Source organism: Dipteris shenzhenensis, chromosome 13, assembly GCF_047967505.1.
Source record: "Dipteris shenzhenensis isolate YYH24624 ecotype China chromosome 13, Dip_SZ_1.0, whole genome shotgun sequence".
Classification (NCBI taxonomy): Eukaryota; Viridiplantae; Streptophyta; class Polypodiopsida; order Gleicheniales; family Dipteridaceae; genus Dipteris; species Dipteris shenzhenensis.
Window position 1 is genome coordinate 40,264,115 of NC_141608.1, and position 72,089 is coordinate 40,336,203.

At 40.1% G+C, this 72,089-nt stretch overlaps 1 protein-coding gene and 1 pseudogene across 2 annotated transcripts in view; both read left to right on the top strand.

Annotated features, from left to right (window-relative positions):
- Window positions 1-34,655: 34,655 nt before the first annotated feature.
- On the top strand, window positions 34,656-53,895 carry LOC147895395 (cyclic nucleotide-gated ion channel 2-like). The gene is made up of 9 exons (XM_087383645.1): window positions 34,656-35,069; window positions 35,271-35,409; window positions 35,495-36,158; window positions 36,354-36,569; window positions 46,778-47,088; window positions 47,286-47,397; window positions 47,553-47,789; window positions 47,915-48,001; window positions 53,183-53,895. Exons 2-9 carry the CDS (start codon window positions 35,387-35,389, stop codon window positions 53,705-53,707), a joined length of 2,175 nt encoding a protein of 724 aa, XP_087239771.1. The 5' UTR covers window positions 34,656-35,069; window positions 35,271-35,386; the 3' UTR covers window positions 53,708-53,895.
- Window positions 53,896-70,192: 16,297 nt separating this feature from the next.
- The window catches only part of LOC147895396 (cyclic nucleotide-gated ion channel 4-like), a 20,062-nt pseudogene continuing 18,165 nt past the window's right edge, over window positions 70,193-72,089 (top strand). The window contains exons 1-2 of the transcript XR_015541960.1: window positions 70,193-70,270; window positions 71,589-71,899. The product of XR_015541960.1 is annotated as a cyclic nucleotide-gated ion channel 4-like (transcript). The remainder of the gene's footprint in view (window positions 70,271-71,588; window positions 71,900-72,089) is intronic.

Sequence of the window (72,089 nt, forward strand, 5' to 3'; positions counted from 1 at the left end):
TCTCCAAATGAGCAAGCTCGAACAAGGTTCTAAGGAAGATGTACACACGTACATGGGAAAAATGAAGTGCCTAATTGCAAAGTGACACCCACGTCCCAATGATAAGTACGTGATAGCCGAGTTCATTATTGCAAGACTATGGAAGAAGATCCAGAAGGACATGAAAAAGATTAGCAACTATGAAACATTCAGTGCTTCTCATGCAACAACAATTGACATAGAGGATGGAATGATAGATTTTGACATCAGCAGTGATGATGGAAGAGCAAGTGTGCGAGATAAGCACTCTAAAAATGCAAAGCCAAGTTAGCTATAGAAACATCTAATGAAGATCTCCTAGAGGCCATGAGTATGAATCTAAGAGAAAAAATTATGCATACCATGGAACAAAAGCTTCACATGTCTCAGCTGCCACCTCTGACTTATCCAAGGCAAGATAATGTATGGTGTCCACATTGCATGACCAATCATACAGCGAATGAATGCCCCATCCTAAGAGCCATGATGAATGCACAAGCCAATCCACCGCCAAGGTTGTGGTGCCACATCTATGTAATCATTGGGCATGATGAAAATAGTTGCATCTTCACCATGTGCAACATGCCAACAACCCATCTCGACGTCAACAATACCAACCAGCACCCATCCCAATGTATAGGTGACCAACACTTGCACGAGGACCATAAGCTTTGAGGCTAGTTCCTATTCCCATCCACCCACCATTACTCAAAAATCCAAATCCATGACAATAACCAAGAGCACCAAATCCATCTCCTTTGGCAATTTCAATACAACTGTAACTTCAAGCTTATGAAAAGAATTCACAATTTGATTATGAAGCTTACCCAATGTATTATGTGTAAGGAGCAAAAGTTTTGATCCTTGTCTATGCAAATCAAGTTTGTCAAAATACATATTGAGTGCCAATCAAGTGCTACAATTGTGTAGGAAAACATCGAATCATAGAATGCCCTCATCGTGGTAGCTCCACTACTTTCCAACCACTCTGTAGAGATTGTGGCATTGTCCATGCTTGTATGGATTGTGCCATGAAAACCAAGGCCCCACAACACAATGAGGCTAAGCCTAACATCCAATTGGCATTATTGGAGTAAACCATCAAAGTCTAGGGCCCACAAGCATATTATCACAACCTATGCATGTAATTACATGCCAACAAAAAGAGGCAACCAAGTGGCCTACTATTCCAATTCAATCAAGAAGACCTCTCCAAAAGAAAGCACAAGTGCCTATACCTCCACCAAGAAATGAGAAGCCGAGCATTTCAACATCAAGTCCATATCCTAAAGTAAAATAATATCCATACCCTAATGTAGAAGTGGAGAAGGCTCGATTTCATCAAGCACTTCAACAATGAGTGGAAAAACAACAAGCTAGCACTGAGAATCAGGCACATGATGCAATCCTTGACTTGGACCCACCAAGTATTGACACTGTAGTCGAGCCTCTATTCCAGCACAAGATCCAGCACATAATGTTCCACCATGCCAACTTGAAGGTGCCACACTCTCTAGCATTCTAAGTTGCCTTGTGTCCATACCCATTGGAATCCTCTTACAGAATTGTACCAATCTCTAGGAGAGTTTCAAAGGATGAATTAAAATAGCAAATCCCCCTCCACCTATGGAAAAAATAGAAGATATCCCTATGCAGATGGGTGAAAGAGATGACATATGCAACATCACCATGCCTTTGATCCATAAAGCATATGATGAGATCCAAGCCCTTGTGGTGGTCAAGCAGGTGTGAATGTCCTATCCAAAGATCTCTATGAGGAATGGGGTCTCCCACTAGTGCAAAAGTCTCATTTTAACATATGCCTTGTGGATGATTCATGTGCAAAGCCCTTGGGTATAGTGGATGGAGTATCCATAAAAGTAGCAGGAGTCCACTTTTCCCTTCAGTTCACAATCTTGGATCTCCCCAAGAAATCTTATCAAATCTTACTTAGACATCCTTGGTTGTGTGAATCATTAGTCCTCCATGATTGGGGAGTTGATAGATTGACAATACAAAATTGTGGCAGGGCAGTAAGAGTCAATGTCTAGACGAGCAATAAAACCCATTGTGACTAGACTGTTGGATGAATCCTCTTCAACCATGATCTCAAGCAAATCAGCTCTCCCAGAACAACATGCCTTATCTAGAGATACACAAATCAATATCAACAATTGGATCCAAGAATTGGCGAGACCATTGACAACTGCCATACACTAGATCCAATCTTCTCACAATTTGATGCTAAGGTCATGCAAGTAAAACCTCCATTCATACATGAAGAGCCAATAGATCCAAAAGTTCCATTCTTTATGGTTGACCTTGAATAGAGTAGTGATCTTGAAGAAGCTATCAATGATAATAATGACTCATATTTTCCTTGGGACCTTGAAACAGAGGCTGAAAATGCTCAATTAGAAGACCGTGTCTTTGACAATGATTTAGCCATTCTCCATGCCCTAATGTTGAAGAATAGCATAAGATCCCGTAAGAAGACCGAAGGTGGACATCATCGCAAAGCCAAGGCCGAACACTTCAATGAGCTCGAATGAGTCCAGACAAGGATCATAGAGTTGTATCTTACCAAGTGAGCTCTCCCAAAATTTGAGCCACCTCCTCTTGAATCTTGAAGGAGTATGCACAACAGATGAACCATTACTTTGGAATAATTTGATAGTGGAAAAGTTACCCCATAGTTCCCAACGTAAAAAGTTTTGAAAGTTTAAGCCACATGTGTAGATGCAGCTTGATAATGAGAATCTAGAAAAAGAAATTCAACGAGATCCTCAAAAATTGATTAATGATACTATACCACCCAGTGACCATAGCCCATGTACAACTAGTTCAACACCATCAGAGGCTGATCTTCGTGGAGTACCAGAGTACTTCAATAACTATACCAGTGGTAGTGTCTCCATAGCAATTCCAAGACCAATATCAGAATCCGAAGTGCAAGAAGCTGATAACATTGGAGAGGCTCCAATCTATGAGGGACCAGCCAAAACTAGAACAATAAACCTCTCCCTTGAAGGGGAGGAAGAGAAATTGGTATTCATTTGGAAACATCTCATACAAGAAGATGAAAGAAAGTTAAAAGCACTCCTAATGGAATATCAAGACTGCCTAGCATGGTCATATAAGGAAATAAAAGGAATTTCACTAGAAGTGGTAGTGCACATGATACCTATTAGGGAAGGTGCCCACCCTAGGGTATGTGGACCATATAGAACAAATCCAAATTATGGCACCATGGTCTACGAAGAACTGAAAAGCCTCTTATATGCAAGATTCATCTATGAGATAGAGAACATAGATTGGGTTCCTCCCATCATCTTGCCTAAACACAACAAGAAGCTAAGGATATGTGTCAACTTAAAGAATGTGAATGCCACCACAATCAGAGATCACTATTCCCTACCCCTAATAGAAATAGTGTTGGAAAAGGTGGTTGAATTAGAGATATACAGCTTCTTGGATGGCTTTAGTGTCTATAACCAAGTGCAAATTTCTCCTCATGACTAATCCAAAATAGCATTTGCTATAGAATGGGGAATCTTTGCCTATAGAGTTATGCCCTTCGGCCTATGTAATGCCCCTGCCACATTCTAGAGAGTCATGTTCACTGCATTCAAGTCATTGCTGAATAAGTTTATATAGGTATTCTTGGATGATTTATGCATCCACTCCAACAAGCAAGACCACTTAAAATGTCTTGAATCAGTTCTATTCAAATGCAGGGGGTATGGCATCTCCCTCAAGGTTCAATCCAACAAAATTCCAATTCATGGTCACCCATGGAGTTGTTTGGGACACATCATTTCTCAACCTGGGATTGCCACTGACATGGACAAAATCCACATCATCATGGGGTCTAAGCATGGTTAGGTGACATGCTTTTTGTGCTTTATGAAAGCACATAGCACATTACTTATAGCACAAATTATGTACCTTAATATATGAAAATTTTTTAATATCAATGTTCTTTCATGAACTTACAATATTGTAAGAGTCAAACAGCACATTTTATAGTTGCAATAATTTTTTAAGGTTTGAAATAGGTGTCCTATACCACTAAAAGCAGTAAATGTCTCGAACAGTGCTTTTTGTGTCACCTTCCCATGCTAAGACCCCATGGAATTGCCACCTTCTATAAATTCCAAAGGTTTATAGGACTTTATAGGACATGCCGGCTACTATAGAAGATCTATCTTATGGTATGCCATGCTAGCCAGACCACTTTACAAATTGTTGATGGAATTCTTATGGACAGAAGAGGACAACCAATCCTTTGAGCTTCTTAAGTGGTGCCTAATCACAACACCCATACTTATATCTCTGAATTGGGATATTGATTTTCATGTTCATACTAATGGCTCCAAGTATGCAATTGGAAGTGTGCTTTGCCAACCTGGTGAACATAAGAAAGACTACCCATTCTAATTTGCTAGTCGACAACTCAATGATGCAAAAATCAACTATACCACCACAGAAAGAGAAGCCCTGGCAATGGTGTATATTGCAAGGATTGCATATTCATGTAATCACGTGAATTTTCTTATGATTACATGTCGTGATGATGTATTTCATGCATTCACAGATACAATCACACCTTTATGCTATCAGTTGGCCTTGACCTAGAAACTGGATACATACCAGTGGTAGTAGGAACACTATCGATAGTATCCTAGTATCGGTGGTAGTTTGTTCATGCGCATGATGCTTAATGACATTAATAACATGAGAGGGAGGCATTTTTTGATCATTCTCAAGATAACCCTAGGCATCTTTAAACAATTGAATCATCTCAACAATGATACATTCCAATGCATAGGTATCTGCATGGCATGTATATCTTCCTCTTAAGGCTACTTCTTGTAGCTCGGGTGCAAGCCACTTTTTTTGCCCATGCTCTTCCTCTTTTCTACGAACTCTCTCAGCAAAGTTGGCATCTGTCTCCAAAGACTGCTTCTTCAGATGCTTGAATTCCTTTCGACTCTCCGAGAAGTCCATGGCCATCCCCCAATCTATGATGCCTACTCGGCATCTAGACTTTCCAACAAAATCCAAAAAGATGTTGCTTGGGTGCAGGTCTGTGTGCAGCCTTCCCAAACCATCCACAAGTGCATGGATGATATGGAGGAGATTCTCACAAAAGACATTGATTCAAGCAATATCTTCCTTCTCCAATGTAGCTTGGACTTCCCTGCTTGTGTTGTGGCAATCAGATCTACTCTTCCTCTTGGAACATGGTGGAAGTAGCATGTAAACTTGCCCTGGTCCATTGGCAGAATTTGAAGGAGTTGCAACAAGCTACTGCCATTAAAGTATGGTGTGATAGTCCACAGTGTCTCTTCTCAAGTTGCTGCAACCACACGTACAAGGACTGGGTGTAAAATCTGCATGATTTGTTCTCTCCTTGCTTCTTGTGTATGCATCCCAATATTTCCCTTGTACTTCCTTCCGACATATTCCACATGATATGGCAACCCTGTAGCTCCTACCAACCGCACTTTAAAAACAGTGCCATATCATCCTAAGCCGATTTTCTCGCCAACTTTCCCTCTTTGCAACATAGGCCAAGATTGACACTCTATCTATGTTACTAGCCACGTGTTGTGCCCTTTGAACATCATCATGTCTCAATGTTGAGAGGGTATAGAGGCTAGTTGCTCTTCACCTATAGCCAAGGATGTAGCTTGCCCATAAGCTATTGTAGCCTTCTTTTCTCAACTCTTAGGCAGTATGACATGGTGATCTGATGCAATGACCTTGTAATCTTGTGCTTGGCCCATACACTCATCCATTGTGTTAATTTGAAGACATAAAACTCTTGTGCAAGAGTAGGGTCTACATTGCATGCTTCATTGAAGCAGGTCTCTGCATTCCCAATAAAGCTATCAACCCAAAGCATGGCATCTGTCTCCCATTACACTCGGCTCGCAAGGTCATCATGACCTTCAAACCGCAAACTGGTCTTAGCATCATCAAGAATCCTCCTCTTCACAGTGCTAATTCCCTTGAAACTAGATAGGGTTCCCACTCTCCTACATGTTGCACACTCTAATAAAAAAGGCATCCCCGATGCTTCTCATCACTCTCTTGCACTCACTCTTACTTAGATCTTCCCCTAATTTTCACTTAGTGCCCACAATTGAGGCCATGCTTGCGATTAGATCTTGTTGTGTGTGTGCGGAAAGCTTTCTCGCTTAACACTAGCAAACACCTGCAGTTGCCACACAATAGTGAGCAGGCAGGCATTTGAGAATAACTCCCACCCTATGCATTCTTAATTTTTTTGAATACATGAAATGTAAATGATTCTTTCAATGCACGCATGCAATAAATAATTCTTTCACTGCACACATGCAACAAATGATTCTTTCAATGCACACATGCAACAAATGATTCTTTTAGTGCACACATGCAACAAATGATTCTTTCAATGCATGCATGCAAGAAATGCAAGATAATTTCTTAAAAGTTTTGATTAAAACCCCCCCTCCCCTTTATGTGGAGGGCTAAGGAAACCTAGTTCCAAGTCATGGTTCTAACTAGCCCCCCATCCTATTCAAGATGCAAGACCAAGAACCACTTCCTAGACCAGGTCCCTCGACCAAGACTTGGAGAGAGGAGGATTTTTACCTCTTCTCAAATCCATTGTTAGTGAAAATGAAACCGGCGGTTGACATATATTTTGGGACGGTAGTACTACCGCTGGTAGTTTAAGGATTAGCGTCAATAGTAGTAGTACCACCGGTGGTAGTAAGTAGCACAATATTTTCAGTAGTGTCACTACTATTGGCGGTGATACTTAAACTACCGATGGTAGTAAAAATACTAGTGGTATGGTTAATACTACTGCTGGTAATAATGTGTAAAACTACCATCAATACTATTAGAAAGCATTGCCAATCAGAGAAAGCCACCTTGCAGAGACCAATGATATCTTAAAGAGAGTAGAATGTGAGGGAGAATTGGCTATGAGGCCTATGGAAGAGATGACTCTTGCCCTTAGGCTTGCAACATAAGCCACATTTTTTGTCTTGTAATATTTTTGGGACACCATGTGTCTATCAAACTTATTGTTATAAAGTTCTTGTTCAAAAAAAACATTATTGGGCTTGAAAGCATTTATAATTTGAAAAAATGCCATTATGTTGTGGATGTACGGCCATTTATATTATGAAAAGATTGCAACATTTGAAAGCATTTATCCAAGATTGCAACATGTACATTTTGCATAGCATATGTAACATCTTCATCTTTCATCGAGCATATTGCACATGACATTTGCATATTTGTCCTATCTTACACAAGATGAATCATAAATGTTGAATTTGATGCATGCATACTTTGCATACTGTTGCACTCCGAGCATTTATCTATACTACACTATCTGAACTATAGTATCCGCACTACACTATCCAAAAGTGTCACATGAAGAGGATACTCCTCCTTCGCATAGGGAGGAGGAAGTCTCCAAAAGAGTAAGCAAGCATCCATTGATGAACGGGAGCCGTGACTGAAGTGCTAATACTTCAACATGCAAGCCATCCCTAACAAAAACAAAGATTTGGGAAACCCAAGTAAATGTATGAACATTTTGTCCTTGTTGCTATTTCTTAGTTACTTAAGCCTATGTTTCAAAGGATTCTCAATATAAAAATCACAATTAATTCTTTAAGGAGGCTAGTGAACATTTTGTCCTTGTTGCTATTTCTTAGTTACTTAAGACTATGTTTCAAAGGATTCTCAATATAAAAATCACAATTAATTCTTTAAGGAGGCCATAAGAAAGAACCCAAGGAGGAAACATGCGCATCTATAAATGGGGCGACAATAAAGATTGTAAAATGCATGATTCTGCCCCCCCTTCCCCCACCTTGCCCTGTGCTGCTGCCCCTCTTATTCTGTTGCTCTCTCTTTGCTTCGTTGAGCTTTCATGTCATGCACTGTAAAACAAAAAATGCAAACACCCAAATGCATCCATGGTGCCATCATAACTCACAATCTCAAACATAACATGGCTCAAGCATTAATCATCCCAAACTCTATAGGAATATTCAAATGTAATGCAAGGAAGATGATTTTATTTATTAAACTTATGCATCTTTCTCATTAGTCAACTCATCCACATTGATTTAATGAATAACAAGCACAGATAATCCATCAACTATAGATATAAATTTCATAATTAAGATAAAATTTGAATAACCCATCCATTGGGGATTTTAATCTAATAACTAAGATAAATTATATGGTTTTAAAGGCAATTGTGAGCTAGCATGGAACAGAACTCACATGGTAGTACTAGTGTTTCAAGTTCACCTTAACCATCCCCAAGCATGGGAAATATTGATATGAAAAAGTCAATGGCCCAACTTCAATACCACCAATACATGCACATTCATAAAATAACCTTGAAGTTGCAGAGTTCATAGTACAAAAATTCCAAATAAATGTGCCTTCAATTTGCCATGTTTATAAACAATACCTCTATATATACATACATTTGTGTGTGTGTGTGTGTGTGTGTGTGTGTGTGTGTACGTATACGAATATGCTAACATATGCATGTGTGTGTGTGTGTGTGTGTGTGTGTGTGTTTGTAACAGGAGATAGAAGCATCAACTTCACAGTCATCTACAGAACAGGTTGATGAAGAAGAGCAAGAATTGCCAGCAACACCCCAAGCAGAGCCACAGTAGCTTAGACGGTCTACTAGGGAAAGCAGACCTCCAGCCAAATTGACATATGCTCAAAAAGGTAAAGCAATTCAGGTTGAAACCACCAATTATGTGTGTGTGTGTGTGTGTGTGTGTGTTTTACACACACACACACACACATACGTATATATATACGTACACACACACATATATGTATATATATACATATACATACATACATACATACATATATATATACATACATACATACATATATATATATATATATATATATATAGAGAGAGAGAGAGAGAGAGATGTGTATATGTATATGTATATCTCTATTTTCACACACACACACACACACACATGTGTGTGTGTGTGAGACATTATTTCACATTAAGTGAGAACTATTGCAGGTTACCCACTTTGAAGATTCCCTAAAAAAAGACCTTATTTCTACTAATATTTTCAAACTATGCTAAAATTTACAATGTTGTTTTGAAATATGTATAAAAATTAAATAATTTTTATAAACAATAAAAAAACAATAACAATAACTGAGATTATACATGATCTTTCATAATAGAATATATAGATAGATATTATAATTTTAAAATTATATAAGTTTATTTTTTACGTAGTCTAGTTAGTGGAACCTTCAACTTTATCAAAGTTGTTAATTTACCATTGCATTGAATTTTACTACTGATGTTTTTATTATTATTTTTTTATTAAAATTAATTACAATGATAATAAAATTTTGATTGAAAAGTATTCTTTAAAAAAAGGAGACTAGTACTATTGAGATGATCCCAAGGAAGAGAACTAATGATGTATCACAAGTGGAAGGATATAAAGAAAACCAATGATAAGTCTATTGCAAGGAATAATAAAAATAAACTAATAAATAACCATAGGCTTGAAAAATAATTAATTTCCTTTTTCATCAAAATAAGCTAATAAAGAACCACTTGAAAAACGTCTCACTAGAATATCACATTTAGCATATTATAATATATATCTCACCTATCTGCATACATAAACGATGTAAACTTAAAAACCACACCTAGGTGCTTAAACTTGACCAGTGATTGTATCTAATATAGGAAAAGCACTTTTACGGTAAAAGAATTTTAATTCCATATTTTCTAAACTTTTAAATCACTAGATGTATGAACCAATAGCATGAATGGATGCCTCGTGTTTTGCTAATCAGTATGTTACATGACCTACATTCGACTTAGAATTTGAAAGTTATGGCTGTTTGCAGTTTAGCAGTCTTTCAAGGGCTTCATCAAGATAAAAACTTTTGCCCAAATGCACAAAAAAGTTGTACATAGAATCAGATTTAAGGGGTCAAAATTTTGCCCAAATGTGCAAAAGAGTTATATGTGGGATCGAATTTTGACGAAGCCCCCACTACCAAACTGTAAACAACCATAATTTTCAATTTATAAGTCGAAAGTAGGTGATGTAACATATCAAATCGATTGGCAAAACACGAGGCACCCATTCATGCTATTGGTTAATCCATTCAAATATTTCTAATTTTAGAAAGTATCGATTTAAATTCTTGAACCCATAAAAGCGCTTACTTGTATTATATACAATCATAGGTCAACTTTAAGCACCTAAGTGTGTTTTTTAAGTTTGCATCATTTCTATATGCAGATAGTGAGATATTTAATGTTTTTGTTTTTTCCCCTTTGTTTATTTAGTTTGAAGGCTCAAATTTTAAGGCTCACACTGATCAGATCCTTGGGATCGGTATAGCTGGTAGGCTACAGGCTAATCCAATCCTAGGGATTAAATTAGGATGCATGCTTACAGTAGTCTGATCCCAGGGATTGGATTAGTGTGTAGGCTCCTAAAAATCAGGTCCCCAAGATCAGATTTGCATGAGCTTGTAGGCTAATCTAATCCTTGGGATCAAATTAGCCTACAGCCTCATCCGATCCTCAAGATCGGATTAGCCTACAAGCTCATGAAAATCCAATCTCAGGGATTGGATTAGCAAGCAAGCTCTTGCTAATACAATCCTAGGGATTAGATTCTCATGATGTTAATCAGACCATTTTTTGCTAGTAGAGGAATGCTTTCATAACATTGTGCTATGTCACTAGAAAAAACACTAAATATTTTGTTGGAAAGATTTAGAGTGTAGTCATAAAGGGATTCAATCCCCCACCAACAAGAACAATTAACTCCACTTTTGAGAAAGAGCTCATGTTGAGTTTTAGCACATTTATTTTTAAGTTGTGAGATGCATGTTTTTAGTAAGCACGTATTGATAAGTCCAATTTCATCATATGTGCATCCAGCAGCATTGGTAATTTAGTGGATAAAGGTGTCATAGAAAATGATTGGAGCTCAGTTTCTATTTTAATTTCTAAATTCAGTGTATTTATTATTTCAAAATCTCCATCATTATTTCACCTTTATCCACTAAATGGTAATTTAGTGGATAAAGGTGTCATAGAAAATGATTGGAGCTCAGTTTCTATTTTAATTTCTAAATTCAGTGTATTTATTATTTCAAAATCTCCATCATTAATTCTCTCATAAGCTGAGTCACACGCAAATTTTTGACAAACCAATGCCATGTTATTAGAAGCTTTGTTGATCCCATGCATGAAAAAATGTTCCTTGAGAGTTCTTTTCCCAAAAATGTTTATCACCCCATACATCTTTCATAAATTTCTTATGGCAGGGTAACTTTCTGTATCGATTCCAAAGCTAATCATAAGAGAATTTTTTGAAAATTTGTAATGTAGCATGTAGGGATATGCCAAGCATGTGGCACAATTTTTTTCCAAGCTTGTTCAAGAGCTTTATGAGCATCACGTATACAAGGTCTTTTAACCAGTATGTGGTTTAATCCATTTATGAGCTCACGTCTTAACGATTCATAATCAATTATACTTTAAATCACAAGTAACGACATGATCCCATTTTTTATCGATAATTTCTTCCTAAGATAAAGTATCAAATGGAATAAGAGAGTGTAATTTTGTGGAGAAAGTTGTAACAGTGGTGTTATGCTTCCTTCCTGCATTTCTATCCAAAAGATATTCGGCATTGTGGTAGCAGTAAAAAGCTTTGATCACCCCATCATATTTTCTTTTATACTTCTTGTACTGTGATTCATCATTGGAAATTATTTTTCCAATAACTTTTGATAGCTTTTGAATAGTGGAAAGGGAATTGTCAGAAGGTTTTACAGGAAGTTTCCAAATGCGACACCAATCTGAAATACTTAACTGGATCAACAATAGTTGATGGTCCTCCGGATCTATAGAAAGTAAACCTCTTTTAGTGGCCTTACGCTTCCTTCCTCCATTTCTATCCAAAAGATATTCGGCATTGTGGTAGCAGTAAAAAGCTTTGATCACCCCATCATATTTTCTTTTATACTTCTTGTACTGTGATTCATCGTTGGAAATTATTTTTCCAATAACTTTTGATAGCTTTTGAATAGTGGAAAGGGCATTGTCAGAAGGTTTTGCAGAAAGTTTCCAAATGCGATTCCAATCTAAAATACTTAACTGCATCAACAATAGTTGATGGTCCTCTAGATCTATAGAAAGTAAACCTCTTTCATCTTGGTGGATGCATTTATGGATTTCCTTGCTAGAAATGATGGATAAATATCCTTGGATTCCAATGGAAGGAGCCAGAAGGGGATCAATATATCCCATTTTAAGTAGATCACCGTGCCAAGCATAGTCCTGTTTAATTTGGACAAATAAGAAAAAGATTGGATAAATGTTATGGATGGAAATAGATGAGGGTTATCCTCCCTTCCCCATCCCCCAAGTGTGCATGTGCATGTGCATTTTCAAGACAAACATTATCCATCTTAGATTTATCATTCAAGACAATACGTGATAAGATGATCTTTACTAGGAGGGTTTTATGAAAAAACATGCAATTTGATAATTTATTAATATCGAATGGTATTGAAGGAGCTCCACTCACCTTCATCCATCCACAACAAGGACAAGTTAGAACAAGCACCCTTACTTGTGGGACTGCATGCTTCAAAGCACAGATCCACTTATTATGAATGTCCCAATACCATAAGTAGTTTATAGTGGCAAATTTTATAAACCTTGGATGGCGGTGCATCGTGTGGCACCCCAATACTTGATTCACAGCAGGTATCCAAATGCTCCATGTGTATGGTGAAAGATTTCACTCCTTTTTGAAACATAAGTCAACAAGCTACCCAAAGTAGGGGGTCGATAGAAGTCAATATGAGCCCTATCCTCTTGATGTCTCAGTACTCTTTTAATCAATCATGGCAATGGATACTAATTCATAATATAAAAGACGTATGTACAAAATGCTCGATTTTTTTAAACGTAGCCCACAGTATCATCTTTGAAGTAGATGACTATTGGACCATCTCAATGCTCGCCTATATATATGGTTAAGTCGAACATAAGGTATAAAAGAGAAAGGCACATCTTTAAAAATGATTATGTAAACATGCCTTAAAGAAGGTACCCCCATACTTTGATAAATCCATTGAAATAGACGTATTGCATCAGTTAATCACAACACATCATCAGGGTCACCGTTTTGCCAATCCCAAAATCACAAGTAACGACATGATCCCATTTTTTATCGATAATTTCTTCCTAAGATAAAGTATCAAATGGAATAAGAGAGTGTAATTTTGTGGAGAAAGTTGTAACAGTGGCGTTATGCTTCCTTCCTGCATTTCTATCCAAAAGATATTCGGCATTGTGGTAGCAGTAAAAAGCTTTGATCACCCCATCATATTTTCTTTTATACTTCTTGTACTGTGATTCATCATTGGAAATTATTTTTCCAATAACTTTTGATAGCTTTTGAATAGTGGAAAGGGAATTGTCAGAAGGTTTTACAGGAAGTTTCCAAATGCGACACCAATCTGAAATACTTAACTGGATCAACAATAGTTGATGGTCCTCCGGATCTATAGAAAGTAAACCTCTTTTAGTGGCCTTACGCTTCCTTCCTCCATTTCTATCCAAAAGATATTCGGCATTGTGGTAGTAGTAAAAAGCTTTGATCACCCCATCATATTTTCTTTTATACTTCTTGTACTGTGATTCATCGTTGGAAATTATTTTTCCAATAACTTTTGATAGCTTTTGAATAGTGGAAAGGGCATTGTCAGAAGGTTTTGCAGAAAGTTTCCAAATGCGATACCAATCTAAAATACTTAACTGCATCAACAATAGTTGATGGTCCTCTAGATCTATAGAAAGTAAACCTCTTTCATCTTGGTGGATGCATTTATGGATTTCCTTGCTAGAAATGATGGATAAATATCCTTGGATTCCAATGGAAGGAGCCAGAAGGGGATCAATATATCCCATTTTAAGTAGATCACCGTGCCAAGCATAGTCCTGTTTAATTTGGACAAATAAGAAAAAGATTGGATAAATGTTATGGATGGAAATAGATGAGGGTTATCCTCCCTTCCCCATCCCCCAAGTGTGCATGTGCATGTGCATTTTCAAGACAAACATTATCCATCTTAGATTTATCATTCAAGACAATACGTGATAAGATGATCTTTACTAGGAGGGTTTTATGAAAAAACATGCAATTTGATAATTTATTAATATCGAATGGTATTGAAGGAGCTCCACTCACCTTCATCCATCCACAACAAGGACAAGTTAGAACAAGCACCCTTACTTGTGGGACTGCATGCTTCAAAGCACAGATCCACTTATTATGAATGTCCCAATACCATAAGTAATTTATAGTGGCAAATTTTATAAACCTTGGATGGCGGTGCATCGTGTGGCACCCCAATACTTGATTCACAGCAGGTATCCAAATGCTCCATGTGTATGGTGAAAGATTTCACTCCTTTTTGAAACATAAGTCAACAAGCTACCCAAAGTAGGGGGTCGATAGAAGTCAATATGAGCCCTATCCTCTTGATGTCTCAGTACTCTTTTAATCAATCATGGCAATGGATACTAATTCATAATATAAAAGACGTATGTACAAAATGCTCGATTTTTTTAAACGTAGCCCACAGTATCATCTTTGAAGTAGATGACTATTGGACCATCTCAATGCTCGCCTATATATATGGTTAAGTCGAACATAAGGTATAAAAGAGAAAGGCACATCTTTAAAAATGATTATGTAAACATGCCTTAAAGAAGGTACCCCCATACTTTGATAAATCCATTGAAATAGACGTATTGCATCAGTTAATCACAACACATCATCAGGGTCACCGTTTTGCCAATCCCAAGATCTGGAGGCCTTCAGAGACTTTCCAAAAAAGTGTATCACAATTAGTCAATATTCGCCAACCCTCTATGTATCGTATACTTAAATGGAAGAGTCTAAAATACCAAGAGAGTACCTTGTAATAGCTTGTGCCTTCATGAATCTATGTAGGCTGGTGTATTAGCCTTTTGGTCATCAAGCCACGAAGAGCTGCATGTCTTAGAGCATGTTTAGAGAATTGCCATCAGCACTCATCTATCTACTCATCCTCCGCAGTACACAATGATTGCTTTTGACGTCCGCCGCTATTAGCACAGTGCCCAAGCATATGCAGTGGAGGCTATGAACCAAATATGCATAGACGCTTGTGATTGATCGCATCAGACCAGGATCATACAGTTGCAAGCTTATAGTCATCAGATCCCACTATGTGTGTGCATGGCAATCTATAGAGAGCTTAGATGAAGATTTCTTCTCAATACAAAGCTTATAAATAATTTTTGGGAGGACCATAGCTGACTAGTCGGTTTCATTATTGCAAAAAATCGAGAGGTAAACTATCATGGTTGCAACCAGTCTGGAGTCATTTTCATGAATTGCATATAACTTTAAAGGACCTTAGAATACCAATACTTACCATGTACATGTGGCATTTTTTAAGTTTAGTTTAATAGCCTTGCTCATAAATCATAACTTGTTCTAAGCTTATGGGTTCTTGTGGAGCTTACATGCTTTAAGAGAACCAAGGTTAACCTTCACGTTTATAGGTTGTCCACCGAGAAATAAGAAATGAAAATAGTAAAAAATATGCTCAGTTTTTTTATGATCACTACACAATGATTTTAGGTAGGTCGAAATGGGATTTTTAGAGCACAAATAAAGTTATGAAGTGCTAGTATTACCCATGCCAAACCATATCATGCCATTACTAGCACCAAAGTGTGTGTGTAAAGAAATAAGTGTCTGTGTGTGAGATACATATACTAATCAAAATTATTGTGTGTGTGTGTGTACATGTGTGTGAAGAAAATTGAAATTAGAAAAAACGGGGGTTCAAGAAAGATGTACTTAATTAGAATTAAATGCAACACAAAACTAGAGAGTTAGTAAAAGAAATAAGGAGTAAAAAATTGTAAGTAATTAGAATAAAATGCAATAATTTAACAAAGTAGAAATAGGGGGTAGGGGATCTTCTTAGGGGAAGGGGGACTAAAACTAAGAATTAATATAGGGGCAAGAAAAAAGGTTTGATTTAGGTAGCATTAAAGACGAGAGTGGTGGGAATGTAAATAAAACCAATAATGTCATACGCTATCCACATTAAGGCTTTAAAAAGGAAGAAAAGTGGGGCTTAACTCAGGAGTGAAAGTAAGTGGGGGATAGGGAGTGTGTGTGTGTGTGTGTGTGTGTGTGTGTGTGTGTGTTTGTCCTATCAACTACACTAGTGGATCAATTTTCAATGTGCAAGTAAGTCAAATGCAACCATATACCAGTGCCCTTAACACCACACAAGTGAGAATAACTCATTGCTTTACCCTTCCTTCTAACAAAATGTAATAAAAGTCCATTTACATATTCGCATTCATATCCGTAAATTGTAAAATGTAAAACAATACTCATGAATAGTCTCCAATTATCAGTAGTTGGGTGTAATCTACTATACAATACTTCCCAAAGTTGCCAACACTGTGTCCTTATGCCTTTGATTTCTCAATGCAAAATTGATGGAGAGGTATGTTGATTCACTTGGAACCATCACAACAAAAATGAAATTTAGAACAATACATTTTTGATGTGGAAGCTAGGCTTCAATGTTGGCACATAGTTGTTATCCTTGTCACTCACTCTAGTTTAACGTTAAAAAATCTTGGCACACTTAAATCAGTTTGGCATTTATAAATTTCATGAAGTGCTTATAAAATGATAGATGGCGCCCAAAGGAATGTATGAACACCCCATAAGCATGGGATCTGGAATGATTTCTCAAAGGGAATATTCTTTGCTCCCAAAAACAACCACCTTAAATACTAAAGGGGATTGCCCAAGAATATCCCAAGTGTAGCACATTGTAAAACAATTTGAATGTTAACTCCCTTTTTCCTCTCTTTTTTCTTTATAATAAAGACAACTATTACACAGACTTAAGTTTGAATTATAGCTTCATTCTTGAAGGCACATACCAGGAGAATAAACGAAGAGAAATTTAGTACAAAAAGTAGCGTACGACGCTAGGTTTTTCTTTATGCCTCTAACATGCCAAGGGGATACCTTTAGTCAAAACCAAGTAAATGTCAAGGGAATTATAATAAAGTATATCAATCCATCTCCATGTTCTTACTCCCCAAGTAGTGTACTTAAAATGCAGCTCCTCAAACTAAGAGAGCCTGGGTGTAGTTCTCAATGTAACTAAATCTTCCACTTTCTTTGTACTTGGTACTCCACTCAATGGGTGGTTGGGTGAGCATCATGATCTCTCTTCCATAGCATCTCATTCCCACCCCATAACCATGTGTTCTATAGGGGTTTAAAAATCCAAGATATGCCATTAGTTTCTAACTCACAATCCCATTTCTCGTGGATCTCAATATGGATCCATGGAGTCCTATCTACCAGGACCAATGTGGAAGTATTACAGTGCTCAATAATTAATACCACCACCATTGGATTCCTCACCACCATTAGTTCCTTCCTTTTCTATACATGTTGGCAATGGAATACATGGTGGCCTTATTTGCATGTGCAGATCCAATAGGAATACACCCAAAGAATGAGAGACCCCTATTTTTTTGAACCAATGAACATTTACAAGGGTGGTAAATGGCATATCATGCCATCCAAAAGCTAATATAAAGAACCAATACAATACTAATACTCCTTTATTCACAAGCCCAAGTCCTTCAAGTGGGAGACAAATGCCAATAATGTATCCCAAGTCCATGTAAAATGCTCTCACATATAAATGTTACAAGGTTCCCCCAAGGCATGAGTATATATACCCAAAAATCACAAGGAACCACAAGAAGAAGTGTGTGTGTGTGTTTAAAAAAATGAAAACTATAAACAACACGGCACAGGATGCTTAGATAAAGGTGGAAAAAACTTTTTCATATTGTAATATGGATATATGAGTACAACTAGTAACAAAATGTCGAATCCATCTAGTAGTCTACGAGCCTTCACAGGGTCTGGTAGAGACTAATAGGGGGTCTCATTCATGCTCCGCCCAGATGCAAAGAGGAGTTTGAGCACCAACCCCTTCTGTGGCACCGAGAGATCAGAGATAAGGAGGGACATATGCTTGGACAATAGACTCACATTCGTTGGGCATAGTGGGATAGTGGTCCAGCAGGGTCCTTTGGTCATTGGAACAGATTACCTATGGAGTCAGAAGCGAGGTTTGATGCCCTAGCGCATCTGGGAGGGGCAGGGCAGTAGATGGGTGAGATTGACTTAGCCATTCCTGAGTCCTAGTGGGAAGGACTTCACGTTTGGAGAGAGAGCAGATGGTTGCGGCAGTTTTCCCGTACTGGTGTTCCCTTGAGGATGTTGATGTAGTGCGACATATCACACCCCGGATCGCACCCCGGCTTCTTTTGTGTAGGACCTAGAGGCCTACTTCAGCCACTCACTGAGAGAGACCCCAAGATGGATGGGATTCTTGATGGGATTCACTGGCAAATGATCAGTGGGGTAGGACGTTCGGGGAAGGAGTGGCACATTGACCCTCCCAGTATCTCAGAGCAGGATGCCTCTAGATGGCACCTTTGGTTGTGGGAGGGTAGACCCCTGAGGGAGGTCCAGTGGATCCGGGAGAGTGGTTTTGTCCCTCCAGGGGTGGCCTAGTTGAGCCGGTGGATGAGGTGCCCTTCTTTTCCTACACCACACGGATTGGTAGCAAGCTTGAGATGGACTCGTTGAGGTGGACTCCCTCAAGGGAGAGACATTGGGTGACCCAGAGAGTGCCCCGAGATGTTTGCCCCAGGTTTTGGATGCGGTTGTGGTCTAGCTTGTGATCAAGGAAGATCTCATACTCTGGCTAGCCACCCACGAAGGCTTGCCCATTGGATTGTGATTGGAGCAGATGCAAGTGGAGGAGTAGTGCCATTGTTGCTCCGATGATGTCTTGGAGACCAACCATCCCGCATTGACTGTGGAGCTGTCGTAGCATAGCAAGGATCTGGATGGGAGCCCTCAAGATCATGACATGTATGCAAAGTCTTCATAAAGACTACACCTGGGGGATGGTGGCTTGGTTGACAGAGGGAGGACACACGTTTCAGATTGATGAGATCTCCCCATCCTACCGGATACAAGGTTAGAGCATCTAGAGGATTGCACTCCATGAGGCAGTCCCTCTTGATAGCCTAGCTCCTCCTTCTTCTAGGGAGATAGTGTTTGGGAGGTGGTAGCCAGCATCATGGCTTGGAACATTTGGGTGGCTAGCTACAGTCTTGTGATGGGTGAGCACTCGGTTCCACCCTCGGCTACCCTAGTCGCCATCTGGCAGGATATCATTTACACTCTATGGTCCACCTGGGAGCGTGGGACTCCAGGCTCCAAGGTGACTATCGAGAGGCATGCTTGTTTCTACAAGGCTTGGCCTATAGGAGTTTTCTACATCTTCACTCTGCAAGGGATTCGCTGGCTATATAGTCCCCCCACTTGACTATTAGCCCCAGTTCTAGAGATCCCCTAGGTAGTGAGCTGGGTTTCTCTTGAACAGGCCGGTTTCTTTCAACCTTTTCCTAGTTTTTTCCATAGCACCTTTGGGGCTACTATCTTGTATGAAATCTTTCAAGCATTAATAGAAGGTTCCTTTCTTTGAAAAAAAAAAAACTAGGAGAGCTAGACCTAAGCTCTGATACCATGCGAAAGTGAGGGATCAAGGAGGATCGAAACACCATGAGAGAGACATACTATAGGAAACACTCAATCTATTGCAAAATATATAAACAACAATACAAGAAGGCTTCTTATATAGAGAGGGCCTTTAGAATAGTCAACACTTGTGGGATCCTCTGATCCACATCTCTCCTAGTGGATGTCCTTGCTCCACATCTTCACATCATGTAGTCCACATCCCTGGGTGGCTACTTTAATACATTCCTACACCATACCTTAGCCTCAAATTTATGTGTTCATGGCACCATATCTCAACAGGTTTTTGACAAGATTCCATATGGGTTGGATAACCCTGACTATTCAATCTTCTTTCATTTTTTGAGATGGACAGGTTTGCGGCACATTTGTGTGTAGTCTCAATGGTAACTCACGTGTCATGGGGATCTTGAAGGAATGCCGATGGAGCCTCAACTCCAAGCTACTCCGTATGAGAGCAATGCAAAGCACGAGCCGTTCACATGTGTCACTCAAGCGGCCCCGGATTGTTGCAAAAGAGAAAGAGGGAAAGGGGAGATGGGAGAAGACAGGGAGAAAGGGAGGAGAAGAGGAGAATGAAGGGGGATGGAGTGGCAAACACAAAGGCATTACAAAGGAAACAAGAGAACACCCAAAGATACTCTTGAAAGAAAAGAGGGAGCTTGTATTCCAAACTTGTGCATACAACAATGAAGATCAAAGTCAACCATTTGGCCTTTTATACAAGTCACCTTTTGAAGGGAGGGCCAACACTTTTCCTTATACCACTCTCTCTTGTCTCTCTTTTGTTACAACCACTTGGGCCCATTTGGTGCCAAGGCATTCTCTCAACCTCCTCTTGTCTTCAAATGGCTCTTGTGTTATCTTTATATGGGATCCAAATGGCTCTTGTGTTATCCTTGACAATTTGGATGGTCTCGATGCTTGCCTTTGTCCTAAGCCATTTGAGGCTCAAAACCTAGATGACAAGGTCGATGTTGAGCCATTTGCGGCTCAAAATCCATATGGTTGTATCCGTCACTATGCTCCATGGCCGTGGCTGTTAACATGCCCCCCTTCTTGTTACTGAGCCTCCCTCAAATTCACACTGAAGGAGGTGGGTGGAGAGGACTGTTTGGAGGACTACATAGCGGTCCATTTGGTGGGGGGTGATTTGTGTGAAATACGAGCGTAACTTCCCAACGTGGGTGGCATGCATGTCCTCCAAGGTATAAATGTGATGGCATGGAGGTTGTGGACTTGAAGGTAGAGGAGGAGGTCCTAGAACTGAGAGGGGCCAATGTCAGGGTTGAAGACAATTTGGTTGTTGAGATTATGGAGCTTGTCATCACAATCAACCAACTATGGGTGTGGAGATCACAAAGGAGCAAGAGAATGAGGCGGTTCAAGTGGACCACTACAACGACCGTGGGCTCGGCCATAGGTGTGAATGACTGGAGGCAGAAGCCAAATCCCTATTGAGTCATTTCCTTGGGAAAATTGTACTTTGGGAAGATGTAAAGAATATTGGGGTCCTTTCGTTGAGCACTCGGAAGTGGGCCCAGGTCCATCGGCATTCCATGGGCATGTAAAGGGGGTGGATCCGGTTGATGTGTGCGCTACGATAGGAGTGCCAAAATTGCTCCTTCTTCAAAAAAGGAGTGTGCCAATGAGGTTGAAGGCTAGTTAGTGAGGGAAACGAGCACATCAGGAGCGAGGTGGTACCCACTGTGTGTGCACTTCAGATGGGTCCACCACTAATCATTGAAGGACTGGGTAATGAACTGGGCGAGGGGGCAAACTTACATAATATTGTAGAGGTGTAGGTAAGAGCCTTCGAGCTAAGTCTGCATTAGGGTGCTGTCGGGCAGATCTTAGAAGGATTGAGATTGGGTGGCCATTGGACATCTTCGAGCGGGGAGGAGGGGGGTGCTAGAGGAACATCAGGAGGAGTACTTGGGGAGGTTTGTGTGGGGTAATGGGGGCGGGACGGGATTGGTAAGTTGCTTGGGGAGTTGTGCGAGATCAGTAGGAGGTGGCTATGGAATTTTGACAGGGGGGCGATGGAGTTGAAGACTGCTATGGCTTCCCATCCTTCCTCCTCTGCGATAATTTTTAAAAACACAGAAAAGGAACTTCTATTAATGCTTAAAATCCAACCATACAAATTGGCAAAACCAGAAAGGTGCCAATCGTGGCCAAAAGCAAAAGTGAGCTGAAAGAAAACCCGCCTGTTGCCAAAGATCCCAGCTCACTGCCTAGGGATTCTCTGTAACAAGGGCTAACAACCATAGTGGTGGACTATAAAGCCAGCTAATCCCTCATGGCGTGAGATTATAAAATACACCTATAGGCCAAGCCTTGCAAAAATGTGCCCGCCTATCATTAGCTCGAGAACCTAGAACGCCGCGCTCCTAAATGGATCGCAGTCTATAACTGATATCCTGCCAAATGGCAACCAGTGTAGCTATCGGAGAAACATGGTGTGACCCAGCTGCAACGGGCCACCCAGATGTTCCAAGCCATGATGCTAGCCACCGTCTCCCAGACACTATCCTCTCTCGACTGAGGGGGATGGTGAGAAGGGGGGGGAGTAGCCAAGTGAAGCTCAATGCTGTAAATGATCCGACTCTGTATCTAGTAACCTGGTGAGACCATGTCTATGGAGAAGGTGTGGCCCCCCTCTGTAAGCCAAGCTGCCATACCCCATGTGAAATCTCTCTGCGTGCTTTGAAGCCATGCCACAATCCAAAGTGCTCCAAGCCAAATCCTCTGAGCTGCTAGGCAGCTCCATAATGAGGGTTACCAAAAAGCGAGCAAGAAAAACTAAGCAGAGCTATTACACCGAGCATAAAAAAGCAAGCAAACCATCCAAATCATTCATTTATTGTATTGGGGAAAGAATATTGTAACCAACATCAAATACAACTAAAAACATGAAAGGGCCAGAAGTGTGTCTAGGGAAAGTTGCTACTCGTTTCTGTAGGCTCTAAGCATCCTATTTCTCATTATAGGCACCTCTAAAGATCCATTACCTCTCACATGGATGAACGAAATCAGTCTATATATGTATTACCTCTCACATGGATGATCAAAATCTATCTATATATGTATCTATTTCTTATTTACAACAAATAAAAGGAGCATAAGAAGCTTCAATTTTTGGATTATTTTCCTAACCTTTTATCCATCTATCCTAACATCATATGAGCATAGAAATAAACTTTTATTTTGGCTTTTGCATGACACTGTATTGTACTTCAAAGCCACACACATTTTTCATGAATAATCTGAGGATAGAAGAGTTTCACAGTCTCCTTAATCATGGCACCTTAAATTTATGGAAATGGGGTAACATTAGAGAAAGCATTTAGTAACAGCAAGGAAGCCATGCAAAGAATTAAGCCAGGCAGGCAGTGATGCCAAATTAGTTCTCAAACAATCAAATCCCATCAGTCCACTTTCACGTATTTGCTTTATGTAGTGGAGCATATTTCATAATGCATCCAGTATTTTAATGGAAAAAAAGTTCATGCATAGTAGAGTGAAATACCAAAGGTACTGAAGCTAGTCCAACCCAAAAGATCTTCATTATTTCCATGTATATGAAAATCACATCCCATCGACCTTGCACTTACAAAAAGTGTCCATGACATGTTTATGCAATAGATACTGAAGAAATATAGAGATGTCTCTTTCATCTACTCCACACTTGTTTGGCTCTACTTACTTTCAAATATTTGTAAAGACTAAAGGCATTGATATACCAAACCCACAAATCCTTGTTATTATATGTGCAAAACATTACCAAAATTGAGACAGGGATCTCTTTTCATCTCCCATACATTGCTACCATTCTCCATACACTCTGCACATGTTAGGATTTTGCCACCTTCTTGTGCAGCTACTCCATGCGTGCAAGGTTTCTACCACCGGCTAAGGCATAAAACAATTCCACCTTTGTAAGTGAAGCCTGATGCATGAATTGATGGACTTCTGCAACAAGGCCGAGCACCAAAATGAATATGAAGTATATGTGTTTGCAAGGCATGTATGCATTATTTTTTGCATCACGTTGTGCGAAGTCCAAACAAGTGCAACGTGGAAACTCCGCAATTGTCATAGCATAACTAACCTTCTTAGCTATTGAGCCTGGAGTCCACACGTGAAACACATGCGACACATTTGGAACAATGATATCCTCTTTCAAAACCTCGCCACTTTCTTTCATTGCCTTCACAATCCTTTCTTTGAATTCCCAACCTCTGTCAAATCCACAAGCTTATGTTGTTGTGCTCTACTTGAATTACCCTCAGAAACTCATCTTCGCAACACCTCCAAATCTGGTCCAGTCCCAAAGTGCTTTCCTAACATGTATGCATGATAATGGGCACTTTGTAAAGCACTCATTGTAAGATCTGAAACCGAAGCTTCGTATAGAGACACATATTTTTGCAACCCATGACCCGCTTTAATGCTAGAGTGCTTGTTCTCAAATAGATTTACTGTAGGTACAAAGCCAACATTTTCATGTTGCGTTAAGAACATGCCTCCCCCTCCCCATTGACTAACACGAATGTCCCAAAAGGCCATCAAGACTTGGAGGACAGTCAATTCACCTTCCTCCACATGGGTAGGAGACCAAAACTTTCTAATCCTATTTTTCCATTCATCTGCTGCGGCATCTGTGGTTGCGTTTCTCCAACTTCGGCATAATGATTTGTGTTCCTCTTGAAACTGGGAGGTAATGCAGCGTCTTGTGTGATCAACCATACTCATTTCCCAATGGAAAATACAAGTTCTCTCTTTTCCCTCCATTCTATTTTTCGGCCCTCCATTGTACACAGTCCTTACAGCCAACCAATTTGAACTAGCACTATCTGCCATAAACCCTCGAAAGTCTGGTTTCTCAAATCCATTTTTGCAACATTTGCTCATTTAACATGTGCCAAAATTGCACTTGTGCATCTGTGTTCTGTACTTTAAACTCACATGTAGCAATGTTCAATAGCTCACGTATATAGGGGTCATATACATGAGCAGCCATAGTGGCCCACCCTTTAACACGTTGTATGTGATCAAAATGCACCCACATTTGACCAAGATTTCCCCCAGGCCTCATTCTATTAACAAGATCTACTCCAGAGGCAGGGCCTATAGAGGAAATTTTAAAAATATGAGGTTGACTCTTATCTTGTAGTTGGCCAGGAAACAATATACTTTGCTGGAAATGATAAGTACATCTCTTCTTCAAGGCAAGGATTGCATCCAAGCCTCCATCACCAATGGAAGAATTCTTTCTTGCACACTCAATAGATCTTTGAAGGCGCCTTCGATGGCACAAAGGGGTTATTGTTTCCAGCATTTCATTAAGCCTTGTCTCAGTTAATTCTTCATGCTTAGTGTCTTCATCAATAAGCAACATATCCATCAATATATCTCTTGTAACTGTCATCTCAATGTTCTTACAGGATGCATTTGGAGACACCTTATCACGCATCAAAACCATGTCCTCTACCTGTTATCTTTTCTGCCTTGAGATCCCTTGTTCCACAGGGTGGTTGTGCATATCCATATGAATTGCGCATCTGGTAACTCTTTCACGGTCATGCGGGAGACAATAGTACATGATTACAGCACATGGTTCTACACACTCTGGTGACTCACCACAATGCTTGCAAACTAATGTTCCTATCTCCTTGTTGAGTGGCCCTACAAAGGGTATCTTCTTTAGCTTGCCTTTCCACTGTGTTTCATTTACTAAACCAGTGCGCTCATTGTAAGCACAATAAACATTATAACACGTCAAATAACCTCCACATCTGCTAAATCTTACAACACCTCTAAAAAACTCTTGTGTGCTTGTCATATACTCTGTCCAAAGATGCCCATCACACCTTTGATCCATTCCTTTCATAGGAGAGCCTGAACTTATATGTGGTAGCTCAAACAAAACATATCCATCATATCTCGCTGGAAGTTCTTGCATGACATGCATCGATTGCACACTTGAAAAGGCGACATGCAAAGAGCTAGACAATGGAAGCCTTTGCAAAATTGTAAGTACACTCACCTCTTCAATAGAAGTTGATGATGCATTTGACACTATTTTTCTTACGACCACCATGAAATGTTGATGGGTTCGGCCATCCAATCTGAACCCTTTCTCTCCGCCTTCCAAATCCACCAAAGGTTGACAAATAGCAACATCTTCAATTCCAATCTGTTGATGTACTTGAATCTCTTGATCTCCAATGGCAAAATGGTCCTTAATGTCTGTTAATGCAACCTCACAAAACTCAATATCATATCTAATAGCAAGTGTTTGAGATTGCAAATATTTCAGTAGAATAGTTTGAGGTGCCATTCTATTGTCTTAGATAGAAGAACATAAGTGCAAAGCCAGTAGAAGGTGACGAGAAGGGGAGGCCTTGGAGAAGGTGTCAAGAAATGGAGAGCTTTGGAATTGCAAAGCTACTAGTAGAAGGTGACGAGAAGTGGAGAAAGGTGACAAGGATGAATACGCGTGTTAATCTTGAATTTATAATTTTAAATTGATATTATTATTATATTGGAAAGGTGGATACGAATTTATTCTGTGAACTTGTACATGATGCGCTATATTTATTAGTAGGAGAACTGTCTAAAAAAACGAACCAGTAGATGGTGCACATTGCCATACGTATTAATTGTGTGAATCTCTGCCCATCACTTTGGAGGTAGCCCACCACTCCTACAACTCATGCAATGAGCTACCAACTGATGATGTCGATATTGAAGCTCGAGAGTGTGAACAACTAACTTCACGTTAAATTCTATTACCATGCCAACTTCTAACTTCACGCTAACTTGTAACTATCCATCAACAAAACTATGATCTTCTAACTTCACGCTAACTTCTAACCTCCTTCTAACTATCATGATAATGATCTAGCTTTCCATCAAGCTAACTTCTAACTTCATGCTAATAATTATGCCTAACCGACTGTTCTGCCTAATTAGAAGCAGTCTTCATTGCCTCAGCCCAAAAACCACCAAAAAGACTTGCATTGGAAAGCATGCATTGCAACCTTTCTTGAATGGTACGGTTCATCTTTTTTGCAACTGGATTTTTCTCTAGAGTACGAGGGGATGTGAGCTCCCTCTTAATCCCATGTGTATCACAGAAATGCTGAAAGTCATGAGAGAGATACTCTCCACCATTGTCAGTCCGTAGGCATTTAAGCGTTCTACATGACTGATTCTCAACCAAGGCCAGCCATTTCTGAAATACCTGGAACACATCACTCTTCCGAGCTATAGCATAAGCCCACACTTTCCTAGTTGCATCATCAATGAATGTCACATAGTATTCAGCCCCGCCTAATGACCGTGTAGGCATGGGACCACATATGTCTGAATGCACCAAATCAAGCTTTTCAAACTCTTTCTTTCCCCTTCTTTTATGGGCTGATTTAGTTTGCTTCCCATAGAGATAGTGCTCACAAAATTCAAAATCAGGGAAACTTAAATGTGGTACATAACCCAAATGGCACAAGAGTTTCATCCCATTTTGGCTCATATGGCTTAACCGGCAATGCCATAAAGAAGTGCTTGGCTGCTCGGTTATTGCAACAACATGATCAAACACCCTTGATACATGCAAGGGATACAAAGTCCTACACTTGGCACCCCTGGCCAAAAGCATAGAGCCCTTCTGAATTTTCCAACTCCCAGAACCAAAGATGGTCTGAAAACCAGCATCATCTAGCTGACCCGTTGAAATGAGACTCTTGGTTAGCTTAGGCACATGTCTCACATTTTTAAAAATAAATGCAGACCCATTTGCAAAAGAAAACTTTATGTCACCTGCTCCCACTATGTCACATCCATAGTCATTTCCAAGATGCACACAACGTGTCTTTCCACTGTCATAAGTGGAGAACCATTCCCTATGGGGAGTAACATGGAATGAAGCACCATAATCCAAAATCCAATCTTGGGAATATGCATCATCTGAAGTGGTAAGCAACTCTGCAGATAAACTAGACATGAAGAGAATGTCATTGTCACTATCATGTGTGACTGCATTGATCTCCTCGATCTTCACTTTTCCTTTGTCCTCCCTTGGACTCTCTTCCTTCTGATTTGCACCCCAATTTGCATTCTTTTTCTTATCCTTTTGCTCTCTTTTAAGCTTGTAGCAATCCTTTTTCATGTGGCCCTTCTTGCCACAATAGTGACACTCAATGTTCCGTGCCCTGGACTTGCTATGGGACTTCCCTCTTTCTTGAAAATTCCCCCTGGACTGTGATTTGCCCCTTTGCACATTTAAGGCTGCATCCTACTTGTTGCCTTCCATTGACTTCCGTCTAATCTCCTCGGCCAACAAGCTACCAACCACATCATCAAAGTTCAATACTCCACCAGGTGCAGAGTTACTGATAGTAGTACAGAAAGTATCCCATGAGGATGGTAATGAGCATAAGAGAAATATTGCTCTCATTTCCACATTGAAATTCAACTTTTGAGCTTGAAGCTGACTGAAAATGATATTAAATTCATTCAAGTGCAAAGCTATGGATACTCCCTCCTTCATGTGCAGCTCAAACAATCTCTTCATGAGATAGACTTTGTCTGAGGCAGTCTCTTTCTCATATGTAGCACACAGCTTTTCCATAAAGCTTCCGTAGTCTTTTCAATGACTACTATGAAATAAACTCTCCCCAAGATGAAGTCTAATGGTAGACTTTGCCAATGCATCCAACTCATTCCATTCATCTGTGGACATAGCTGCAGGCTTAGCTACAATCCCTTGCAAGGGTTTTATCTGCTTCTTTTGAATAAGCACATCCCTTATTTGTCTTTCCACAAAGAAAAGTTTGTCCCATCAAACTTTTTAATGCTGAAAAACTCCTTTTCAGACATGGAAGAGGATGCCATGATGCAAATAAAGCAAAATCCCAAATGCTAGTGCCTGCAAGAGAGAATCACACCAAATACCAGGTGCACCCAAATGTGTATGCCACAATAGAGTGAGATATCACCAAAACTCAAAGCTCAAAGCATCAAAAGATACAGTTGACTCATGTGCATGTACTATGCATCCATATGAGCAAATCTGGCCCAAAAGAAAATGCCAACTGCAATGGCAATCCAAAATGCCAATAAGTGCCAAATGGCTCAAACATAAACACCGTCCATGGGCATATGCATCAACAATATCTCATCTAAGAGAGCATAACACTATCAATGCATCACCTACAATGTGTCAAATGGTTGTCCCTCAGCATAAAATAGCATCCATGTGCAAAGCGTCCATAAAAAATAGCATCCCACAAGGCAATTTGGGCCTATCAGTGCATCCAATAAGGATCGCAATGCATCCAAATGGCCTATAAATCATCCATTGCAACCCAATGCACACCACGAATGAGCGCACACGGCTCAAACTGCAACCAGAGTGATCTGCATAAGGTATGCTCAAGAAATCATGGTCCCACGACAATGACCGCTATTGAAAATAGAACCTGAGATGCCTCAAAACATGGGCGCCATTGCATAATCGGACTCAGCAAGACAATCTGCAAATATCTCTCTTCTGCTGGAACTCCAAAATCCCAACCAATGAGTGAGAAATGGGAGTCAACACTTATCCACCACCATGTGGCATAAATCTAAGGTTTCAAAACCTTAGAATGAAAAATGCATAACAGAGAGACGAAATCAAATACACAGAAATCTATAACTCTGAAAATACTCCCTCGAATCGCACAAGAACTAATAGGTAGGGGTTTTTAGGTGTTCGAAATGCAATGGGACAGACGGTTTTGGAAACCGTGGTCCCAATCACTGGGTCCAACACACGAACTGAAAAACGTTTTTGGAAACTGGACTATTTGTAAACTCCACCAGAGTGTGAATGATGAGCAACATGGAAGTTTTAGGACCTCTTGAGTCTACCAGAACTGATAGATCTGCAAATGGTTGCTCCAAACTTGAGTTCCAACATCTAGGCAGAAAAAACGTTGAAACTAACACAGTGAGTCAGAAATCCAACGAAATGATCCCAAATTCAAGAATGAAGGTGTTTCCAAGCTCCTGAAGTGAAATGGACACCAAAAGCAAGTAATGGTTGCCTCTACAAGTCAATACAGAGTCTTTGTCATCGAACGGAACAGGGAAAAGCTTTTAAAAAAACAACTTTTTCTTGAAAACACTTAACAGGCTCTCAAGACCACTTTGCAAAAGCAAAGTGACTTTTCCAAAGGTTCCTTCAAGGTCTCTGCGCACTCGGATGCAAGTAAAGTCACCCACAAAGCTTCTCCTTCCTCCCACAGAGCTGCTGAGCTTCCAGGCATTCACACACGCTCAGCTAGATCACCTGGGCTCTGATACCAGTTGAGAGTGCTCTCAACGGAAGAGGGAGAGAGAGAAATAGAGAGCCACACAAGTTTTTGGTGGGTGCAGAACACCCTAATCTTCTATTTCATTCATTTATATACGTGTTTGAGTATTGTACATAACTGGGGTAAAGGCATAGTGACCTTTAACCCCCACGAGCAGAGAGTTAGATTTTTAATCCTGTATATTTTTTGATTGTCCCAGAACTATCCCCATAGGCGTAGGAATAGAGCTAAGGCGACAAGCATTGAGATAGCTTCCATCTCCATTTTTGGGTGTTTTTGTTGGAGTTTTCTATCACATACACCTTAGCAATCCTCTAAACTACCTTCCTATCACTTCAAAACACTAACAAACATAAAAAACAAGCTTCACATGATAAAAAATGCTTTCCAACAGAAAATGATAGTTTTCATCTTTTTTCAGTCCAAACACACACTTGTTCAGTCATTCCTCTCCTACAACTCCACTATCAAAGCTCGAAGTTAATCTTGAAACAATGAGCAATGGGGAAATGACGAGAGAAGGCAAGTGCAATACAAAAGCATACCTTGAAATCCCTGGCAACGGCGCCAAAGATGTGTAGTCTCAACGGTCACTCATGTGTCATGGGGAACTTGAAGGAATGCCGATGGAGCCTCCACTCCAACCTACTCCTTGTGAGAGCAATGCAAAGCACGAGCTATCCGCATGTGTCACTCAAGCAGCTCCCCGATTGTTGCAACGTGTTTCCACGAGAGAAAGAGGGAAAGGGGAGATAGGAGAAGAGAGGGAGAAGGGGAGGAGAATGAAGGGGGATGGAGTGGCAAACACAAAGGCACTACAGACAAAAAATGAGAACACCCAAAGGCACTCTTAAAAGAGAAGAGGGAGCTTGTATTCCAAACTTGTTCATACAACAATGAAGACCAGAGTCAACCACTTGGCCTTTTATACAAGTCACCTTTTGAAGGAAGGGCCAATCCTTTTCCTTATAACACTCTCTCTTGTCTCTCGTTTGTTACAACCACTTGGGCCCATATGGCGCTAAGGCATTCTCTCAACCTCCTCTCATATTCAAATGGCTTTTGTGTTATCTTTATACGGGATCCAAATGGCTCTTGTGTTATCCTTGCCAATTTGGATGGTCCCTGCGCCTGCCTTTGTCCTAGGCCATTTGAGTCTCAAAACCCAGATGGCGAGGTCGATGTTGAGCCATTTGTGGCTCAAAACCCATATGGCCGGATCTGTCACTGTGCTCCATGGCTGTGGCTGTTAACAATCTGGCTAACAAAGAATGCTTTCATACTCGATGCAACCGTTGGTATTCAAGATCACATAGGTTGTAAACAAGGGTTAATGTTGTGGCAAGTTTTTTATTAAAAGTCAGCCCGTTTGGTGGGGAATAACATGGCTATATATTGGATGAGTGTACTCCAAGTTACCATAGTGGTTCGGAGGACTTAGGGAGGGGAATCTTGGATTTCATATGGCATCCATGTGGCCATCTATAAAATACTTTTGGAATATATCTCTATTTAAAAAAAAGAGAGGTATTGTTTATAAGATGGCAAATTGAAGGCACATTTCTTTGGAATTCTTGTACTTTGAACTCCACGATTTCAAGGTTGTTTTATGAATGTGATTGTATGGGTGGCATTGTTGAAGGTGGGCTATGGTTAGCTTTGTATGTGATTTTCAATGGAGAGATTCCTTCTATGTAAGTGTTTTTCATGCATTGACTGTTTTTCCATGCTTGGGGGTGGTTAAAGTAAACTTCAAACAACAATTTGCACTAGGGAAGATGATACATTTTTGGGAACTAGTGCCACCACTTGAGTGAGCATAGGTTCTATCCATTTAAAACCAAGTAAGTTATCTTACTTATTAGATTTATATCCTCAGTGGATGGATTATTAAAATTTATATCACTTATGAAATTTATATCTATAATGGATAAATTATCCTTGCTTGTTATCCATTAAATCCATGTGGATGAGTTCACAAACGAAAATTATGCATTAATAGATGAAACAAAATCTTTTTCCTTGCATCACATTTTGAAATATTCCTATAGAATTTGGGACCATGGGTAATCATCAACATTATATGTTTAACATTTAAGTTATGATGGCACCATGGGTCTTTGTTTTTTGCCTTTTATAGTGCATGACATGAAAGCTTTGAAAAGCAATGAGAGAGCAATAGAAAGAGGGGTAGTATGGGACAGGAAAGGGGGTGGGGTGCAATCATGTATTGACAATCCCTCTTCTCCCATCCATTTATACATACATGTTTTCACTCCTTGGGTTTTTTCGGAACATAGTCTTGAAGTAACCCAGAAATAAAATGTACTTGACATACCATAGAATCAATTGTGATTTTCATTTGAGAAGCCTTTGGAACATAGTCTTGAAGTAACCCACAAAAAGCAAGGATAAAATGTACTCCACATACCATCAAAAACGTTATTGTATCTCACATATCTTGATTGTGATTTTTCTAGGCATAAAGTGACCAAGAAAAAGCAAGAAATTTGATAAAAAGGCAACAACACCTACTCCTTGCTGAATTTCTTTCTTGTAGCAATTTATGTCTATTTATACGAGATATGAAGGCATATTTGTTTTCTCTCATATATAGTGATGTGTTGAAATTTGACAGTTCGACATCTTGTGTCTATCTTGGTTTCCTTATTGAAAAATTATGTTAATTCATATGAACTATGGGGCATATTATATCATGTTTTTCTTATACAATCGTTGAGTGACATAAAACATTTGCTGAGATTAAAAGATGTCTATACATGGACAATAGTGATAGAACGAGACCCATTGGTGGAACAAAAAATAATTATCCCCTCTTAAAGATGCTTTTTTGTCTTTGCTTCTTAGAGAGTTTGATACTATGTTTGTTGTATTTGCTTCTTAGAGAGTTTGATACGATGTTTGTTGTCTATGGAATTCTCCTCTCTTAAAGATGGTATTTTTTTGGGTCCATTTCTTAGAGAGTTTGATACTATGTTTGTTGTTTATGGAATTTTGGGCCCCCTCTCATGGTGTTGGTACACTACTTCCCAAATCACAAATTGCCAATCACAATGCTCATGCTTAGTCACAAATTGCCAATCACAATGCTCATGCTTAGTCAAACCCACTCTTTGTGCATGTTAAATTAAAGGAACCATTTTCTTCACACAACCTCTTCTAGTGAGCCCCAATAATAAGACCAAAATCGAAGGCATCGTCAACTTTTATTGTAAATAAACTACTACGCCCAGGCTTGCCTAGCCAGGACACAAGATTTTCAAAAGTTAATGGGACATGAGCCTTGGACTTCTTGTGATCCCATGAAAAAGTACATGCGCAACTCGAGTTCTGTGTAATGGAAACATGCATGCTCAAGGTAGAACTGGAGAGGCACAACTAGGGGCATGTGTGCGTTGAATTAAACTTTGGGGCATGCAATGTGGATGGTTCTCCGAGGCGTTTTATGGTCAAATAAAGGGTTTTCATAGGTTCGATGGGTCACAACTTGGGATGTGCTTATGCGTGTGTGAGCACGCCACAGAAAATTATGACCACGATCATTGAAGCACAGAAGGGGCATCACAAGAGTGTGTGATGGAAGGTGTGGGAGTGGGGCAAGGTGAGGTGGAACCAAGTGGGGTTTGACGTGGTGCGAGTGAGGACTAGCCTGGCTTGATTATGACATGGTAGGTCATAGCTTGTTGTATGTGTGTGTGTGTGAAAGCAAGACATAGATCCCAAGGAGCACGATGACTGAAGCATAGAGCAAGTGTGGGTGATTGAAATTATAAGTAGAAGGCTTGAGTAGGCAATTCTTTTTTTTTTTAAAGCCTTTTTTTTCTGGCATTGCAACCTGTGGTATTTTTGGGCATGTCAGCATTTTTCCAGGGATCTTCTAGCATGGATGACAACCACCTTTCAGAGTTTTGTGCATTGTGTTATAGCCTGATGCTGGTGGGGGTGGGACGGTGGAGCCAGGTGGAGGTTAATGTGGCGCGAGTGAGAGCCGTTCCCTGTGGACGATGACCTTCCAGAGTTCTTCACGCTTCGATAGGGACGTTCATCAGATGTCATCTTCTGGAAAAGATTAAAGAAAACGGACGGCTAGGATTTTCTTCCATGTGGGGATTTTCAACGTCCCAAGGACGTCGACTGTGCCAAACTTGGAAAAGAAGATTGGGATTTTCTTCCATGTGGGCATTTTTTCAAACTTGGAAAAGAAGATTTAAAAAAAAACAACGGACAGCTGGGATTTCCTTTCGAGCTGGGCAGCGCGGAGCCAGGTGGAGGCTGAGGTGGTGCCAGTGAGAGGAGTCCACGTGGAAGGGGAGTGGCTTCTTCTTCTTGTCGTTTTGATTTCAGTTTGGATTTCAGCAAACCAAAAAAAAACTCTCGAAACAGGAAAAAGAAAAACATTCCGTCATTCCAACTTCCGTCATTCTTCCCAATTTCATTTCATAGATTCAATCCATCGCTTGCGCAGATTTTGATTCAATCCGTTTTGCATTTTTCCATTTCGCAGATTCAATCCGTTTTTCCATTCCACCGATTCAATCCTTCCGCGCCGATTTGCGATTCACAATCCGTTTTCCATTCCACAGATCTCAACCCGTTTTTCCATTTCGCGAATTCAATTCAGATTTCGATTCACATTCCGTTTTCCATTTCTCAGATTTCAATCCGTTTTCCATTTCGCGGATTCAATCCTTCCGCACATTTCGCGCACTTTTCAATTTCGCAGCGCAGTCTCGAGGAGCAAGTTTCCGTTCCTTCCTCCCCTTGGCAGACGAAATCCCCTCCATCTTTTCGGATCATAGCCAGTTATACTGTTCTAAGAACACGGCAACTTGTTGGAGTGAAGCGTTTTCCACCTCATTGTATCCTTCAAGTAAGCTCATTATCAGAAGGAGAAGCTCGACCTTCACAAATATCACGTTCTTAAGATTGTTGAGGACCGACGCGTTGTCCAGGCGAAGAATAGTGGTCTGATTAAGCTGCTAGCAGCGGACTACAGAGCTGCAAACCCACAGTTTACAACTCATGCATTCTTTAAGGTTGTAACAGTTGGCTGCACAACATTTCTTACCAGAACTTTTTGCAGTGCGTCGACATATTGAGGATCTCCTTTAGCTTGTTTGTTGCATGCGTACGAAGAGTTCTTACTAGTTGCAGGCACATCCTTATGTTCAATATCAAGCTTGAAACATGCCAGCTCCTCATCTTTCAAGGTATCAATAGTGCTATCGACCCTCTTTGGCGGTCGGACTCTGTTTTTGTTTCATTATCAATGTTTGAATTTCAATATCCCTGCAGATTGTTCAAGAGGGCATTTAAGAATTCCAAAAGAGATGGCAGTTTCCAGGACGATGCTTCGGATAGCTCGTTCTTTGGTAGTAATAGCCAGCTTAAGCGAGACCTTACCGATACATGCTATGCTTGCACAAGAAAGGAACTTCCACGCTTTCATTCAGTGTGCTGTGAACAAAATCATCCACTTTTTTGGGAAGTCAACGCAGGTTCTTCGGTTTATCCTGTCAACGGTGAAAGTTACGACAGACAGAGTCAAACTCTCAACAAGACCCGCAGAAAGAAAACATGCAGTAGATGGATATTTGGTGCAGTACAAGATCCCCGAAGGAAGTCTATACAGACAATTAATCAATGGTTTCTTCTTTTACGTTGTGTTACATTAGCAATAGATCCGCTTTTCTTCTATGTAGTCGCAGTGTCTGCTCAGTATTCTTGTGTCTACCTCGAAGGAACCTTTGCCATATTGATGACAAGCCTGCGCACGGCAAGTGATGCAGTGCACGTACTGCACATGTGCCTACAGTTGAAGTTGGCTTACGTCTCCAAAGAGTCTCTGGTAATTGGTCGTGGTAACCTTGTATGGGATGCTCGCAAAATTGCACTTCATTATCTCCGTCCTGGTGGAGGTTTTTGGTTTGACTTGTTTGTGATTCTGCCTGTACCCCAGGTAAGACAGTCATATGTAGCATTTATCATTTTCGAATCCCAAGTAATGAAAGAGAATGGCTCAATCTTTTCTACAGTTGTATCTTTTAACTCCATGTGCGACGGGCATATTCAGCATGGGTGAGAGTGTGCCATGGTCCTATGTGAGAGTGTCATCTGATATGAATGTTAGCTGTAAATTATTCCTGTATCGCAGGTTGTGTTTTGGGTGGTATTGCCAAACATGATAAAGGAAGGACGTGTTTCATCAGTAATGACAGTGCTGCTATTAAGTTTTCTTTTTCAATACATACCAAAAATTTATCATTTGATCAGTCTTGGACGGCGCATGCGACACATCACTGGCTATGTCTTTGGCACAGTCTGGTGGGGATTTGCATTGAACTTGGCAGCATATCTGCTTGCAGCTCACGTACGTGCAATATAACATCTTTCGTAATTATGCTTTTTTAACTGCAGGTTTTTGCTTTAGAATGATGTTTCTCAATGGGCAAAAATTGTGAAGACTATTTTTTAGTGTGATCAGATCCAATAAGGAGCAAACTCTCAAGGTTGATCTTAATTGTTGGAAAGCCAATGAATAGAAAATCAGGCCTTGATTCTAAAAATGTGTTATGGGACTCCCACATGGTGCTGTCTGCCTGGCCCTTTATTATAAAGCTATGATTAAATTGAATTCCCTCTGATTGTTTCCCTACTCCTCCTCGCTTTCTTTTCAGAACATACTTCTTAATTTGCTTTGTCCATGCATGCATTTGTATACTTCCAACTCATCATTCCGTGTGTAATCATTAAAACTTGGATCAGGTCTTTGTTCTTACTACGCTATGTGTGGTCACCTTGTCCTTCACTGTGTGGCTTGTCTCAGCATGCGAAAATTGTCTAGGAGTTTCATCTTGACACTCTTCAATACAAGAGCAGATTGCTGTGTAGGAGAAATTCCAAGGCCCACTTGATAGCTGAAGTACTTAGAAGGTAGACGAAACCTGAACCCCAATCCAAAAAGGCCTCATCAATGATCCAAAAGCCATAGGATTTGTGCCAATTAATGTGGGCTCTTGCTAGGACAAAACAAATCCAAAAGCTGTCCTGAAAGCAATAAGGGCATCCAAAAAGATGGTCTTGTCATCTGCAAGCTCACCATCCAACAAATCCAAAGCTGTCCTGAAAGCAGTAAGGGCATCTAAAAAGACGGCCATGTTAGGCTGGGATCTAAGCAAAAGACTCGCAGCCTTTGTCACGAATAAGTACAAAAGAGTAGCAAGCGGGCACCCGTACCAGATTGAACTGGAAATCTGAAATCTATCTTCCCTAGAACCCTCTTATAAGAACTTGTGGGATGATCTATAGAAGAGCATATCTCTGTGATCCAAGGGTCATAACCGCCAAAACGCATCCACTTACCTTTTAAGAAACCTCAGTCTACTCTGTCATAAGTTTTCTCAAATTCTAAAAGTAGAGTAGCAAGGTCCCGACTGCTATGTCTAGCCCACTCTGAGGCCTCCCAAAATGAGTAGATATTATTGAAAATATTACGGCCATGCACAAAGCCAGTTTTTTGTATCGGGGGATCAAATTCGGAAGTAAGGTCTGCAAGCGTAGATTGATTGCCTTCATTAATATTTTAAAAGTTGTGCCTAATAGTCTAACTTGCCTTCTAATTTCAGGACTCCCTTTAGGGAAGACAAATGAGAGCTAGGTGAACGTGAAGAAGACATAAATAAAAAGGGTCAATCCTTCCAAGGTAGGGCATTTGCCCTTATGCAGGGCTACTAATATAATCATGTGGTGAAAGGTGCATCAAGTGAGATCCTCATATCGAGAGTCATCAATAGGAACAATTTGCCAAACCCTCAATGTGGTCCTATCTCTCTCACGTGTGTCAGGGTCTGCTATGAGAAGGGAAGCATAGTGAAACCAAACCTTAGGGTCTTGGGCACTCTTTGGCCAAAATCGCAGCAGTGCTAGGCACCCGGTAAAGAATTCACAGCAAGTACAGGCGGCTGAAACAGAAATCGCTGTAGGTTCTCCCTCTCTGGGCACTCGCACATGCAGATGATACAAGATCTTGGAGCTAGAGTAAATCACAATTCAGCTTGGAGGAGAGAAAGTTGATTCGCAGTAAGATAGAACTCTGGGAGTGGGGGAGAGAAGACAAAAGGCCCCAGAAATAAGGGCTGGACCTCCTAAAGGTCTTTATTACAATAGAATAATCTTTTTACAACTTGCTCTTGAAAGAGCATAGAACTGAGTACAAGTCTGAATACATATGGGATTCCTAGGGCCTTTCTTTTATAGATTTACCTAGCAAAAAGCTAGGGCCTGCTTTCTAAAGCTACTTCTACATAAAAGCCAAGCTTTCAAGCTTTTCTTCCTAAATTGGAGGCTGTAGGCGCCTTTTTATTCTTGTGGGCTCTCTTTTAAAGAGGCGCCCCCTTGTCCTTGCTTGAGAGCCTTGTGGAACATGCTTTTTGTGCTTTTCTCCCCAATCTTGGGTCTTTTTTGCACTCTCTTGGGTCCTACACATTGCACAAACAAATTCCAACACTTTAACCCATTAGAGGTTAGCGAAATGCATACATTCCTAGTTCTTGGACTATTTCTAGTCCCTTGTGGGCATCCCCACAGTTCTCTTTTTACAATGCAAGGCAAAAGTAGAAACAATAAAACTTATTCTTGGTTAACTAACTTCACCATTCTTTGGCTGAAGTTGATTCTAATAAAGATTACTCTTTATTTCTTAAGAGAGTCCCAAATGGTGACATCCCCTCGGCTTCTAAACAGTTGTCCTCAATTGAAAGCTTCTTGATACAACTGTGTAATTCGAGGATACTCAAAGAAGAATTCCTCATCCACCCACTTGGCATCAAGTGCCGAATAATTCTTAAACTTGACAAGGTATCTATGGATAACCTTGCCTCTTTGATATACAATTTGTTCTGGTTGGAGAATCTCCTCCATCTCTTCCACCTCAGGTGGCTCTTCTTGAACTGGTCGTGTGGGTTCTTGTTCTTGATACTTCTTTAGAAGACTCACATGAAAAGCATTGTGAATCTTCCAAGTCTCAGGCAGCTTGGGTAGCACGTAGCACCTAGTCTCCTTCTTGGAGATTTATCTCTCTCTGGTGCTTGTCAACTACCTTCTTTTGCTTTTGTTGAGATATTTCAATTGATGTCCAAACTTGAGAGAAAGCTGTATCTAAGTCTCAGGCATACTAGTCGGCTGCAAATATCTCGTCCTTTGTTCTGAGGATAGGTGACATAATCACCTTTCCATAAATAACTTAGCTTTTCTTAATGGAGCTATGAACAGTGTTATTGTATGCTAATTCCAGAAGAGGAGATACTTTTCCCATTCGACCTTTTGCTCGGATGCATAGCACATGAGAAGATCCAATACGGTGGAATTGGCATTCTCACCTTGTCCATTTGAGTGAGGATGAAAAGAAGATGAAAAGTCCAACTTCATACCCATATTATCAAATAATGCTCGCCAGAATAAACTAGTCATCCTGGGGTCTCGATCACCAACAATCAACTTAGGTATGAAAATCTGTGCCAAAAACAATTTGGCCATGCGGTCTGCCTTAATAGTTTTTCTTACTGGAATGAAATGGGCCTGCTTGCTGAACCTGTCAATGATGGTCCATATCCCATCATTCCCGTATTTGGATCTAGGAAGATCAAATATGAAATCCATGGCAATACTTTCCCATGGTCCCTACGGTATGGGCAATGGCATGAGAAGTCCTAGGGTCTTGTACCTATCATACTTTACCTTTTGGCACGTAAGACATTTAGTTACAAATTTGTGAATGTCTTTCCGCATCCCTGGCCAAAAGAAATATCTCTCAATGGCTTGTGTAGTAGACAAAATATCTCGATGCCCTGCATAAGGAGGAGCATGACATTCTTCCAAAACTTTGGCTCGCATGTCTTGGGTCACACAAAGATGATCATCTTTCATGAGAAATCCGTCTTTCAGTGTATACTGGCTGGATGAAACTCCTGCTGAATATTTCTCATCGTCTCTCCGAAATTTGGATCCTGTAAATAAAGCTCTTTCATGGCCTCCAAGTCCCGGTGATATGCTATGGTGACATTATTCACTTTAGGCCTTGTAGATAAAGCATCCGCAACTCTGTTCCGAGCTCCTAGAGTATAGACAATCTGAAAATGAAACATGGACATACGATTTGCCCACTTTATCTGCTTTTCGGAGATCTTGGTCTGAGTCAAGAAATACTTGAGGCTCCGGTGGTTTGTCTTGATTGTAAAGTCAGCTCTAGGAAGATAATTCTTCCAAATATTTAAAGCATGAATAACTACTAGTATCTCTCTCATAAACACACAAAAACATTTGGCATCACGCAGCCTCCTGTTTTCATAAGCTTTCATAAGCTATAACCTGACCTTCTTGATGGAGGGTTGTTCCCACACACTCTCCACATGCATCGCAGTCCACATCAAACGGTTTCTGTAAATCTGGAACAACGAGAATAGGCTCGGTCATTAGCTTTTCTTTGAGAGTATTAAAAGCTGTCCTTTGTCTTTCTCCCCACCTGCAAACTACGTTTTCCTTGGTCAAGTCATGTAAGGGGGCTGCTATATCAGCAAAGTGTCGGATGAAGCATCTGTAATAGGAACAAAGCCCAAGAAAGGTGCGTACTTCATGTACCGAGGTGAGCTCTGGCCATTCCTGTGTAGCTTTAATCTTGGCTGGATCCATCCGAATCCCTTCCTTAGAAATAATGTGTCGAAGATAATGAATCTCGTCAAGAAAGAATTCACTCTTTTTGGCATTAATAAAAAGCTTATGATTTCTAAGTTCTTGAATTGTGCCCTTTATGCTCTTCTTCTATCTTAGAAAAGACCAAAATATCATCAAAGAAAGTGCCTATAAAGTGGATTTGAAAATTTTGTCCATCCTATGATTGAAAGTGGCTGGTGCATTGGTAAGCCCAAAAGGCATCACCAAAAACTCATTAAGTCCAAAAGTGGTCCAAAAATCTGTGTTATGGACATCTTGTGGGTGGATCCTTATGTGATGATATCCACTTTTTAAGTCAATATAGCTGAAAATCGTGGCCCCTTTCAGTCTGTCCAAAATATCATCTATGCGAGGGATTGGAAACCTGTTCTTGACTGTCATTTTATTAAGAGCTTTATAATCCACACACATACGATAAGAACCATCCTTCTTTTGAACTAAGAGCACTCGTGAACAAAAGGGTGAGGAATTGGGTCTAATAAGTACTTTGGAGAGCAAATCTTGTACCTGTTCCATAATATTCTTCAGTCTGGGCCGTGCTCACACGATAAGGTGGTCGATTCGGGGGTTTACTTCCTGGAAGGAGCTCTATAACATGATCTTTAGGCCGTTCTGGAGGAAGCTCTCCTGGTAGAGAATCTGAAAAACAATCTTTGAAATATTCTAGATACTGAATTTTTTCTTTTTCTAAGGGACTTATTCCCACTTGAGGTTCACGCCCTCTCTCTTTAACAAAGACCATATATGCAGAAATTGCAGACTTTATTGATTCAGCAATGGAAATATTTGACACAACTAGAATGGTCTCGCCTTTTCCCTTGGCCAAAATCTTGTGTTGCTTATTCCGATGCACAAAACCGAGAGTTCTTGCTTTAGAATCAAGAACTACCTCCTTTCTATGGAACCACGGCATACCCAAAATAGCATCATAATGCTTGAGAGGTGAAACATAAAACTCTTTGTGGTCTACATAGTCTGTACATGAATTCTGAGCTTTCCAATCAAAGGTGTGACTTTGACTAGATCCCCTTCAAAAACATGCTCTGCATCCAAAGATAATCCGAATTTTTCGGTTTTAATTCCTAGCCTCAAAGCTAGATCTTTTGAAATGAAATTATTGGTAGCTCCTCGATAAAAAAGAATTAAAGCATTCTGATCTCTTACTTCACCCCACACGAGGCAAAGCTCTTGGTTTCCTCGTTCTGTGGTTCTGCCCAACATATCTAGGACTCCTCCCGGCACTGGCTTTGGTAGTTCTCTTGGTGTTTTCTACTCCCTTGGATGCGCAGGCCTTTCGGGGCACTGGGCAGCCATATGCCCTTCTTTTTCACAATGGAAACACTCACCCTCCTTTCAGAAGGTTTCAATATGTTCTGGAGTAAACTTTGACTTCCCTTTACAAGGATTGAATGGGCCCCTCGGCTTCAGAGGCTGAAATCTCCTTGCACCTTGGGATTGGTGCCACAACTCTCTTGCTAGTATCCACACCCTTCCCTTTTTCTGCCATAGTGTGAAGGAGGTCTTCCCTTATCAGTCCAACCACCGGAGCTAAATGCATCAAATCTCGGAGCTTACTTGCGTTTGTATGTTGGGAAGCAATCCCACTCAATACTTCTGAAGCTTCGTCTTTTCTGAAATTTCTTTGAAGGGTGTGATATGAAGATAAGCTGTCCAAAAGTTTTGATTATATGTCTCGATGGTGTTAGAGGCTGCCATGCACACACTTTCCCAGGCTGTATGAACATCATCAAAGAAATTCTTGGGCAAAAATTGCTTCATAAACTCTTTCCATGTCTTTGGAGCCTCTTTTGCAGCTGAAAGAGCTCCCCATCAAGCATAGGCACTGTTTGTCACTTGAAGACTTACAATATTTCACTTGGACTTGTCGCGATAGTGCCCCGTTTTGAAGGCTATTTCAAACTGACAAATGAACTGCAAAGCTTTTTTAGTGGCTCCATACTTTTCATTAAAAGTAGGGAACTTGACCGACTTACCACCTTCCTTGAGGTCTCTGCTTCAAGATGTGGATCTCCTTCTTCTGCGCTTATGACAAGAGCGTCCCTGGGATGTAGAAGAAGATGAGGAAGAGAAAGATGAAGAAGAAGAACTTGAAGATGATGGGCATGAACTGGGAGATCTCCTTCCATGCTTTCGGCTTCGTCTCTCGTGAGGCTTCGAGCTCCTCCCTCTTTTTCTTGAAGTATGACGGTTTTGGTGTGATGCAAGACTCCATGAACACTTCCTTGAAGAATGCTTAGAAAAATATTTTGATGGAGAAGTCAGAGAAAGCTTTGATCTCCCTTTTCTTTTGGTGACATTGAAACTTGCTTGGTCATCATCTCCTCGAATAGATGCTGAAATCGAGGCTTTCTCTTCAGAGACTGAAACTCCCTGATCTTTGCTTTCACAAATCCTTCACTAAGGTCATCTTCAAATCCCTTAGAATGCTTCTTACTGGATCATCTAGAGGCTGAACTGGGCCCTTTGGTAGCTCAACTCCAGTGCTCCTAAACCACGATGTGGGAGATGGAAAGTGGAACCCACCTAATCAACTTGATTGCGCCTAAAGTAATCAACTATAAAGCCCCTACTCCTTTCAAGGAGGTTAACGCTTACGGGTGAAGATGGGAGCCGGCCCGATGGGCGATGAAGTATGTGTGGAACAAAATTACAAAAAATAATATATACGATTTTCTTGTTGACCCATGCAGCAAGCCTGCTCTGAGTGCCGTGCAAATTGGCAGAGGCGATTACTGAGGGTTTCGCCCGTCGCTGAGTGACGTTTGCCTAACAAATGCGATTATCGAGGTCTCGCAATATGCGCATGACAGATGTCTTTGCTGAGTCTGTAGACCGTTGCTACCAAGGAAAGTAGCAAAACCATGCTCTGATACCACTGAAAGCAAACGTTAAGGGTCCTGGGCACTCTTTGGCCAAAATTGCAGCAGTGCTAGGTAACCGGTAAAGAATTCGCAGCAAGTACAGGCGTCTGAAACAGAAATTGCAGAAGATTCTCCCTCTCTGGGCACTTGCACATGCAGATGATACAAGATCTTGGAGCTAGAGTAAATCACAATTCAGCCTGGAGAAGAGATAGTTGATTCGCAATAAGATAGAACTCTGGGAGTGGTGGAGAGAAGACAAAACACCACACTAGGGCCCAGAAATCAGGGCTGGACCCCCAAAGGTCTTCATTGCAATAGAATAATCTTTGTACAACTGGCTTTTAAAAGAGCATAGAACTGAGTATAATTCTGAATACATCTGAGGGGGCCTTTCTTTTATAGACTTGGCCTAGCAAAAAGCTAGGGCCTGCTTTCTAAAAGCTACTTCTACATAAAAGCCAAGCTTTCAAGCTTTTCTTCCTAAGTTGGAGGCTTTAGGCGCCTTTTTAGTCTGGTGGGCCCTCTTTTAAAGAGGCGCCTTCTTGTACTTGCTTGAGAGCCTTGTGGGACATGCTTTTTATGCTTTTCTCCCCAATCTTGGGTCCTTTTTGCACTCTCCTGGGTCCTACACATTGCACAAACAAATTCCAACACTTTAACTCATTAGAGGTTACCGAAGTGCATGCATTCTTAGTTCTTGGACTAATTCTAGTCCCTTGTGGGCGTCCCCACAGTTCTCTTTTACCTTTGCAAGGCAAAAGTAAAAACAATAAAATTTATTCTTGGTTAACCAACTTCACCATTCTTTGACTGAAGTCAATTCTAATAAAGATTACTCTTATTTTCTTAAGAGAAGTCCCAAATGGTGACACATAGTAACATGTAGCAATCTACATGACAGTCAATGGGTTTGGCTGCAAAGTACTGCCAAAGTGAATTAATTGGAAACACTTTCTTTGCCATGTTGAGGACAAGAGGAGAAAAAGTGTTAATTGACTCTACCCCATATCTGAATGCAAAAAGACTTGCATGCATGGTTAAGAAACTCAGCCCTTTGATGAGCCCTTGTTGCAGCAAGGCATTCCTAGATGAGGCATCTCATGTTCTCTTTTGGTCTTCCCTTTTGGCAGATAGCAATCTCTTGTCTAGGGACATCTCGCCTCGTGGTCTTGGCAAGAGAGTGATAGAACTCACTAGTATGAAGAATTGATGCTGCCAAAGCAAGAGAGCACACACCATTCTACAAATAAGACTCCCATAAATGGAAAACTACCACTGACAGCTCCTTTGCATAGAAAGCCTTTGGAATCTTGATTGAGAATCGGCATATGGCTTAAATCGAATGCCTTGTATTTGTTGAAGAAAATAGAAGTGAAGAAGGGAAGGAATGAGACGCATCATTAATGCTGCAAAATTGAAAAATCAATGCATCCTTGGGAGCTTTCTCAAGAGAGAGCAAATGCCACCTTCCGTTCCCCCTCTTTTATTTATGGGTATCTATAATAGCAATGAGTATCATGCATGAATAGATATAAACTTCAGAGAGAGTCACGACTCCAAATCATGTAGCATACATCATGTTATCTATATTGTCCAACTATTAAACGTAAGTTTATATATTAAAAAAATACAAAATCCTACTTCTCGTTTCATTCTCAAAAAAGAGGTCTGTTACGGTTTCTAAAATTAGCTGTTGCTGAACGCAGATGAGAGGGAGGGGAGAAAAGGGAAAAGTAGGACTAACTGAATTAGGAGGGGGTGCTTCAGAGGAGTAAGCATAGTTAATGATTGCATAATAGCATGTAGCATGAATGTTTATTCCAAGGTACTGTCCCAAATGAAACCACTACTTAATAGAGTACTAGTCTAGGAATGTTCTTGGATTCATCTAGGTATATGTACATCATAGTCTAGAACTGACAATGTGAATACATGACATGTGGTAGCAGTAGTAGAACTATGGTTACTAAAAAACTAAAATGTATGTTGTGTAATTGACTTTCTTGGAACATGTGGCAGTCGCCCATAGCACAGCCTTAGATCTCCTATATCTTTGCTTCTAGTGCTCGAATTTAATAAATAGCACAATATCTCTATCCACTGTTTGGCCTTGTATGACTGCCTACAATTGTCTTATAATTTTTATACTTGTGCAACACATAGACCTTTATGAAAGATCAAGGCCCTATGGCTGAAACGCGAGTGCACTATGCTCACCAATGATTGGGTTGATGTGTGCATGAGAGGTTCAACTAATATACCGATCCCTTGTTGACATGGTACTATTTGCATGTGTGGTATTGATGCAAGTGGACTTTGACTGTCTATCAATGCCAAATGATTGTTTGGGCAATTAGAAGGATGCGGGGGTAGGACAAGCTGTGCCAGTAGTATCACAGATAATGTTATTCTAACACAGGTGAGATGATTCAAGGGAAATACCGTTTCATTTTGTGGACCCACCCCATGAGCCAACTACTCACTCAACTTGCTTCATGAGGATTTAGGAAAGTTGGATTGCGTAAGTGACATGGTCGAGCAGGCTAATTTCATCCCTGTTTTTTCAGGAGGAGGAAAAAAGCCCTGTTTGTTGTCGAGGACAATCAAGTAGGGCTAGTGACTGTGTGGCTTCACCTCATTCTGACTGTTATCTCCAAAGAATGAAGATGCTAGCAAGGTCGGAAGAAACATGATGTAGTGCAGGTGTAGCTGTAAATTTTTAATCCCTTCTTGCCTGTGAAGTTCTGGTCTGTTGTGGATATCATGATGCGTCTTTACTTTGTTTATGTATCACAGGATTTTGAGTGGTGGGCCCTCTTTATGAGTTTAAATGTTCTAGGACACCCAAAGCCCGTGACACATGATATATGTGTTAATGAAATATAAGCTATCACTAGTGTCTTCGTTACTTGTTTTACATTGATGTCTGAGCTCACTTCAAAGCAACTAATACCCTTCTTCACAGGTATTTGGTAGTAGCTGGTATCTATTGGCATCCCAACGAGTTTCTACTTGTCTCATTACACAATGCCAAGAATTGAACGGATGCAGTCTTAGTTTTTTGGGCTGTTCTCATCCTATATCATACGGAGGTCTAGTAAATGATACGCCAGGGTCCGGGAATATTAACCAAACTGCCTTTTCCAATTGCTTCATTGAGACTAGTTCAGTCATTAATTACGGTATCTATCAGTGGGCTATAGCTCTGGCGACAGGGCAAGCCACCTGGCCTTCAAAGATTTTGTTTCCAATCTTTTGGGGTCTGATGACTTTAAGGTATGTTGTAAGCTCAATCGATCTACTGTAGACAAATAGTCTCATTGATGCTAGAAGGGGATGCTATGGGAAATTTCATAATGGAAACTGCATGTTAATCATATCTCATCTAAAATTACAAACCAGAGTCTACCTGATTTTGGACATCAGAGCAATACAATAACACAAGAAAATGATCTCTCTGTTGCTTGTTTTAGCTCCTTTGGTAATGCATTGGTACCAAGCGATCAGACTCTAGAAGATGCCTTCTGTATTATAGTTGTAACATCTGGTCTACTCCTTTTCACATTACTTATTGGAAATATCCAGGTATGCCTGAGCAATGTAAACTCTCCTCAAGTATTGTATCTTTCATATGTGATCTGTTTCTTTTTTGTTTTTTAATACATACATCTTTTCCTCTGCTGTATATTTCTCTTACTAAGCCTATGTGATAACCTGGGCATATTTCTTCCTTGAGATAGGTATTCTTACAGGCAATCACATCCAAAAAGGAAGAGATGAAGTTAAAGATGAGAGATCTTGAATGGTGGATGCGACGGCGACAACTTCCAGCACGATTAAGACATCGGGTACGCAGATATGAACGGCATCATTGGGCTGCAACACGAGGTGTAGATGAAAAGAATATAATTTGCAATCTACCAGAAGGGTTGAGACGTGACATCAAGAGACACCTTTGTCTTGACCTTGTTCGTCAGGTAAAAACCTTTTTGAGCAACGAAAGTAATTGATCCTTGCAAAAATAAAACTACAGTAATGTGCAGAGTGGGAATACAAGATTCGTTTTGTTTCTTGCCCTTAAATTAATTTGTAATCTTTGCAGGTGCCCCTTTTTGAGCAGATGGACAATCTTGTCCTTGACAATGTTTGTGACCGTGTTAAGCCGCATCTTTTCACGAAGGGAGAAACGGTAAATTTTATTTCTCTCCAATATATTATAACATTTGCAGCATTTTCTTATAGTTCAGTGAAATTTCCCTTTTGACATGATTCTTGGGGCCTTAGGTTCAGTCCAGGACAATTACTGTACCATCACTGACAAGGCACTCATCATTGATTGCACAACTCCACTATGTGGTAGGGTTTGAACTTAAAATTACCGGAACGTCACAGTGAACTAGATTAGCATCCTGGCTGCTAGTATCACCTTCATGCCGTAGTAAGTTGTGGACTATAAGGCATAGGCGAGTGACAAAATTTAGTTAATGATGCCTCCTATACTTCATTGAATTATTGTCATGATGTATCTCTAGAATCCACCGGTTATAACCAAGTATGATACTTTAGTGACCTTTTCGGACATTCCCTACTTTTTTGGTGAGCTTTTTTGCCCTGAAGTAATGTTATATTGGAAACAATATAAACATGATTCAAAGGTAGTACTTTTTGAACACATAATGAAACCCATATATGCGTCATAATAAAACCTATAACAAGTTCTACAAGAACACATGGCTAAATACATACATACTTCATTCAAACTTAAGACGTCATGGTCAAACACATGATCAAATCAATACATACATTTGATGATCAAACCACATGATTGAATTCAAGATATCAGAGACAAGGGGTTCTCATTGCATATAGACCAATCCAAATAAAAAATTTATGTAGGATCAATCCATCGTAAGGGAGATCAAAATCTGGCCTCCAATACCAATGTGCATGACTTGTTTGGAAGCATTTTTAAGCACCTTTAAAATTTTCCCTCTTTAATGGGTTTTAGAAGTGAAAATATCATGTTAATTTCGAGTGAGTTTTGAGGAAACATTTTTAGGGGTCTTTAAGTTGCAAGCTCCTACGACATCCTTGAAAATATGGGAGCTTCTCTCGCCCTTTTCTCACACATATGGAATCAACCATCTCTCTCTCTCTCTCTCTCTCTCTCTCTCTCTCTCTCTCTCTCTTTGTAAACATCTTTCAATATTAAAATACTCGAGATACATGATAGCTAATACATTTTCTTTCTTGGTAAGAGTAGAAATTGAAAGAGTCAATTTCAGGCCCCCAGAGGACGATAATAATAGTTTCTTTCTTTCTTTCTTTCTTTCTCTCTCTCTCTCTCTCTCTCTCTCTCTCTCTCTCTCCACGCTTATTTCTTGATCTTCTGTCTTTTTGACAGGTGTGTATGTTTCCAAAAAATGAATGAAATAAATGGGTCAATAAAGGTCCTCTTCCATGGATAGTCCTCTTAAAATGATGTATTCATTTGTTTATTTTCTTGTGTGGCTCGATGTTCCTCATTAGTCCTTGGAGCCCAAAGTGAGATGTACTCTGGACAATGAGCCAGCTGTTCCAGCAGCAGATGTGAGTGAGGCAGATGTATAAGCGATCTTGTCCCATGCGTTCAACTTACCTTGACATGCAGTATGAACCATTTTAGGTCTATTTATCAGGCCTGGCATGTGAGTTCCAGGATGTTGGTGCATTGGTCTCCTAGACCTTTGAGTTGGTCATGCATCCATGCATGATGAGCCTTTGAGCCATGTTAGTTCAGCCTCTGAGTCTATACCATGCTCACTAGCCTCTGAGCCATGCTCACTTGCCTCTGAGTTAGCATGGGAGCCATGTCTAGTTCTAGACGTCATTGCACAGTCCGATGATCTTCATTGTCATGTTCTGTTCTTGGTTCCAATCCAGTAGTCACTCACCTTTCCTCCATGAGGGGGTGTTAGGAAATGGATTCAAGTTGAGTCAGTTTTAATGCATTCTAGTGAGTTCAGTGTGAGTTTTAGTCTAGTGTGTCCTATGGATGTCGCATGTCACATTGGGAGCTATCCCATATGAATTGGTATTCATATGTGTGTGTATGCTCTAATTAAGTGCTGTACTTGTCACTTGTGACATCAATCAAGTATTAAGCCTATAAGCTCTTTGGTTAGCATGTGAGTACTTTCATTTTGTTCATTGCTCTTGCTATTTCATTTCCATTTCATTATGTCTCTCTTTGAAAATCATTCTCTCTCTCTCTAGCCTACCCTCTCTCTCTCTCTCCCTCTCCACACCATGTGCCTTAAAGACTCACTCCAGCTTTTGCTCAAACATTGGAGGTCCACTGGTGGATCATCGTTGGTTGGAGGTGTGTCGACGTCGCTTGCTACTGTGCGGCTTTTGTTATCGTTGTTGCTCTTCAAGGTAGGTGCACCAAATCTTCTCCTTAAGGCCTATTCTGTGCTAATATGCATGGTCTAATCCCTCAAGTTCGGGCTCGTTGTGTGGAGGTTATTGTACAAACCTAGGCTAAATAACTATGTCAGCAAATGGTCGTTGCTCTCCTCAACCATAGGGAAAGCTTTGGAATCTGCCATTCATCCTCACATTGTCTGGTCGGGGACTCTGGAGGCCACGATTAAATGCCTTGCATATCCATATGCCAACATAAAGGTGCCTTTGCTAGGTGTCAATCAAGTCTCTTACTACCTTAGCAAACTCGGGAGCAAGCTAATTCCTATCTTGGAAATAACTAGGAAATAACTACCATATCTATAGATTATGTTATTTGGTGGCATCATCCACTTTTTGTAGGATGGTCAACACAAAGTCACTATATGCTTGTAGTAGGTACTGGCCTTCGTCAAGGTAGTTCCGAGTAGCTGCTCCACCTTACCAATAACTGCGCAAAATAAGAGAGCAATTGCTGCATTATCGAAGGCGACATATTTATAAGACAGTGAGAAACCTCACCCCGCTCGGCTCCAAACGCTTCCATCTGTCTATCTGCCATATCCAAAACTTCTAAATTGAAGGCAGTTGTGGCCCTCTCATAGACCGACACTTCCCCAATTGGGTTAAAATTCTCATCCAAAAACGCCTATTGAAAAACCAAATGGATTGTGCTAGATGTTCAAACCACTCTTGGTCTAATTTGTACAAAGGTCTGGGGGAGGTGACTCCTACAAGTGCCCATATATAATCCACAAATGGTCGTGGGCATGCCGAGCTATCCCATCTATTTGCACCCTATCTGTCCTGATCCTCCATACTACAAGCCCCAAAATTTGTGCTTCCAAGATCAACATTTTCTAACACAAAAGTTGAAGCACTCTGTGCCAATACCACCAGCAGTGTCTGCGTGGTCCTCCCGATCTTTTCTTCTTGGAGGCACACCTGGGTACTCTTTAAGTTGTACAAGATCCTAGAGTAGCGCTTGAATTTACTTGAGAGTCGCTACTCGTTGTTGGAGTTCCTCGTTCTCTCTGCTGCTCTATAGCAGCTCAGCATTGACATTGCTAAGAGACTTCACCCTCTCCTCTTGATGTACCATGCGTTGGTAGACGAGTTCCTAGTCTTGAGTGATCCCATGGCTTCGTTATACTGGTGAAGAAGTCCATGGTCAGAGAGGAGCTGATCAACATGAGCTGCTTGTAAACAAGCAAGCTTTCCATCAGTCTCCTCTCGTTCTTCTAGAAACTCGACAAATTCATCTTTGAGCTCACGGGTGTAGCGTGCATGCTCCTGTCACTCAAAGAGTAGAAACTGTGGGGGTACCCAACTTGCAGCAATGTGCTGGGCTGTCTTGAGCTTCCTGGAGCCCTGTCTCCTTGAGTTACTGCCAATTGGTAGTGAGTACCTCCAACTTTGCAAGGTCTTCAGAGAAAATTAGAGGGTTAATAAGTAACAAGGGCACTAAACCTCCCCATCGTTTTAAGCTCCCCCTCCCTTCCTGCCTTCTAGCTTCCCCTCCCTTCCTGCTATCCTTCCTGCTGTTTCATCTATAGCTGCTGCCTTTCCAAAGTCGTACAAAATCTGTACAAACAGGTACAAAAGCACTGTATGAAATAGGCCGTACTTTTGTTTCACCTCTATTGGTGCACATTTCATCAGCTGGACAGTGACTGTACACATAGACTGCAAAAGTCGTACATACAGATCGTACAAAATCCGTACAAACAGGCACAAATGTGTCGTACAAAATTGGTACAAACCAGCCGTCCTTAAGTTTTGCATCTGTTGGTGCATATTTTTTCAGTCCTTTATCTGGACAGTGGCGGTACACATAGGCTGAGCAAAATCCAATTAAACAGCTGTACCATTGCTGGCTATTTCAGTGCAACAGGCCGTATCATTTCTGGCTTTGTTGGTGGATTTTCCCGAACCAAAAGTCTGCATCGCTGGCTCTGTTTTGTTGGGACATTCAATGGGCTACATAAGCACTAGATTGCTGTACAATGTTGGATGCATTTAGGCTGGAATAGATTCGAGTCTCCAGCTCCTTTTGGCTCCTGCAGCTGTTTTAACTCTATCGTCAATTTTGAGGCAGAATTGTTGACCAAGGCAGCTTCCACGACTTCAGCTTTCTCAGCCCCTCTCAGCCTTCTTTGTCACCCCCTCATTCCCTCCCTCTCTTACCCTCTCCAGAATTGGGAGTGAGTGAAATGAATTGGTAGGATAGACCTCGATGAGACTTTGAAGATTGAAGTATGTTTGGCCATTGGTAGTGAGTGAAATGGACAAATTTGACACGTACGTGAATATAAACTTTGGACAGAAGTAAAAAGGGTTAACATGTGTGGATATGAAGCCAGCAGTGATCCTCTCCATATATGCCGGCACATCTTTGCTGGCAGCAGATCCTTCACATATGTGACTTGTTTGTTAAGGAATTGCAAGGTTCTTTAAAATACTGTCATTGGTACAAGTTTCAGACTGTGGACCTGTTGGGGTTTATTCCTTGCTTAAATCACAGAACAGCAGAGCATAAATGAGAGCTTGCTCCATTTATTTGCAGCTCCCAGTTCTCTATAATGTTTGAAGGGCACTCAGTATGTTCGTGTTGTTTTGTTAAGATGATTGCGCTTTCTATAAACAACTGGGAATTTTCAGTGACGAAGATTGCAGTGAGTTTTAAAAATGCATGTGATGATATTATTACCTTGGTACATTAAACTTGGTATGAGATTATCATCCATAAACACTATCATGTTCTTGACAAGCCAATATGATCATTCTTGCTTGGTTGTTTTCAAGTTTGCAACTAGGTTTCTTTGAATGTGGTAAATGCCTTATAAAAACTCTTTTGGTTTGTCCTCCCTGTCTTTCTGTTGTGGTTTATTGACAAGATAAGCAGTGCTTACTGTTTGCATTTCAGGTTGTTAGGGAAGGGGATCCTGTACAACAAATGCTCTTCGTTGTTCGAGGGCACCTCCACAGCAGTCATGAACTCAGCAATGGGCAGAGGAGCGTATGCTATCTAGGGCCTGGAAATTTCTGTGGAGATGAACTGCTGTCATGGTGTCTTCGTAGGCCATTTGTTGAGCGGCTTCCTCCCTCATTTGCCACACTGACCTCTGTTGATTCTACTGAGGTGTTTGGACTTGAGGCTCAAGATTTAAAGTTTGTTACAGAACACTTTAGATTTAAGTTTGTCAATGAAACGTTGAAGAGGAAAGCACGATATTACTCTTCTGGATGGAGAACATGGGCTGTTGTCACCATCCAGCTTGCATGGAGGCGTCATAAGGCCAGGAAATCGGGCCAGGCTCCAGAATTCCAGACAATGAATGACATTGGACCAAGAATCTCACCGTTGGCTCGTTCTCAATCAGAGCGTGACCGCCTTAGATTTTATGCAGCCATGTTTACATCACCTAAACCTCAGGACCACTTGGAATAGGATCCGTTTTTAGATTCCAAGGAGCTGGTTTTTTATGCTTGTATGGGTTGTGCATGTGTATCTCGTTATTGAAGCTACAATATTGTTTTCTTCACAGTTTTATTCCTCTGTTCAGGGTGCAAAGATCGCAATTCTGATTCTGGTGCCTCCACCCAGTGTGCATATTTGTTCCCAAGGCTTGTGGCTTCCTAGACCCTTGCTAATGCCTGTTGTGTGTATAGCAGCTATTCCATGTTTGTACTAGAGTTACTGTTTCAAGTGGTATCAAAGCCACGACAATAATGGGGAAATGTGGGTTGATTTCAAATTAGAGCACTGGATTTGAGCCTGAAATGTATCTTTGTACCAAAATTCGTTGCTAGAAGTGGTCCCAATCAGGAGCTGTCAGGTGTCAGCCAGTTGGCAGGTTGAAATTTCAGAGTTATTAGAATCTGGATTTTTATGCATCATTGGACTTGTGTGGTGCACCTGATTCTAGAGCTGTGCTCATATTGTGGGCCCCTATAGTATTGTCACTCAGGTATAGTAATTTTATTGAACTGGGTGCAAATCAATTGGAGCATATTGGACTTCATTTTTGCAGGAATGTCTCCATGAATTGGTGCAAGTGTCACATGTGAATAATGCCATCTCAAATTCATGAGTATCTTGAAATTATTGCATCATTGGAACCCCAAATTTTCTCCCATTAGTCTGTAGCTACATGGACAGATTGGCTATGATTTGTACGATTAAGCAGTGTTTAAGGTCAATTTTTGCAAACAATATCGATTAATGATGCTCAGCAAGATAAAAGCAGTCTACTGGACATTCGTCATAGAACCAAGATTTTGGGAGCTTAGGCAAAAAATCAATTTAAGCTATGATATTCATAAGTATACAACAAACTAGAACCAAACTTCAAAGGCAGGATTGCTTAGGTGTATAGATGCTCCATGTGTATGCATGTTACATGTGATTTGGATTATGTTTTAAGTTGGTTTCCTACAAAATCCCCTTTTTGACATGTGTTGATACGCACTCAGCTATGGACGGTTAATGTCTTGGACTTCCACGATCTCTTCAAAGACCCTATGAAACCTATTTGTGTCATCAGGAATGGAATTGAATGAATTTTGGAGTCAAAATGAGAAAAATTGGCAAATCTGTGAAATTTAAACACACGTTTTGTGGAGAATATTCATGGCATTCACTATCCAAACTATTTAGGGTTCGTATTATGTGAAAATGTGCAAAGATTTTTTCACCAGTATGACAAAGACAACAATGGTTATATCTCTGGTTGAAGATTTGTAGTTAGTCTAGGATACTAATGGTGGAGAGGTAATTGCTTTGGTGGATAGTGGAAGTACTCATAGTTGTATGATCCAAGGCATGATGATTATGAGGGTGATAACTACACATTTGGATCATGGCATGAGAGTGGAATAGGCTAATGGAGGCTTTATTGTAGTAGGATTTCTTGTCATGAAGGATTTACTCACATAGAGGAGTTTTTGCCTTTGACATCCAATTGATGCGGTAATGGGATGTGATTGGTTGAGAACATAGGGGGATTATACCATGAATTTACAAAGCTTTACAACTAAGTTCTTAGCAAAATAGTAAGCACATTTATTGGAATATTGTTCAGCCATCTAAGTAAGAGCTTGTGAGGCCAAAGAAGTTGAGAAGAGTATTGAAGAACCATGATGGAGTGTTTACATTAAAGTTGAACCTTTCATAGTTAAGGGCAAGCCAACGTGCCTTGTGGTTAAAGATAAGGATATGAACTATTGGTATCACTACGCAACCTACAATGTCACGCGAATTCCGTTACTGAAACATGATGGAGTATTTACATAAAAGTTGAACCTTTCATAGTTAAGGGCAAGCCAAAGTGCCTGGTGGTTAAAGATAAGGATATGAACTACTAGTATCACTACACAACCTACAATGTCACGGGGATTCCCTTTGCAAGTGCATCCTCTTCTACATCATTACCTACGTTTTCATCATGATTAAGATTATACCTAATGCTACTTCCAATTGCATCTGCATCAGTCTCAAGGAGCAGCAAATAAGATGTATGGCACGTGATGGACCCTTCTCAAAGAGTGTGAATATCGTCTTCTTTCTTAGGCATCCCATCATTTGTACATTGAAGACATAGACAAGTATGTCTACTTCAAGATCAAGAATGCACAAGCATAGTTGGTTTTTGGCACTCCTTTTTCTTTTTGGCCTAGCAACTAACTCGAGCTTTGCTACCGTAATCCAAAGACTAGATGTGATAAACTCCATTGAAACCATTGCTTCCAATCCATAGACCAATCTAAATGGGTCATTCTTATACTAACTTTATAGGCTGTCTTGATGGCCCAAAATCTTCAAATCAGCTTCGTATCCAAGCTTTCTATTTTTGGATACCATCAGCTTCAAAATCCACTTCATAGTTTTGTTACTACTTTTTGCTTACCCATTTCCTTGTGAATAATAGGGAGTTGACATTTTATGAGAAATTATGTGAACTTTTGTTAGATTTTCAATGGTCTAGTTTAGAAAATGACCCCCTTCATATGAGAATAACTCAATTTGACATCCAAATCGTGTCATTATGTTCTTATAAATGAATGCAGTGTTATTGGTTGTGTCATCTTTGAGTGCCTAACCTTTGACCCCATTCGTGTAATAATTTGTAGTACTAGAATATATTTGTTTCCTATGTACCTTGCTGCTTGATTGAATGGGTCCGTAAAATCAAGCCTCCATTTTTGGAATGGTTCCAATGGAAGTACCAGATTTTGGTGCATCTGCCGGTCTAAATTCACCGGGTGTCCATCTCTCTGGTAGTACCAACACCATTTATCAAAATAATGGGCATCCTTAATTGCCGTGGACCACCAAAGGCCTACTTGGAAGATTCTCCTAGACATAATTTTGCTAGAAAAATGTCCCCAGGAAATTCCTTGATGTGCTTCTTGGAGTGCTACAGGTTTATGATTCGGTACACATGTTGGATTATCTAATCAATACCATGCCTATATAGAACTTTTGCTATCACCATAATTGGTTTGCTTTTGAGTGCTAATATTTTTTTTTGATCCGATCATTTTTGTAGAAAAAAATCCATCTATTAAAAATTGTAATAGATCATTATATCAATTAGACCCTCAAATCGGGTCAACCCGAAAGAATGTATAGCATGCAACAAATCATCACGAATGCCATCTAAGGGAATATCATTGGATTCTAGCCTACTGAAGTAAACCACAACTAAATGTTGCTTTCTCTCGATGGAGGTGATTGGGGGTTCATTGTCAAAATAACAAATGGAGCAAATGTCGGCATTCACATAATAGCCAAAAAACTCTCAACTACTTTAGGTGGCAGGGCATTCCTCCCACAACCAAAGATGCCATCATGACCTATTTGACCTATAGTGACTAGCATTGGTTTAATGATTCTAGTCCTTGCCTAAATGACCTATTTGTCTTGTAGTGACTAGCATTGGGTTAATGGTCTGGTCCTTGCCTAAATGACCTACTACCCAATCAAGAAGTCCAAGGCCTCATCTAGACCTTTGTTTCTATATGTCTGGATGAAGAAGGCCTCTAAGACCCACGTCTTTTTTAGCTTTTCCTACATTAATTGTTCCAATTCTCTATTGTCAATCCATATAGCTTTGTTGATCCAAAAATTAGCTACTGGAAGCATCATTGAGTTTTTATAAATGCAATGCAGTTAGTTGTGTATGTTGCCTGAGTGTTGTCTATAGTAGTCTTGGTGGAGAGACTCATGACTAAGGCTTGAAAGTTCAAAAAGAAAAGCGTGAGGGAGACCCAAGAGAAAAGTAAACCCAACATGCTAGCTTTTGCACATACAACAAAAACTAGTATGATGTCCCAGCGTATGCACTCCAATCTATGCACATGCCACATAGTTTTTGGAGTGAAATCCTTAGCTACTAGACTGTGCACATGGACTCAGGAATGTTTTTTGAAATATAAAGAGGAGAGTCACTTTTAAAGCACCCAAAAAGCAATGTCTTAGTTGGGGACACAATTTTTTAGTCCACCTTATCTTGCATATACCTTGAAATCAAAATCATATTAAATTTTTTTGTAATAAGTGAGGTAAATCCTGTTCCATCCATCCTTTCAGAGGATTTGTGCTCATGCAAAGTTTAAAATAGTTCCATTATACAAAAAGCCTATCAAAGTAGTATGCCGACTCACCTGCCACAATCCCACTAAATAGAAATGTTCGTACAATGTATGCTCATTGAGGTAGGCAAGCTTCATAATCAACATAGAGTTATTCCCAAAACCCCTTCTATATTGTAAGTTATTCAAAAAATATATGCCTTCACGTTCACGATAATGTAATATGTATAAGTAAAGATGTCAAACGAAGAATTGTTTAGTTCTAGGAACAATCTCAAAAAGCAAATTTATGAGCCATTTGCATCATGATAGTTTAAAACAAATTTTTGTGGTTTGCGTTTTGTGATTCTCTCTTTTCCTACCCTCCTACCCCATTTTTAAAATTTTCATCGTATGTAGAATAAAAGAAGAATATTCCATGCACGACTTGATAGGCAACTTTCAACAAGCAGCTTTTCTTCCAAAAATCTAACCCAAATACACAAGCAAAGAGATTTTCAACAAATATCTTTTCTTCCAAAAGCTAACTCAAATACCTAGATAAACCTACTAGGCATTTGCAAATAGAGCCTAGTATATTGAAGTGGAACCTACAACACCAATTACAAATGTTGCACACCACTGGACATTGTAGGTTCTTTTTTCCTCACCATGGGATAATAGTCTGGCCTCCACACTTGGTTTCAAAGGATTTTACCTTTGGAACCATGGCTTCCATCCAAATATGATGAGATAAAAGAACTATTTCCCTTTGACATCTGTCTAAGCTACAACCATCTCCTTCTTGTCCAAGTTGGTTCTCAATGTTGAGTCAAGCAAAGGAATTCCCATGGGGTACTCTTGCTCCCCTCTCTCGTGTCACCTTTCTTTTATAGCCTTTGAATTCAAATTTCTTTAAAAACTTGTTTGTCTTGTCAAGATTAATCTTATCCCCTCTTATCTCCTTACTTTTGTTATGTTGATGACATTCTCCAAAAAATGCTCTTCTCATTGTCAAGCACCTAGACCTATCTCGACCCCTTTACCATCTATCCCCCTCACCTCATCTCACTCAAATGTAGCCTTTCTTCGTCCATTGTTGATCCTAACCAAAACATTGTTGGGCTTACCTATCACTTACCCTATCTTTTTTTGGAGAGTCTCTTCAACCTTTGTTTCAACCAAAGATAATTTGAACTTCACCATAGTATTGCTCATTAGTTTTCACAATAATCGCCTCAAAATCCATCCCATGGTGTTTATCTCCCTTTTGTCCTTCCCATCCTCTAATATTCCTTTGATGAGTTCCAAGATTTCCTAAATTTAGGAATCCTAATTGACCTTTGTCTTGTGAAAATGACTTTTATGTCCCCAAAATCAAGAAAATCATTCTTGACTATATTTCCACCAATCTCTTCCTACGCTTGAATTGGAACTTACAAGATCTTATCTTTCTTATGGGTAGGTACTAGGCCACAACACTACACACACAGACACACACACACTACTCTATCTATCCCTTTTCACAATAGCATTTTCCATTATTTAGTACCTTAGAAATTCTACCTTCTTTCAACCTTACCTCCTAAATGTCAAAGACTTCTAACTTTTATGCGAATCCACCACTACTCCATTTTTTATCATAGCTTGATGTTCCATCAGCGTTCGCTCTATCAATCTTTTTAATTCTCCTCCCTCTCTTCCCTCTCTCAAGCTTTTTAATTCTCCTCCCTCTCTAGCTTCTCATCACAGTCAACCTCTAGCCTTTCATATATTTCAATCTCTCCTTACAAAACCACTCTCATACATGCTTACTATCTAGGCTCATACATCACCACACTTGCTACTATACCTCTAAGTTTCATCTGATTACATTATTGATGGACATCCTTGATACACTCAAGCTTCTCGATTCTTATGTGACGTCAGTACATTTACTGACATGGACTCTTAGGTAATTTGGCTTCCTTTCTTTTCTGCTCTCCCATTCACCTCTCCTACATTAAGGTCTCATCTTGCTATCTCTTCTCCTACATACCTTCCTTTTCATCTACTCCTCTTGCTCCATGTTAAGATTCTAGCTTGCTTCTTCTTTGCCTATGTACCTTCCTTTCCCTTTACTCCTATGTACCTCTCTTCCTCTTTCTCCCATGTTAATATTTCTTCTCTCTCCTCTATTCCTTCCTTCTTTCTCCTCCTCTCTTCCTCATGTTCCCCTTCATCAGTCTTATAACGTGTTTATTAACAAAGGCAACACTTTATAAAAAATTAATTTTTCTCTTTTGTTGTATCTCTCCTTCTCACTCACTCTTTCTTACTAAAAAACTCAAATAGGCCACAAACCTATGCAATTTCATAGCCCAGAGATCCATTCTCCAACTCCTCCTTATCTCCTATCTTTTCTCCCACTCTCTATTTTATTTAGCTTGCAAATGCAATAGCTTGACTCTCAAAGCTTTACTCATGATTATTTTCCTTGTTTACTTTAAGTACCTTGCAAAACTTGCATTTTTCTCCTTGTTTATTTTAAATATCTTGTAAAACTACATAAGTAAAAGCTTGCTTACATTATAGTTCATTTTTTTTAAATTCAGCTCTTTTTAGCTAATAAAAGAATTACATTGTGCTAAAGATTATTATTTTTTGACTGTCCCAGAACTATCCCCATGGGTGTAGGGATAGAGCTATGGCGACGGGCATTGAGATAGCTTACATCTCCATTTTTGGGTGTTTTTGTTGGAGTTTTCTATCACACACACCTTAGCAATCCTCTAAACTACCTTCCTATCACTTCAAAACACTAACAAACATAAAAAACGAGCTTCACATGATAAAAATTGCTTTCCAACAGAAAATGATAGTTTTCATCTTTTTTCTGTCCAAACACACAGTTCTTCAGTCATTCCTCTCCTACAACTCCACTAACAAAGCTCCAAGTTAATCTTGAAACAAAGAGCAATGGGGAAATGACGAGAGAAGGCAAGTGCAATACAAAAGCATACCTTGAAATCCTTGCCAACGGCGCCAAAGATGTGTAATCTCAATGGTCACTCATGTGTGATGGGGAACTTGAAGGAATGCCGATGAAGCCTCCACTCCAACCTACTCCTTGTGAGAGCAATGCAAAGCACGAGCTATCCACATGTGTCACTCAAGCGGCTCCCCGATTGTTGCAATGTGTTTTCACGAGAGAAAGAGGGAAAGGGGAGATAGGAGAAGAGAGGGAGAAGGGGAGGAGAATGAAGGGGGATGGAGTGGCAAACACAAAGGCACTACAGACGAAAAATGAGAACACCCAAAGGCACTCTTAAAAGAGAAGAGGGAGCTTGTATTCCAAACTTGTTCATACAACAATGAAGACCAAAGTCAACCACTTGGCCTTTTATACAAGTCACCTTTTGAAGGGAGGGCCAATCCTTTTCCTTATACCACTCTCTCTTGTCTCTCGTTTGTTACAACCACTTGGGCCCATATGGTGCTAAGGCATTCTCTCAACCTCCTCTTGTCTTCAAATGGCTCTTGTGTTATCTTTATTCGGGATCCAAATGGCTCTTGTGTTATACTTGCCAATTTGCATGGTCCCTGCGCCTGCCTTTGTCCTAAGCCATTTGAGTCTCAAAACCCAAAAGGTGAGGTCAATGTTGAGCCATTTGCGGCTCAAAACCCATATGGCTGGATGTGTCACTGTGCTCCCCGGCTGTGGCTGTTAATAATCTAGCTAACAAAGAATGCTTTCATACTTGATGCAACCGTTGGTATTCAAGATCACATAGGTTGTAAACAAGGGTTAATGTTGTGGCAAGTTTTTTATTAAAAGTCAGCCCGTTTGGTGGGGAATAACACGGCTATATATTGGATGAGTGTACTCCAAGTTACCATAGTGGTTCGGAGGACTTAGGGAGGGAAATCTTGGATTTTATATGGCATCCATGTGGCCATCTGTAAAATACTTTTGGAATATATCTCTATTTAAAAAAAAGAGAGGTATTGTTTATAAGATGGCGAATTGAAGGCACATTTCTTTGGACTCCACGATTTCAAGGTTGTTTTATGAATGTGATTGCATGAGTAACATTGTTGAAGGTGGGCTATGGTTAGCTTTGTATGTGATTTTTAATGGAGAGATTCCTTCTATGTAAGTGTTTTTCATGCATTGACTATTTTTCCATGCTTGGGGGTGGTTAAAGTAAACTTCAAACAACAATTTGCACTAGGGAAGATGATACATTTTAATGGGAACTAGTGCCACCACTTGAGTGAGCATTGGTTCTATCCGTTTAAAACCATGTAAGTTATCTTACTTATTAGATTTATATCCTCAATGGATGGATTATTAAAATTTATCTCAGTTATGAAATTTATATCTATAATGGATAAATTATCCTTGCTTGTTATCCATTTAATCCATGTGGATGAGTTCACAAACAAAAAATATGCATTAATATATGAAACAAAATCTTTTTCCTTGCATCACATTTTGAAATATTCCTATAGAATTTGGGACCATGGCTAATCATCGGCAGTATATGTTTAACATTTAAGTTATGATGGCACCATGGGTCTTTTTTTTTTGCCTTTTATAGTGCATGACATGAAAGCTTTGAAAAGCAATGAGAGAGCAATAGAAAGAGGGGTAGTATGGGACAGGGAAGGGGGTGGGGTGCAATCATGTATTTACAATCCCTCTTCTCCCATCCATTTGTACATACATGTTTTCACTCCTTGGGTTCTTTCACCTTAAGAAGTAATTGTCATTTTCACTTGGAAGCCTTTGGAACATAGTCTTGAAGTTACCTAGAAAAAGCAAGGATAAAATGTACTTGACATACCATAGAATCAATTGTGATTTTCATTTGAGAAGCCTTTGGAACATAGTCTTGAAGTAACCCACAAAAAGCAAGGATAAAATGTACTTCACATACCATCAAAAACGTTATTGTATCTCACATATCTTGATTGTGATTTTTCTAGGCATAAAGTGACCAAGAAAAAGTAAGAAATTTGATAAAAAGGCAACAACACCTACTCCTTGCTGCATTTCTTTCTTGTAGCAATTTATGTATATCTATACAAGATATGAAGGCATATTTGTTTTCTCTCATATATAGTGATGTGTTGAAATTTGATAGTTCGACATCTTGTGTCTATCTTGGTTTGATTACTGAAAAATTATGTTAATTCGTATGAACTATGGGGCATATTATTTCATGTTTTTCTTATACAATCGTCGAGTGACATAAAACATTTGTTGAGATTAAAAGATGTCTATACATGGACAACAGTGATAGAACGAGACCCATTGGTGGAACAAAAATAATTATCCCCTCTTAAAGATGTTTTCCTTTTGTCTTCGCTTCTTAGAGAGTTTGATACTATGTTTGTTGTATTCGCTTCTTAGAGAGTTTGATACTATGTTTGTTGTCTATGGAATTCTCCTCTCTTAAAGATGGTATTTTTTTAGGTCCATTTCTTAGAGAGTTTGATACTATGTTTGTTGTTTATGGAATTTTGGCTCCCCTCTCATGGTGTTGGTACACTACTACCCAAAACACAAATTGCCAATCACAATGCTCATGCCTAGTCAGATCCACTCTTTGTGCATGTTAAATTAAAGGAACCATTTTCTTCACACAACCTCTTCTAGTGAGCCACAATAATAAGACCAAAATCCAAGGCATCGTCAACTTTAATTGTAAATAAACTACTACACCCAGGCTTGCCTAGCCAGGACACAAGATTTTCAAAAGTTAATGGGACATGAGCCTTGGACTTCTTGTGATCCCATGAAAAAGTACATGCGCAACTCGAGTTCTGTGTAATGGAAGCATGCTTGCTCAAGGTAGAACTGGAGAGGCACAATTGGGGGCATGTGTGGGTTGAATTAAACTTTGGGGCATGCAATGTGGATGGTTCTCCGAGGCATTTTATGGTCAAATAAAGGGTTTTCATAGGTTCGGTGGGTCACAACTTGGGATGTGCTTATGCGTGTGTGAGCATGCCACAGATAATGATGACCATGATCATTGAAGCATAGAAGGGGCTCCGGTGGTTGGTCGTGATTGTAAAGTCAGCTCCAGGAAGATAATTCTTCCAAATATTTAAAGCATGAATAACTACTAGTATCTCTTTCTCATAAACACAAAAACATTCGGCATCATGCAGCCTCCTGTTTTCATAAGCTTTCATAAGCTATAACCTAATCTTCTTGATGGAGGGCAATTCCCACATACTCTCCACATGCATCGCAGTCCACATCAAACGGTTTCTGTAAATCTGGAACAACCAGAATAGGCTTGGTCATTAGCTTTTCTTTGAGGGCATTAAAAGCTGTTCTTTTTCTTTCTCCCCACCTGAAAACTATGTTTTCCTTGGTCAAGTCATGTAAGGGGGCTGCTATATCAGTAAAGTGTCGGATGAAGTGTCTGTAATAGGAACAAAGCCCAATAAAGGTGCGTACTTCATGTACCGAGGTGAGCTCTGGCCATTCCTGTGTAGCTTTAATCTTGGCTGGATCCATCCGAATCCCTTCCTTAGAAATAATGTGTCGAAGATAATGAATCTCGTCAAGAAAGAATTCACTCTTTTTGGCATTAATAAAAAGCTTATGATTTCTAAGTTCTTGAATTGTGCCCTTTATGCTCTTCTTCTATCTTAGAAAAGACCAAAATATCATCAAAGAAAGTGCCTATAAAGTGCCTGTAAGATTTGAAAATTCTGTCCATCATATGATTGAAAGTGGCTGGTGCATTGGTAAGCCTAAAAGGCATCACCAAAAACTCATTAAGTCCAAAAGTGGTCCAAAAATCTGTGTTTGGACATCTTGTGGGTGGATCCTTATCTGATGATATCCACTTTTTAAGTCAATACAACTGAAAACTGTGGCGCCTTTCAATCTGTCCAAAATATCATCTATGCGAGGGATTGGAAACCTTTTCTTGACTGTCATTTTATTAAGAGCTCTATAATCCACACACATACAATAAGAGCCATCATTGTTTTGAACATAGAGCACTGGTGAACAAAAGGGTGAGGAACTGGGTCTGATAAGTACTTTGGAGAGCAAAACTTGTACCTGTTCTATAATTTCTTCAGCCTGGGCCGTGCTCACACGATAAGGTGGTCGATTCGGGGGCTTACTTCCTGAAAGGAGCTCTATAACATGATCTTCAGGTCGTTTTGGAGGAAGCTCTCCTGGTAGAGAATCTGAAAAACAATCTTTGAAATATTCTAGATACTGAATTTTTTCTTTTTGTAAAGGACTTATTCCCACTTGAGGTTCACCCCGTCTCTCTTTAACAAAGACCATATATGCAAAAATTGCAGACTTTATTGATTCAGCACTGGAAATATTTGACACAATTGGAATGGTCTCGCCTTTTCCCTTGGCCAAAATCCTGTGGTATTTATTCCGATGCACAAACTTGAGAGTTCTTGCTTTAGAATCAAGAACTACCTCCTTTTTATGGAACCATGGCATACCCAAAATAGCATCATAATGCTTGAGAGGTGAAACATAAAACTCTTTGTGGTCTACATAGTCTGTACATAAATTCTAAGCTTTCCAATCAAAGGTGTGACTTGGACTGGATCCCCTTCAAAAACATGCTCTGCACCAAAGATAATCCCAATTCTTCGGTTTTAATTCCTAGCCTCAAAGCTAGATCTTTTGAAATGAAATTATCGGTAGCTCCTCGATCAAAAAGAATTAAAGCATTCTGATCTCTTACTTCACCCCACACGAGGCAAAGCTCTTGGTTTCCTCGTTCTGTGGTTCTGCCCAAGATATCTGGGACTCCTCTCGCCACTGGCTTTGGCAGTTTTGTTGGTGTTTTCATCTTCCTTGGACCCGCAGGCCTTTCGAAGCACTGGGCAGCCATATGCCCTTCTTTCTCACAATGGAAACACTCACCCTCGTTTCAGAAGGTTTCAATATAGTCTGGAGTAAACTTTGACTTCCCTTTACAAGGATTGAATGGACTCCTTGGCTTCTGAGGTTGAAATCTCTTTGAACCTTGGGATTGGTGCCACAACCCTCTTGCTAGTATCTACACCCTTTCCTTTTTCTACCATAGTGTGAAGGAGGTCTTCCCTTGTCAGTCCAACCACTGGAGCTAAATTCATCAAATCTCAGAGCTTACTTGTGTTTGTATGTTGGGAAGCAATCCCACTCAATACTTCCAAAGCTTCGTCTTTTCTGAAATTTCTTTGAAGGGTGTGATATGAAGATAAGCTGTCCAAAAGTTTTGATTATATGTCTCGATGGTGTTAGAGGCTGCCATGCACACACTTTCCCAGGCTGTATGAACATCATCAAAGAAATTCTTGGGCAAAAACTGCTCATAAAATTGCTTCATAAAGTCTTTCCATGTCTTTGGAGCCTCTTCTGCAACTGAAAGAGCTCCCCATCAAGCATTGGCAGTGTTTGTCATGTAAAGACTTACAATATTTCACTTGGACTTCTCGCGATAGTGTCCCATTGTGAAGGATATTTCAAACTGACAAATGAACTGGAAAGCTTTTTTAGTGGCTCCATACTTTCTTTAAAAGTAGGGAACTTGACCGACTTACCACCTTCCTTGAAGTCTCTGCTTCGAGATCTAGATCTCCTTCTTCTGCGCTTATGATGAGAGTGTCCCCGGGATGTAGAAGAAGACGAGGAAGATAAAGATGAAGAAGAAGAACTTGAAGAAGATGGTGGCTTGAACTGGGAGATCTCCTTTCATGCTTTCGACTTCGTCTCTCATGAGGCTTCGAGCTCCTCCCTCTTTTTCTTGAGGTATGACGGTTTTCATGTGATGCAAGACTCCGTGAACACTTCCTTGAAGAATGTGAATGCTTAGAAAAATATTTTGATGGAGAAGTGAGAGAAAGCCTTGATCTCCATTTTCTTTTGGCGACGTTGAAACCTGCTTGGTCATCATCTCCTGGAATAGAAGCTGAAATCGAGGCTTTCGCTTCAGAGACTGAAACTCTCTGATCTTTGCTTTCACAAATCCTTCACTAAGGTCATCTTCAGATCCCTTAGAATGCTTCTGACTGGATCATCTAGAGGCTGAACTGGGCCCTTTGGTAGCTCCAAAACCACGATGGGGGAGATGGAAGTGGAACCCACCGAATCAACTTGATTGGGCCTAAAGTAATCAACTATAAAGCCCCTACTCCTTTCAAGGAGGTTAAAGCTTACGGGTGAAGATGGGAGCTGGCCCGATGCACGATGAAGTATGTGTGGAACAAAATTACAAAAAATGATATATATGAGTTTCTTGTTGACCCATGCAACAAGCCTGCTCTGAGTGCCGTGCAAATCGACAAAGGCGATTACCGAGGGTTTCGCCCGTCGCTGAGTGACGTTTGCCTAACAGATGCGATTATTGAAGTCTCCCAATATGCGCCTGACAGATGTCTTTGCCGAGTTTGTAGACCGTTGCTACCAAGGAAAGTAGCAAAACCATGCTCTCATACCACTGAAAGCAAACGTTAAGGGTCCTGGGCACTCTTTGGCCAAAATTGCAGTAGTGCTATGTAACTGGTAAAGAATTCGCAGCAAGTACATGCGGCTGAAACAGAAACCGCAGAAGATTCTCCCTCTCTGGGCACTCACACATGCAGATGATACAAGATCTTGGAGCTAGAGTAAATCGCAATTCAGCCTGGAGGAGGGATAGTTGATTCACAATAAGATAGAACTCTGGAAGTGGCAGAGAGAAGACAAAACACCACACTAGGGCCCAAAAATAAGGGCTGGACCCCCGAAGGTCTTCATTATAATCTTTGTACATCTGGCTCTTGAGAGAGCATAGAACTGAGTACAATTCTGAATATAGCTGAGGGGGCCTTTCTTTTATAGACTTGGCCTAGCAAAAAGCTAGGGCCTGCTTTCTAAAAGCTACTTCTACATAAAAGCCAAGCTTTCAAGCTTTTCTTCCTAAGTTGGAAGCTTTAGGCGCCTTTTTAGTCTTGTGGGTCCTCTTTTAAAGAGGTGCCTCCTTGTCCTTGCTTGAGAGCCTTGTGGGACATGCTTTTTGTGCTTTTCTCCCTAATCTTGGGTCCTTTTTGCACTCTCTTGGGTCCTACACATTGCACAAACAAATTCCAACACTTTAACTCATTAGAGGTTACCGAAATGCATGCATTCTTAGTTCTTGGACTATTTCTAGTCCCTTGTGGGCGTCCCCACATGTCTCTTTTACCATTGCAAGGCGAAAGTAAAAACAATAAAATTTATTCTTGGTTAACCAACTTCACCATTCTTTGACTGAAGTCAATTCTAATAAAGAATACTCTTTATGTTCTTAAGAGAAGTTCCAAATGGTGACACATAGTAACATGTAGAAATCTGCATGACAGTCAGTGGGTTTGGCTACAAAGTACTGCCAAAGTGAATTAATTGGAAACACTTTCTCTCCCATGTTGAGGACAAGAGGAGAAAAAGTGTTAATTGACTCTACCCCATATCTAAATGCAAAAAGACTTGCATGCATGGTTAAAAAACTCAGCCCTTTGATGAGCCCTTGTTGCAGCAAGGCTTTCCTAGATGAGCCATCTCATGTTCTCTTTTGGTCTTCCCTTTTTGCAGATAGCAATCTCCTGTCTAGGGACATCTCGCCTCGTGGTCTTGGCAAGAGAGTGATAGAACTCACTAGTATGAAGAATTGATGCTGCCAAAGCAGGAGAGCACACACCATTCTACAAATAAGACTCCCATAAATGGAAAACTGCCACTGACAGCTCCTCTGCATAGAAAGCCTTTGGAATCTTGATGGAGAATCGGCATATGGCTTAAATCGAATGCCTTGTATTTGGTGAAGAAAAGAGAAGTGAAGAAGGGAAGGAATGAGACGCATCATTAATGCTGCAAAATTGAAAAATCAATGCATCCTTGGGAGCTTTCTCAAGAGAGAGCAAATGCTACCTTCTGTTCCCCCTCTTTTATTTATGGGTATCTATAATAGCAATGAGTATCATGCATGAATAGATATAAACTTCAGAGAGAGTCACGACTCCAAATCATGTAGCATACATCATGTAATCTATATTGTCCAACTATTAAACGTAAGTTTATATATTTAAAAAATACAAAATCCTACTTATCGTTTCATTCTCAAAAAAGAGGTCTGTTACGGTTTCTAAAATTAGCTGCTGCTGAAGGCAGGTGAGAGGGAGGGGAGAAAAGGGAAAAGTAGGACTAACTGAATTAGGAGGGGGTGCTTCAGAGGAGTAAGCATAGTTAATGATTGCATAATAGCATGTAGCATGAATGTTTATTCCAAGGTACTATCCCAAATGAAACCACTACTTAATAGAGTACTAGTCTGGGAATGTTCTTGGATTCATCTAGGTATATGTACATCCTAGTCTAGAATTGACAATATGAATACGTGACATGTGGTAGTAGTAGTAGAACTATAGTTACTAAAAAACTAAAATGTATGTTGTGTAATTGACTTTCTTGGAACATGTGGCAGTCGCCCATAGCACAGCCTTAGATCTCCTATATCTTGGCTTCTAGTGCTCGAATTTAATAAATAGCACAATATCTCTATTCACCTATGGCTGAAACGTGAGTGCACTATGCTCACGAATGATTGGGTTAATGTGTGCATGAGAGGTTCAACTAATATACCGATCCCTTGTTGACATGGTACTATCTGCATGTGTGGTATTGATGCAAGTGCACTTTGACTGTCTATCAATGCTAAATGATTGTTTGGGCAAGTAGAGGATGCGGGGGTAGGACAAGCTGTGCCAGTAGTATCACAGATAATGTTATTCTATTACAGGTGAGATGATCAAGGGAAATACCGTTTCATCGTGTGGACCCACCCCATGAGCCAACTACTCACTCAACTTGCTTCATGAGGATTTAGGAAAGTTGGATTGCGTAAGTGACAAGGTCGAGCAGGCTAATTTCATCCCTGTTTTTTCAGGAGGAGGAAAAAAGCCCTGTTTGTTGTCGAGGACAATCAAGTAGGGCTAGTGACTGTGTGGCTTCACCTCATTCTGACTCTTATCTCCAAAGAAGGAAGATGCTGACAAGGTCGGAAGAAACGTGATGTAGTGCAGGTGTAGCTGTAAATTTTTAATCCCTTCTTGCCCGTGGAGTTCTGGTTTGTTGTGGATATCATGATTCGTCTTTACTTTGTTTATGTATCACAGAATTTTGAGTGGTGGGCCCTCTTTATGAGTTTAAATGTTCTAGGACACCCAAAGCCCGTGACACATGATATATGTGTTAATGAAATATAAGCTATCACTAGTGTCTTCTTTATTCTTAGATCTGAGACTTCAGGGATGCAACTATTATTGCCAAGTAGTGGAGTGATTGACATCTGAACTTCACATTTTCTTTTCTCTTATGGACATGGAAACTTTATTGTTCAGGACGATTGCTGTTTTTCTTATGCATGAAATGGTCTTGAAGCGAGTTCTTATGAGTGTTGTGAGTTGCGAGGTTGTGGGGACATCAATAAACACTGACCGGTGACCTCCCAAAGTTAGCCCCACGGGCTGTTCAGTGTACTGCAAGCCAAGGGAGTGTAGTACGAGGTTTCAGGGGTTTTGAGACTGTTTGTATACATCTGGCACGAGAGCAAAGAAAGAATGTTGATGACAAGGCTGCTGATTGAGTTGATGTATTAAACAAAGTCAAACAGATCGCTTGTTGCAAGAAATCTACTCTTGATAGCCTTAAACAGACAGCTGAACAATCAATTGTTTATCAGTCCCTGGTTGGTGTGACTGACGGATAAATTTTTGTCGAGGGCTGGACATTTAATTGCAGATTTGGGTGATGGGAAGGTCAATCACAGAAGTGCTTATAGACACTATGCAGATTCCAACGATCAGCTTAGGACATTCCAACATGATGGGTGTTTCAACGGATATGAAGGACATTGGATGAAAGCATATAACTGAGTCCTTGCAATAACTTTCTCTCCCCCCGATGCTTTAATGCTCTTTGAAAATCAAAGTGGATGGAAAAAAAGTATTTAAGCAATGGAAATATTTTCTGATGGATGCATCTTCTGTCCTATTATTGAAGTAAAGAAAATCTCAAATCAAATCAGGGTTTTGGAAGATTTCCAGTTGAGATGGCTAATTTGCAGCAGTTGCCTATGGTTTCCTTAGATTTTGTGCCTTGATTTCTACAAGTGAAAGCCTCTTGAAAAACTGTTTGCTGATGTCCATTTCTTTAAATTATTGAATTGCGTGACACTTCTCCTGCAATCAGATGCTCATTTGCAGTAGCTGCCTTTAGTTTTCTTACGTTTGTGGCTTTTTTTATTGCGAGTGATACTGCAACCTCTTGAAATTACCATTTCCTGATGCACCCTACTCCATTTCCAATGTTTCACATGGTAATATGCTGTTTGTCCTCTAGACACACTTCTTGTCTTGTAGACATAATTTGAACGTAAAATCATTATCACCCAACACTTCATGTATATAGTTGTTTGCAGTCAGCGAAAGTGTTTGCACAGTGGCATTTACTGGTGGCAAGATTATGCAAATTCCAAAGCATATGTAGAACAGTTGGAAGTTCTGTAAAAGTCTAGGTAACATGAAGAGTATCTACACTTGAAAAATGACTGGCATTTAATAGACTACTTGCTACTTTAGTTTGGGCCTATCCCTTTTTTAAAAAGACAGGTGATTTTCTGTGCTAATGCCTTGATTTGTATCCTAAGACAGTATTGTTACTTGTTTTACATTGATGTCTGAGCTCACTTTAAAGCAACTAATACCCTTCTTCACAGGTATTTGGTAGTAGCTGGTATCTATTGGCATCCCAACGAGTTTCTACTTGTCTCATTACACAATGCCAAGCATTGAACGGATGCAGTCTTAGTTTTTTGGGCTGTTCTCAACCTATATCATACGGAGGTCTAGTAAATGATACGCCAGGGTCCAGGAATAGTAACCAAACTTCCTTTTCCAATTGCTTCATTGAGACTAGTTCAGTCATTAATTACGGTATCTATCAGTGGGCTATACCTCTGGCGACAGGGCAAGCCAACTGGCCTTCAAAGATTTTGCTTCCAATCTTTTGGGGTTTGATCACTTTAAGGTATGTTGTAAGCTCAATCGATCTACTGTAGACAAATAGTCTCATTGATGCTAGAAGGGGATGCTATGGGAAATTTGATCATGGAAACTGCATGTTAATCATATCTCATCTAAAATTACAAACCAGAGTCTACCTGATTCTGGACATCAGAGCAATACAATAACACAAAAAAATGATCTCTCTGTTGCTT

What these genes read in the sequence shown, in the direction of transcription:
- LOC147895395 (XM_087383645.1), top strand. Translation starts at nt 35,387, where the DNA reads ATGCCAGCTCCTCATCTTTCAAG. An exon ending in CCAGCTCCTCATCTTTCAAG is followed by an intron (nt 35,410 to 35,494) that starts GTATCAATAGTG and finishes ATATCCCTGCAG; the next exon opens with ATTGTTCAAGAGGGCATTTA. An exon ending in TGATTCTGCCTGTACCCCAG is followed by an intron (nt 36,159 to 36,353) that starts GTAAGACAGTCA and finishes CCTGTATCGCAG; the next exon opens with GTTGTGTTTTGGGTGGTATT.